This window comes from Oryx dammah, unplaced genomic scaffold (genome assembly GCF_014754425.2).
Source record: "Oryx dammah isolate SB20612 unplaced genomic scaffold, SCBI_Odam_1.1 HiC_scaffold_23, whole genome shotgun sequence".
Taxonomy (NCBI): Eukaryota; Metazoa; Chordata; class Mammalia; order Artiodactyla; family Bovidae; genus Oryx; species Oryx dammah.
The window spans coordinates 24,520,750-24,592,838 of record NW_024070207.1 but is presented as its reverse complement, the minus strand read 5'-3'; the positions used below and the strand labels follow the sequence as shown (position 1 = coordinate 24,592,838).

The 72,089-nt window shown below is 44.7% G+C and overlaps 1 protein-coding gene across 2 annotated transcripts; it reads right to left on the bottom strand.

The window, feature by feature from the left end:
• Positions 1-29,740: 29,740 nt before the first annotated feature.
• Positions 29,741-69,307, bottom strand: LONRF3 (LON peptidase N-terminal domain and ring finger 3). 2 transcript variants are annotated; one of them, XM_040265139.1, is made up of 12 exons: positions 68,341-69,307; positions 65,489-65,607; positions 61,880-62,002; positions 57,620-57,775; positions 55,176-55,437; positions 54,332-54,422; positions 45,365-45,479; positions 43,046-43,167; positions 40,597-40,755; positions 39,541-39,703; positions 38,130-38,279; positions 29,741-34,732 (listed from the first exon to the last, which is right to left on the bottom strand). In XM_040265139.1, exons 1-12 carry the CDS (start codon positions 69,155-69,157, stop codon positions 34,577-34,579), a joined length of 2,433 nt encoding a protein of 810 aa, XP_040121073.1. In that variant the 5' UTR covers positions 69,158-69,307; the 3' UTR covers positions 29,741-34,576. The 2 variants fall into 2 exon arrangements, with proteins under 2 accessions (XP_040121073.1, XP_040121072.1); XM_040265138.1 differs by lacking the exon at positions 57,620-57,775 and having other exon boundaries at positions 68,341-69,304.
• Positions 69,308-72,089: the final 2,782 nt, after the last annotated feature.

Sequence of the window (72,089 nt, the reverse complement as noted above, 5' to 3'; positions counted from 1 at the left end):
TGTGTGGTAATTTGTTACATCAGCAATAGGAAACCGATACACTCTCCCTTGTTAAAGTCAGTCCATTTCCTTTCTCCTCTTAGCTCCCTATCATATTCACTAGGCAATCCACAGCACTACTTGAACCACATGCTTCTCTGTCTATATTGAAGCAGCAAAATACTAAAAATTGTATGGCTGGGCTGACCACAAATTTATGATCACGAGCACACTCAAGACTGCCTGGGGCTTCCCTGGTGGTCCAGTGGTTAAGAATCCACCTTGCAATGTAAGGGACACTGGTTCGATCCCTGGTCTGGGAAGATTCCACATGCCACGGAGCTACTAAGCCCATGTGCCACAACTACTGATCCCACGTGCCACAACTGCTGAAATCATGTGCTACAACTATTGAAACCTGGGCACCTAGAATCTGTTCCACAGCGAAAGAAACTATCACAATGAGAAGCCCACACATGGCAACAAAGAGCAGCCCTTGCTGACCGCAACTAGAGAAAGCCACATGCAGCAACAAAGACTGAGCACAGCCAAAAACTAAAATACATAAGTAAATCTTAAAAAACACACAACTTCCTGGCAACCTCACTACACTTCCTCTCCACCTCAAATCTTTGACAACTACACCATGCAACAGCCAGCCCCCTCTGTGTCTTAGCTTCCTCATTTTGCATGACTACTCTACCTTAGTCACTCATTCCTGGTGCCATGCCTAGGGTCCCAGACCTTCTTAATGAAAATCAATATGAGTTCCACAAATCTCAACTTCAAAAATTCCACACTCTTATTTTTCCAGTCTGGTCCTCTTCTTCTTATGATCCTCAATGATCACCATCTGGTCAAAGTCATGGATCACTTTTCTAATTCTTATCCTTTTTTATCCTTCAGTCACAGCTGTCCATACAATTTACATTCCCACCAACAGCATACATGGGTTCCCTTTTTTCCATATCCTTGCTGACACTTGTTATTTGTGTTCTTTTGGGGATAAGCATTCTGACAGGTGTAAAGTGGTAGCTCATTGTGGTTTGGATTTGCATTTCTCTGATGATTAGTAATACTGAACATCTTCTCATGTGCCTTCTAGCCATCTGTTTGTCTTCTTTGGAAAAATGTTTATTCAGGTCTTATGTCCATATTTTGTTGTTTTCCTTAAATTGAAATATACCTGATTTAAGGTATTGTGTTAGTTTCAGGTATCTAGCAAAGTAAACCAGTTATGTGTATACATTTTTCCGATTATTTTCCATTAGAAATTATTACAAGATACTGACTATAGTTCCCTGTGCCACACAGTAAATCCTTGTTGCCTATGTATTTTATGTATAGTAGTTTGTTATTACCATATTCCTAATTTATCCCTCCCTTCCTTTCTCCTTTGGTAACTGTAAGTTTATTTTTTATGTCTGTGAATCCATTTCTGTGTTGTTTATAGATTCATTTGTATTATATCTTAGATTCCATGCATAAGTGATATCATATAATATTTGTCTCTATATGACTTATTTCACTTAGTATGATATTATCTAGGTCCATCCATGTTGCTGCAAAAGTTGTGCCCATTTTTTAATCAGGCTGTTTGTTTTTTTGATATTAAGTTATATGAGCTGTTTATGTATACTGGATGTTAACCCCTTATCAGTCATGAAGTGAAGTGAAGTGAAGTCGTTCAGTTCTGTCTGACCCTTTGTGACTCTATGGACTGTAGCCCACCAGGCTCCTCCCTCCATGGGATTTTCCAGGCAAGAGTACTGGAGTGGGTTGCCATTTCCTTCTCCAGGGGATCTTCCCAACCCAGGGATCGAACCTGGGTCTCCCGCATTGTAAGCAGAGGTGTTTACTGTCTGAGCCACCAGGGAAGTCTTTAATCAGTCATATAATTTGCAAATATATTCTCCTATTCTGAAGGTTGTCATTTCATCTTATTTATGGTTTCCTTTGCTATGCAAAAGCTTTTAAATTTAAATAGGTCCCACTTGTTTATTTTTGCTTTTATTTTCATTACTCTAGGAGGTGGGTAAAAAAACATCTGGTGTGATTTATGTCAAAGAGTATTTTGCCTATGTTCTCTTTTCGGAGTTTTATGGTTTTAGGTCTTCCATTTAAGCCTTTAACCTATTTTGAGTTTGTATTTGTATGTGGTATGAAGAAATGTTTTAATTTTGTTCTGTCACATGTAGCTGTCCAGTTTTCCCAGCACCACTTATTGAAGAGACTGTTTTTTCTCCATTGTGTATTCTTGCCTCCTTTGTCATAGAATAACTGACTATAGGTATGTGGGTTTATTTCTGGGCTTTCTGTCCTGTTCTATTGACCTACGTGTTTGTTTTTGTGCCAGTACTATGGTGGTTTGATTACTATAACTGTGTGGTGTGGTCTGAAGTCAGGAAGCCTAATTCCTCCAGCTTTATTCTTTTTCTCAAGATTGCTTTGGCTACTTGGGGTATAACTGACTTCTTGTCCTCCATGTCTCAGTTCAGTGTCACCTCCTCAGAGGTCTTCTCTTGCCTCAGTTGTTTTCTGTCTCAGCGCCATGTCCTTTTCCTTCATAGAGCTTATTGCCATCTGTACAGTTTTGCTTGTCTTCCTCACTGTAAGACAAAAGCCTTATTTATCTTGTGCAGTATTGTATTCCCAGCACCCAATACACAGTGTTCACTGAGAAATGGCAGTGGATGAGAAAGAATTAAACTCCTGATGAGAGAATGGAAAAAACAAAGTGATAGCCTATGTTAGCACCTTGCCCAAGTGCTACCTGCCATTCCAGCTGGCACCCGGAAGTCTCTATGTCACAGGGAAAGTGCAAATTTGGCCAGCCATTCTCAAATGCAGAAGCACATAAGAGTCCCTGGAGATTAAAAAAGAATAGGAATATGGCCACTCCTCCCTGCAATGTCAAGGTTCTGATGGAATCTGAGTGGCTTTGGCAGATATCCTTTATGCACTACCTCAAGATTGCCACTGGGTGGAGCAGTGGGACTGTGTTTTGGAGTAGAGATTGGGACCTGCTATTAGCTTTCTTCACAGTCCAACTCTCACATCCATACATGACCACTGGAAAAACCATAGCCTTGACTAGACGGACATTTGTTGGCAAAGTAATGTCTCTGCTTTTCAATATGCTATCTAGGTTGGTCATAACTTTTCTTCCAAGGAGTAAGCGTCTTTTAATTTCATGGCTGTAGTCACCATCTGCAGTGATTTTGGAGTTCCGCAAAATAAAGTCTGACACTATTTCCACTGTTTCCCCATCTATTTCCCATGAAGTGATGGGACCAGATGCCATGAACTTAGTTTTCTGAATACTGGGCTTTAAGCCAGCTTTTTCACTCTCCTCTCTCACTTTCATCAAGAGGCTTTTGAGTTCCTCTTCACTTTCTGCCATAAGGGTGGTGTCATCTGCATATCTGAGGTTATTGATATTTCTCCCGGCAATCTTGATTCCAGCTTGTGCTTCTTCCGGCCCAGCATTTCTCATGATGTACTCTGCATATAAGTTAAATAAGCAGGGTGACACTATACAGCCTTGGTGTACTCCTTTTCCTATTTGGAACCAGTCTGTTGTTCCATGTCCAGTTCTAACTGTTGCTTCCTGACCTGCATATAGGTTTCTCAAGAGGCAGGTCAGGTGGTCTGGTATTCCCATCTTTTTCAGAATTTTCCACAGTTTATTGTGATTCACACAGTTAAAGGCTTTGGCATAGTCAAAAAAGCAGAAATAGATGTTTTTCTGGAACTCTCTTGCTTTTTCAATGATCCAGCAGATGTTGGCAATTTGATTTCTGGTTCCTCTGCCTTTTATAAAACCAGCTTGAACATCTGGAAGTTTGTGAAGAAAGCTGAGCACCAAAGAATTGATGCTTTTGAACTGTGGTGTGGGAGAAGACTCTTGAGAGTCCCTTGGACTGCAAGGAGATCCAACCAGTCCATTCTGAAGGAGATCAGCCCTGGGCTTTCTTTGGAAGGAATGATGCTCAAGCTGAAACTCCAGTACTTTGGCCACCTCATACAAAGAGTTGACTCATTGGAAAAGACTCTGATGCTGGGAGGGATTGGAGGCAGAAGGAGAAGGGGACGACAGACAATGAGATGGCTGGATGGCATCGCTGACTCGATGGACCTGAGTCTGAGTGAACTCCGGGAGTTGGTGATGGACAGGGAGTCCTGGCGTGCTGTGATTCATGGGGTCACAAAGAGTCGGACACGACTGAGCGACTGAACTGAACTGAACTGAACTGATAGGCAGATTTGTTTTGGGTGTTTGTTGGCAACTCTTACCTCAGATCTTATTCCAGGAGTGTTGGCTTGACAGTGCCTCTAGGAAAGTTCTAATCATGGTTTCTTTTGCTTGTCTTTTCAGGTTCACAATAAAAGAAAAAAACAAACCCTACCTAACCTTTCCTCACCTCTCCTAACCCTCCCTTACAAAGCTCCAACACCATTCTCTCACTTCTGCCCTCCATTTTCCTTGTCCCTGCCCACCTTTATTGAGATACAATTGACACATAACACTGCATAAATTTAAGGTGTTCAACATGATGATTTGATACATGTATATGTTGTGAAATGACTACTACAATAAAGTTAGTTAATACCTTTATCACATCACATAGCTACCACTGTTTCTGAGAACATTTAAGATCTATCCTCTAAGCAACCTTCAAGTATATAATACAACATTGTTAACAATAGCCACCACCTTGCACTTTAGGTAGCCAGAATTTACTCATCTTATAATGCAAACTGTGTATGCTTTGACCAATACCTTTCCATTTTCCCCAGTCCCCATTCCCTGGCAACCATTCTACTCTGTTTCTATAAGTTTGACTTTTCTTAGATACTATATATAAGTGAGATAATATGGTATTTGTCTTTCACTATCTGACTTATTTCACTTAGCATAATGTCCATCCATCTGTATCGTCATAAATGACAGAATTTTCTTTTTTATGGCTAAATAATATTCCTCTGTGTGTGTGTGTGTGTGTGTGTGTGTGTATCGCATTTTCTTTGCCCATTCATCCATCGATGGACAATTTGGTTGTTTTCATGTTTTAGTTATTGTGAATAATGCTGTAGTGAACATAGGTGTGGTGTACAGAAATCTCTTCCAGATAGTGACTTCACTTTCTTCAAATATACCCAACCAGAGGTAGGATTGCTGAATCACATGATAGTTTTATTATATTTTTTATTTTTTGAAGGCCCTCCATACTGTATTGTATAGTGGCTGTATCAGTTTACAGTCCTACCAACAGTGCACAAAGGCACACTGCACTGCACATCCTTAAATAACACTTGATATTTGTTATCTTTTTGATGTTAGCCACTCTATCATGTGTGAGATGATATTTCATTGTGTTCTTGATTTGTGTTTCCCTGATTATTAGTGATGTTTAGCATCTTTTCATATACCCGTTAGCAATTTAGATGTGTTTCCTAGAAAACAAAAATGTCTATTCAGGTCCTTTGCCTTTTTTTAAATTGGATTATTTGATTTTTGCTATTGAGTTCCTTATATATTTGGATATTAACTCCTTATCAGATATATGGCTTTCAAGTCTTTCCTCCCACTCTGTAGGTTGCCTTTTCATTTTTTATTATTTCTTTTGCTGTGCAGAAGCACTAAAATTTGATGTCATCTTGTTGTGTGTGTGCTCAGTCATGTCCAACTCTTTTCTATCCCTTGGACTGTAGCCTGCCAGGTTCCTCTGTCCATAGCATTTTCCAGGCAAGAATACTAGAGTGGGTCACCATTCCTTCTCCAGGGCATCTTCCCCATCTGGGGATTGAACCCATGTCTTTTTTGGCTCCTGCGTTGACAGGCGGGTTCTTTACCACAACACCACCTGGGAAGCCCTACTTGTTGATATTATCCTACTTATTAATTTTTGGTTTTGTTGTTTGTGCTTTTGGTGTTTTATAAAAAAAAAAAATCACTGCCAAGACGATTGTGAAGGCGATTTTACCTTACGTTTTATTCTTGGAGTTTTACAGTTTCAGATTTTATATTTAAGCCTTTAATCCATTTTGAGTTAATGTTTGTGAGCTGTGTAAGATAGGAGTCTACTTTTATTCTTCTTCATGTGGATATCCAGTTTTCCCATTACCTTTTATTGAAGAGATCATCCTTTCCCCATTGAATATTGTTGGCTCCCTTGTCAAGTATTAGTTGACTGTATACAGGTTGGTATATTTCTGGCTTCTATTTCTATTCCATTGATCTATTTGTCTGTTTCATGCCAGTGCCATGTTATTTTGATTACCATAGCTTTGTAATATAGCTGGAGATCAGGAAGTGTGATGCCTCTTACTTTGTTCTTCTTTCTCAGGATTGCTTTGGCTATTTGTGATTCCATATGATTGGACTATTTGTCTTATTTCCATGAAAAATTTCATTGGAATTTTAATAGAACTTGCATTGAATCTGTATCTCCACTATTCTGTCTCTTCTTTATTTTTTTAAACCTTTTTTGTCTTCTCTTCCTCTTTTTCTTTCTGGGAACCACTCTGCAGCATGGTTTCTTTACCTGTAAAATGAGGATAAGAGTAGCATTGTGAAAGTCTAAGGAGATGCCACATGCCAAATTGCGTTGATCTATCTTCATAAGCCCTCACAATGCTTTGATAATCTGCATAGTGGTGGTAGGTCTTCTGTTTAAGCAAACATGGTTTTATTAATGTTGTTTTTAAGAGCATGTATTATGTAAAGTGAGTTATACTTGAAAAGTATTTGGGGAGAAAATCTCCATACACCACTCCCCTGCCTTTTGCTATCCATCATTAACCAGCCTCTTAGTTAACTGGATGGGGAAGGGGTAGGGGTGGGTAACAGAGGGTTAATAAGAGGTATTTTGTTTTCACCTGAAAAATGGAGATCGTAATGGTGCTTACTTTGTAGACTTGTACTAAATGAATTAACATATGCAAAAACTTGAAACAGAACCTGAAACATAAAAGATATGGGTTTTCAGCATTTGATCCCTACCCTCAAACAGTTTAGGTTTCAGTTGGAGAGGTAAGTATCTTGCAGTAGAAGATCTTTTAACAGTACATGTTACCTCTTATCATTACATACATAGATTGCATGTAGTGTTAGACCCTAAAAGTGCCAATCAAGTAGACTAAACAATAAAAGCACCAAGATCAGAGTAGAAGAAAGCCCTTTGGAGTGGAGTGATCAGAGATAACTTCATGGAAAATGTAGGAATTGGGATAGGCCCCAGATATATGCCAGGGGGTGAGTAGATGGAGCTAGAGCAATGCAGTGGGGGCAAAAGAACATGGGCTTAGAGACAGAAATGCCTGTAGGGTGGAGGGGGAGGTCAGACCTCTTTGAAATGCATTTAAGGAAGCCTCCTTTCACATGGCCTATTGGTAAAACACCAAACTAAAAAGAGAAACATCTCCTAACATCCAAGAGCTAGCCTAGTACTATCAGTTGGCCTTGGTGTTGGTAGGTGCTGGCCTGGCACTAGTAGCAACACCAAACTAAAGCTTGGTGTTCTGTTGATCCCCCCAAATTTCACAGATTATCAGTATCAGATCAGGCAACTCTGCAAATATGATGGATCAAGACAAATCAAGACCACTCCATAATGTCTGAACCCAGACAAAATACAAACATTGTCCAAACCACAGAAATGACCAAATATTTCTCCTTCCTGACTAATATGAGTGACCACTGCTTCTTTATCAATTAGTCTCATTCTAGTCTGTCCCCCACCCCTGATAAAATTGACCTGAGATACTCAATCACAGGACAGCTCTGTTTTCTGATGGCACCCAACCCAGACTGAACCGCAGTTTCCTTTGACCCTCCCCCAAGTCACTCAACCAAAGCTCAAAGCCTAGAATAAGTTTGTTTGGCACCCTTTTTTTCTTGAGATGCCTCACAGTTCTCCATGGTGTAGATTCTCACTAAGTGACAAACCCACTTTGATCACTGTATGTGTGTTCCTGGGAGTCTTTGGTTAATGGTGGTTAAGTCCCTAAATCATGTCCGACTCTTGCGACCCCATGGACTGTAGCCTGCAAGGTTCCTCTGTCCATGGAATTCTCCAGGCAAGAATACTGAAGTGAGTTGCCATTTCCTTCTCCAGGGGATCTTCCTGACCCAGGAATCAAACCTGGGTCTCCTGCAGAGCTTGATCAGTATATGTATGTTCCTGGGAGTCTTTGGCTAAAGGACATTGATATTATCACTAAAATTATTGAAGTCTATGGATGAAGGTCTGCCGCTCAGTTTCATTTTAAGAATTCCCCAGACACATCCAAGAAACGTCTGAAACATTCACAATACAACACAGCATGATAAATGAAATGACAGAAGCAATTGCAGGCACTGTGGAGACAGAGAAAGACTACTTTTAGTAACAAACCACAACTCCCCAATCCAGTGTGCATCATACTTCCTTTTGTCCTGATCACACTCCAGTTACAGAGGTGACTCAGCTTCTATCTGCTGTTGTTCCTACACCAACACCTGGGCAGTGTCTTTTCACTTCACACCAAGACTTTCAGCCACAGCTGGCTTTTCTCTGTAATCTCTGGCTATGGGGAGACAGGTCCACACTTCAGGGTGGTTAAATACAAAGCCCAACATAATTTGTTAACTAATGCTCGTGCAGGAACCATCTTGTAGCTATTTTTAATGCTTTAGAGGAACATCAACATTATGTTGATGATATTCCAAAGTATATTCTCAAGTGTTACTTTGAAGATTCGTTTGGTTCCAAACTTTCCTAACCCACTGAGGGGGTGGACAAGGTGGTGTAAGTATCTCATGCTAATCTTATTCTCAAGGAGTGTACCATCTGACCTATGAGACCGAAAATCATTGACAAATAAAATAAGAATATGGAAGAGTGCTAACTACATGGTTCTTTGAAAGCTACCTGAACTTGCCTCATAAATGCAGGAAGAATTCTCACAGGAAGCTCACCATGTGTCAACTGAGACTAGGATGGCTTTGTAGAGAAAGAAGAGAGGGTAAAATATGCTTTAGAGCAAAGGGCTTTTTTTTGGAGAGGGGAGCATTTCATGCTTTGATTGACTTTAGCATAAAATGAATTGGGATAATTAATTAATTTTGAGGGCATTATGCAGTGTTCCTTTAAGACCACTGAAACCAACCAAGGATCTCACAAAAACAATGCTAAAAATGTTCACTGTTTACTGTAATCCTAGTTCTCCTGAGAAATGTTGCCAAGCAGCTATCTGCACATTTCATCAAATATGAATTTTCTTAGATTAGAAAAAACCACAAAATCACAAGTGTGCAAAGACCTGCAACTTCTGATTGGAAGAGTTGCCAAGGAGAATTCCTACATCAATAGCATCTACAAACCCATACCTGTCACAAGTGATGGAATTCACTTTCACCTTCATTCTTCATTGTCACTATATATGTTTTAGTTATTCTGGTAGGGGTAATGTATTTTGGTCATATACTTATTTTTATAGAGAACAATTTGTATACTTTGTTCCCATGCATGTCTCTGTGGTTTCAATTTTTTAAATATATTATACACAGGATTCCATATAGTGTAGTTATTTTATAAGCCCAGTTTATGATCACAGTATAATTTTCTTTAGTATAATAGTAAGATGCCCATGTATGGATGTGAGAGTTGGACTGTGAAGAAGGCTGAGCACCGAAGAATTGATGCTTTTGAACTGTGGTGTTGGAGAAGACTCTTGAGAGCCCCTTGGACTGCAAGGAGATCCAAGCAGTCCATTCTGAAGGAGATCAGCCCTGGGATTTCTTTGGAGGGAAATATGCTAAAGCTGAAACTCCAGTACTTTGGCCACCTCATGCAAAGAGTTGACTCATTGGAAAAGACTCTGATGCTGGGAGGGATTGAGGGCAGGAGGAGAAGGGGACGACAGAGGATGAGATGGCTGGATGGCATCACGGACTCGATGGACGTGAGTCTGAGTGAACTCCGGGAGTTGGTGATGGACAGGGAGGCCTGGTGTGCTGCGATTCATGGAGTCGCAAAGAGTCGGACACGACTGAGCGACTGAACTGAACTGAACTGAAGATGTCCATAATGAAATAAAAGTGAAAACTTCTTTCCAGCATGGTTGTTAACATAATTTTTTCAAGTTTTTAAAAATTTTAAAGCAATTTTATTTTATTGTTGTGAAAACACTAAACATGAGATTTACCTTCCCAGAAAATGTTTAAATGTGTAATATGTTACTGTTCACTACAGGTGCAATCTTATACAACAGGTCTCTAGAACTTATAGGCCTTGTTTAACCAAAACTTTAGGCCAATTGATTAGTAATTTCCCATGTCCTCCTCCTCTAAACCCCTGGGAGCCATCATTCCATGGTTTGATTGTATGAACTTGACTTTTTTAGATACTTCATATAAGTGGAATCATGCAGTATTTGTCTTTCTGTGACTAGCTTATTTCACTTAGTAAAATGTCTTCATTATGGGAATACCAGACCACCTTACCTGCCTCCTGAGAAACCTGTATGCAGGTTGAGAAGCAACAGTTAGAACCAGACATGGAACACAGACTGGTTCAAAATTAGGAAAGGAGTACATCAAAGCTGTATATTGTCACCCTTTTTATTTAACTTCTATGCAGTGTACATCATGTGAAATGCTGGGCTGGATGAAGCACAAGCTGGAATCAAGATTGCCAGGAGAAATATCAATAACCTCAGACATGTAGACGACACCACGCTTATGACAGAAAGCAAAGAGGAACTAAAGAGCCTCTTGATGAAAGTGAAAGAGGAGAGTGAAAAAGCTGGCTTAAAACTCAACATTCAAAAACGAAGATCATGGCATCTGGTCCCATCACTTCATGGCAAATAGATAGGGAAACAATGGAAACATTGACAAAGACTTTATTTTCTTGGGCTTCAAAATCACTGTAGATGATGTCTGCAGCCATGAAATTAAAAGATGCTTACTCCTTGAAAGAAAAGCTATAACCTACCTAGACAGCATATTAAAAAGCACAGACCTTTGAAGGTCTGTATAGTCAGAGCTGTGGTTTTTCTAGTAGTCATGTATGGATGTGAGAGTTGAACCTTAAAGAAGGCTGAGCACTGAAAAATTGCTGCTTTTAAACTGTGGTGTTGGAGAAGACTCTTGAGAGTCCCTTGGACTGCAAAGAGATCAAACCAGTCAACCCTAAAGGAAATCAGTTCTGATTATTCATTGGAAAGACTGATGCCAAAGCTTAAGCTCCAATACTTTGGCTACCCCATGCAAACAGTTGACTCATTGGAAAAGACCCTGATGCTGGGAAAGATGGAGATCAGGAGGAGAAGGGGACAACAGAGGACAAGATGGTTGAATGGCATCACTGACTCAATAGACATGAGTTTAAACAAACTCAGAGAGATAGTGAAGGACACAGGAGCCTCATGTGCGGCAGTCCATGGGGTCACAAAGAGTGGGACACAACTTAGTGACTGAACAACATCTTCAAGGTTCATCAGTGTTATCATATATTGCAGAAACTCCTTTATTTTTTATAACTTTCCTTATTTATTCTTTTTTTTTACTTTTTATTTTTATTGGAGTATAGTGGCTTTACACTTCTGTGTCAGTTTCTAATGTACAGCAAAGTGAATCAGCCATACGTATACATATATTCCCTCTTTTTAGGATTTTCTTCCCATTTCGGTCACCACAGAGCACCAAGCAGAGTTCCCTGTAGGTTCTCATTAGTTATCTATTTTATATATAGTAGTGTATTTTCTATGATGAGTATCAGTTCAGTTCAGTCGCTCAGTCATGTCCAACTCTTTGTGACCCCATGAATTGCAGCACTCCAGGCCTCCCTGTCCATCACCAACTCCCAGAGTTTACCCAAACTCATGTCCATCGAGTCGGTGATGCCATCCAGCCATCTCATCCTCTGTCGTCTCCTTCTCCTCGTGCCCCCAATCCCTCCCAGCATCAGGGTCTTTTCCAATGAGTCAACTCTTCTCATGAGGTGGAGTTTCAGCTTCAGCATCAAGGAGAGATAAGAAAGCCTTCTTCAGAGATCAATGCGATCAATGATGAGTATATGCTACCTTTAAAATCATAAAAATATTAAGGTAAACCCATAGAAAAAGAATATCACACAATAAAAACTAAAGTTTATTGAGTCTAAAATACAAAATATTTTGCATATTTTATAGATTTTAATTTCATTTGTTATAAAATAAGTGTTAATTTATCTTTTCTGGATGATGACTCTATGGCTTTTTAACTTTAAGTAATTTAAATTAATTTTAGTGTGATTTATTTCAGTGTAAACTAGTAAAGTTTGGGGTTGATTTTCAGTTTTTTAATAATGTCCCATTTGTTTTTTCCTTGTGTTTAGCATAGTCGCTTTTCAACAGTGTCACCAGTATCAGAATAATATATAGACCAGAAAATCAAAAGTGCATACAGAATAATTGTTTAGTGGCAAGGTGTTCCTGCATAGAAGTGTTTTAGTTTTATTTTATGTGCCTACTCTACATTGAAAAAACATGCTTACATCGTCAAAATTTTTTTCTTTAATCTAACTATTACAAAAATCTCTGGAAGAAATAGCTAAATTTTTACTTAATCTTTTTACAGATAATAATCTCATTATGTTAAGTGATATAAGTTCGACAGAGAAAGACAATACTCTATGTTATCACTTATATATGGAATCTAAAAAATAAAAAACAGATGAATATAACTGTCAGTGGAAAAAATTTATCAATAGTCTATCTAATAAAGAAATGGAAAATTTTATCCAAGCCAACCCGAGGATTATAACCCAGGAGACAGTCTTTCAGAAAGTTCTGAGGTCAAAGCACAATTATGTAACTTTGGGAGACAAAGGGTTATGCATCAAAAGGTTTTACCTCAAAGTAGCATCTTGACAGTGTAAACTGTCCAGTGGGTGGGTAGTGGGTCATCGTGACCCCTTACAGGAAATGTTATCTCCCAAGGAATTACTGTGCTTTTTTCTTTCCTGGTGAGCAGGTCTTCCAGGGTCTTCAGTGAGGATCTAATTAATGTATAATACAGATTTGCTGTTGTTTAGTCGCTAAGTCTTATCCAGCTCTTTTGTGACCCCATAGATTGTAGACTGCCAGGCTCCTCTGTCCATGGGATTTCCCAGGCAAGAATACTGGAGTGGGTTGCCATTTCCTTCTCTAGGAGATCTTCCTGACCCAGGAATCTAACCCACATCACCTGCATTACAGGCAGATTCTTTACCACTGAGGCACCTGGGAAGCCAGAGCAGAAGGAGTAGTGGCCCAAATGGACAGAGAGATAATTTTATGTTTAAAATTTTTCTTGTCTTAAAAATAATTTTATTTCCTCATAACAGAAATAGACTCAGATATACAGAGAAAAATCTAGTGGTTAACAGTGGGGAGAAGGAATGGAGGAGGAGCAAGATAAGGGTAGGGGATTAACTACTATGTATAAAATAAATAAAAGATAAGGATACATTGTACAGCACAGGTAAATATAGCCACTATTTTATAATAACTTTAAAAAATATAAAAAATATTGACTCCTCATATTGGACACCTGAAACTAACATAATATTAAGTTCAGTTCAGTTCAGTCACTCAGTTGTGTCTGACTCTTTGAGACTCCATAGACTATAGCCCACCAGGCTCCTCTGTCCACGGGACTTTTCAGGCAAGAATACTGGAGTGGGTTGCCATGCCCTCCTCCAGGGGATCTTCCCAACCCAGGAATCGAACCCAGGTCACTTACACCTCCTGCATTAGCAGGCAGATTCTTTACCACTAGCACCACCTGGGAAGGCCTCTGAAAGGATAACTGAGACTAAAGTCCAACTCTACAGATTACCAACTCCATCCACTAGCTCAAACTCTACTTCCAAGAAACAGAATGTCTGGACAGTGTCATGGTGATTTGAATGGAAACTGAAGGAGGTATTCACTAAATAGTAAAACAGGGCCTCATAGCCTGTACATTCCAGCATGGTTTCCCTTGCGGACTTTTTGCTCATATAAGAGATTAAATGAGTTGCTTCAAAGTATTGCTTTAGGGTTTATCTGGGTGATACAGAGGGTACCTAGTGCTCAGTTGCAGAGGAGGAGGGTAGGATGTGTGTATGAAGATATTTTGCGGGGGGAAAGCCTGATAGGTACAAACAGAGAGGATAGATCCATTACCTCAAGTGACTTTTATTCACTTGGCTTTATTCCAACAAAATTCAATGTGAGATTTATGAATAATTGGAAAAAACAAATGGAATAAATGGATGTATTCTTTGCAAACATTTCAGGATACCATTCAATCAATATTTTAATTCTTCCGTTTAACCTTCCCCTTTTTATTCCAACGTATGCACATTTGCAAAGGCTCATTATAGTTGTGAATATCAATGAGAGCATTCAGAAGGGAGAAGAACCTCCTAGAAATAGTTTTGTAAGTATTAATGCAGAAAATTGCAGACTTAGGATACAACCAAAGAAATGTACAAATAACATCTGACATTCTGCCTTGTGGAGTATGGTCAATGTAAATATCCCCTGTAGTCTGAGTACTTTTCTTCTTGGATTATATTAGTTAGTTTAATAAATTAAATATTAAGAGTTTTATGGTATGATGTATAACCTTGGCTCAGTTACTTCACATTTCAAAGATTCCATCTCTTTGTCTTGTAAAGTTGGGAAAATATAAGTCCTGACCTCTTAGTGTTGTTTTGTGGATTGAATACAACGATGCACTCAAGTACTTAGCATAATTCCTGGCATGTAGGAAACAATCAAAAAGTATTAGCTGTTATTGTCTAAGGTAAAACAAATGCCATTACAGTGGAAAGTACATGCTGTTCCAGAAAGAGTACTGAACTGGATGGCAAGAGTCCTGGATTCTAGTTCTGATTCTGCCACTAAATTGCTGTAATGGCCTTGGGAAAATGACAAAAATCTCTCTGGACCTTAGTTGGTTCACTTGTGAAAAATAAAGACATTGGACTAGATAATTTCTAAGGGCCTGTTCAATTGTAAATATCATTCCACGATAATTCCATAACTCCTCTATGACAAAAAGTCCACTCTCTCTGTCTCCTACTAGCCCCAAAGTAAGGAGAACTAACAGGTGTAAATTACTGGATTCAAAAAAGTATTCACAAGATGATCAGAGGAGAATCTGTACAGGCTTCTCAGCTGTACTGCAGCACTTTTCTGCCCATGGCTGTAGTCTGTCATGATGAGGGGATGACAGTGCAAGCCGTGTAGAAACCTACAGGAGAAGGTTGGCACAGGCTAGGAGTGTGTCATGAGCCTGCCAAACGAGGCTGTGGAGCCCACGCCTGATCATTGACATTTAAGTTCCTCTACTTTTTACATTTGGAACAAATGGGGGTGCTTCAGAGGCACCCATACAGTAGTTCTTTGATGACTGTGTCTGGAACAATGAAAACATCGCACTGAACATGCCTTTGGCTTTGCGTGGGTGAATCATTACTGCAAATTTGTTCCTGAAAAAAAAAAAAAAAGCTCTCTCCAGAGTCTGGAAGCATGTAGATTTCTCATGGTTATCATCTGGGATTGAAAGGCTATGTGGGAAATCGGTCCTAACAGATTTTTTTAGTGGGGGGATATTAAAAGCACACCCAATCCTGAAATTGTGTCTCTGCACCTGTTGTAGAAAAAACTAAGCAACATTTTATAGAAGCTCACTGGTAGACTTCCCTTTCTCTGGAGGCAAAACATAAAGAAAAAACAATAAAAAGATAAAGAAGTTTAGAAGGAAATATCTCGATGAATGTGCTGTTTCCAGAGAAAGAAACTAGCAAAATATTAATATTTTCATTCTGAGTGCTGGTCAGTTACATTGGTTGAGTGTGTTGTCAGGGCACCCAAGGGACGCCTGTAAGGGATGTCAAGAGTCCAGAGAACCCAGGGGGCACCCAGGTGGCCAAAGGACAAGTTCTACTGACAGTGAGGAACAGCATCGTGTTTCCATATGAACTGGGCAAACCATTCCACAGCATAAATGTGGGGAAATCTGGGCCACCACTCCCCTCACAGAAATCTAACAAGTGGAAGGTAGTCAATGCATAATTTACTCCTTATCATGTACAAGGAAGGCACAAGCCCATGTGTTGTTTCATGTACAGCTTTGTGGGGTATGTGCCCTTTGGTGTGGTCAACACATGTTTAGGGTCGGTCCTTCCCTTTTAGGAGTGAGAAGTTAGATTGTATCCCTACCTCTTCCTCCAGGGTGATGAGGTTCTGAGGAAAGGATTCTCAGTAAGCAAGTTCATAATAGAGGAATTTTCAAAAATATTTCCAAAATAATTTGGGGGAATGACTTAATAATGACTCACACTCATTCGGTACTTATGTGTGACAGGGACTCTGAACATTTCTTTGGATGATTCTCATTTAAACTTCACAATCATCCTCGGGAAATTAGGCCTCAGACAGAGGAAGTCTTCATAGGTGGTAAGTGACAGGTCTCTGTGACTCCAAAGCCATCATGACATTTGTGATAATGATAATAGAAGACACAGCCCCTTCCTCGGATAATGAGGAAGAATATAGGGAGGGGGTAAGGAGAAGGCTTATCATCAGAAAGCACAGTCTCTCTCCTGCCTATGACTCAGCTGCAGCTGTGACTCATAGAAGACTGAAGGTCACTCAGAAACTTGGAAATGGCCCTGGACTTTAGTATTGGAGCCAACACATGAGTGCTCTGATGCTGGCTGTTATCCCAAACTGACCTGCCTTTCCACCACTCCCACGGACTTAATTTTTCTGCTTCCCACACCTACCTTCTCTCAGACAAATGTGATCAAAGACACAAATAAGGTGCCTGGGTGTGCCGTTTGGGGGATGGGGTGGGTAGAGGTGGGTTCTGAGACATAAGAGAAGCTGACAAAGAATCAATTTCCAGGGTCCAGGAACTGAGCCATGCCCCCCATTCACCCAGATTCATCTCTCAGCATTTACATGGTAGGTGAGGCCCGGGCCCCTCTGGTTGATCAGGTGACAGACATTCCTCCCACGGGATGCTGAGAAAATAGAATGTATCTCTCTTTCTCCTTCATTGTCTGACCCAGACTGGAAACAAATTTCTCTAAGCTAAACCCCATTCTCATCCTCAGGTGAAAAAATAAAATAGCTGCCTTATATAAGTCTCTGCAGTTCCCCCACATTAAATGACAGTGGGTTGATCTGGTTTGCAGAGGTGTCCCTGAGATCAAAGCCACTAATGGTGGGTATTCACTGCCAGCAGTCTCTGTATTAATCGTCAGTTTTCTACCTGACACGAGCAAGTATAAATGGAAATTTCCAGTTGTTGTCGTAGATCGTGGGATGGGGAGAATGAGGGCTGCAGGGAACGTGTCTACTGGGCAGCTTAGCCCCTTTAACCTTGGAAAACTCTCAGGTTCCCAAGGCTAGGTCTTTTGCTGTTGTTGTTGTTTCTTGTGTTTTTTTTTTGGTACCTACCATCCTGGTCTTCCTGTGTTTTCTTGCCCACACATCACTTTACGGGCAAGTATTAGGCTGGCCAAAAAGTTCGTTCGGGTATGTCTGCCCAAACCCCAATGAATTTTTTTGCCAACTCAATACATCTGGCTTATAGGCATCTCTACCCCCACCTCACACCTGAAAAAAAAAAAAAAAAGGAGGCCTGCCCGTTCTTGCCAAGGAACCAGACCAGCAGGGATTACCTAGTCTGAGTAGCACCAGGCTTTTCAGAATTAAGCTTTAGGCTTTCAGCTTTTTTTTTTCTTTGTCTTCCCACTCTTTAAGGTACTCTCCCCAACCCCACCTCATCCTGAAGACATGTACACAATATATATACTCCTAACCTCCACTCCCCACTCGGAATTGAAGGCCTTCCTGACAATAGGGCCATATGACACAGCCTCAGACATTTGTAAGTACCTACTTGTCTCCTCCTTTTTGAGTGGGCTGTAACCTTCACTTATCCAGTTATATAACCATTGGTCAGCCAATTCCCATAAGGCCCTTCTCTGACCTAGTTGCACCTCATAATTTAATGATTTCATAGGTTACAAGAGGTGCGGCTGCCAGGTTGCTATAGAAACTTTTGCTCCACTGACCTTTTCTCCCCCTAATAAAATGTTGAAACAAAGTTAAATCAACTATCCAATGAGGGATTGGGTATATTTTAAGCATAGTGTGTTCTTTCACACTGGTGAATGCTTGAAAGCCTTCTACCTCAGACAAATTCAATTTGTCTCTTGGGTTTTGGGTTTTGTTTTGTAGTTTTACATTTTCAGTCAAATAATCCTATTGAGTTCCCCCAAGGGAGAAATAACAAGCTGAAAATTACCCCTAACTGTGCATGTTCTTGCCGAAGGACTGACTTTACTGTCATGTCCAGACTCCACAGGCTGGAGTGGAAGAGGAAAAGCCAGGGAATTGATAAGATATGGAAAAGAGAGTTGGAGGTATGGAAGCCTGGCAAGCCTGAGGTTACACTGAAAAATGATCAGCTGAAAGTATGTTCTAGGCCCAAGGCATTAGGCCATGAAACCCCTGAATCCTGTGCCTGGGAGACCAATGAGCAGAGGTAGGGGGCCAGACAACCAGAAGTCATGCCCCAGGCAGGTGGCTGAGGAATAGCATAAGTCCTTAGAGCAAAAATTGAACTTGGGGCTGAATAACTGCCCTCTGACATAAGGTTGGGGGCCATAGGTGCCTCCTGTCCAGCAGTGGAGCCACCAATGAGTAGCTTGGGAGAGCTATATAGACCCCCTTAAATCCATCTGTCTTTCAAAGTTACTCTCAAATAAAAATATGAAAAGCCTTCTTTGATAAGGACAACCTGTATTTTTAAATATTCGGTAAAGTATTAAAAGGGCTTCCTTGGTGGCTCAGTGGTAAAGAATCTGCCTGCCAAATGCAGGAGACATAAGAGACAGGAGTTCGATCCCTGGGTCGAGAGGGTCCCCTGGAGGAGGGCGTGGCAACCCACTCCAGTATTCTTGACTGCAGAATTTGATGGACAGAGGAGCCTGGCAGGCTACAGTCTGTGGGGTCGAACAGAGTCAGACACAACTGAAGAAACTTAGCACGTACACACAAAGTATGACTAAGACCATATTTGGAGGCTTTTGGTATTTTTCCTCCACTACCATATACCACCTTAATAGAAACCATGTGTTTGCTATATAAACTTAGCAAACTTAGGGCCACACAGAGTGCCCCTCTGTCTTGGCCCACCTCACCATCTCCCACTAGTAACTATTTGTGGCCTTAATGTGTGTTAGTCATTCAGTTGTGTCCAACTCTATGCAACCCCAGGGACTGTAGCCCACCAGGTTCCTCTGTTCATGGGATTTCCCAGGCAAAAATACTGGAGTGGGTTGACATTCCCTTCTCTAGGGGAATCTTCCCAACCCAGGGATCAAACCTGCATCTCCTGCATTTCAGGCAGACTCTTTACTGTCTGAGCCACCAGGGAAGCCAGATATTCTTCCTTTATACAGATTCTAGAGCTGCCATGCTGTCTCAGGCTAACGATTGGTTCCAAAGTAATAGAAAATCAAAGTTTACACAGAAATAATGTCGTATTATCCTTATTTACTAGTCTTCATGGCTGAGTCCAAGCAGGGCTGAGATGGGGCGGAAGGGGATGCATTCTAAGGCAACTTTCATTCCCAAGACAGCCCAGATTGAGCAGGGCTCACAGCTTCCTTACTCCCAAGGGCCCTAGGGCTGAACAATGTCTGTGGAGTCTAGTGACCTAGCCAAAGCATTGCCTAAGGATGAGTAGTAATACAAACAAGGACCAAAGGAAGTAGGACAGAAAAAAGAAGAAAGTGTTCCTCTTACAAGCGTCTCTGATGGTTGGAACACTGCTCAAAATTGCCTCAATCCTGGGGGACTTCCCTGGCAGTCCAGTGGTTCAGACTCTGAGCTTCCACTGTTGGGTACACGGGTTTGATTTCTGGTGAGGGAACTAGGGTCCTGCATGTGGAGCAATGCAACTAAAAAAAAGAAATTGCCTCAATCCTGGGAACACTGAGGCCATCACCCATCCAACTTTAAATGTCCCTGACACCTAAGAACACTTGCAGTTGATTTACTCTCAGGATATAGATGTAGACCTGAATCGTAGTGGTCAGTGGTCTTAATTATAAGCCACAGAAACCACCCCTGATTTAAGGGAGAAAATGTATTCAGTACTTATTTATAGGTTCTTGGTAGCTCACAGAATCCCTGGGGGAGAGCTAGCCAGCCCAGGACATTCCTACAGTCGTCTTCCATGCGTACTAGACACAGCAGCCTGGCCCCTTAATGCTCTCAACACTGAACTCCAACTATTGCTGCTGCTAGAGAGGCTCTGCCTCCCCCAGTACTCATCAGTGAGTGAAAGTGAAAGTCACTCAGTCGAGTCTGACTCTTTGCGACCCCGTGGACTGTAGCCCGCCTAGCTCTTCTGTCCATGGAATTCTCCAGGCCAGAATACTGGAGTGGGTAGCCTATCCCTTCTCCAGGGGATCTTCCCAACCCAGGAATCGAACTGGGGTCTCCTGCATTGAAGGTAGACCAGCTGAGCTACCAGGGAGGCCCTCATCAATGCTGACTTCCCCCAAATATTAGAAGGAGTTTTAGAGTCTAGAAAGTTAAAAAAAGGGGGGGGGTGGTATTCATTCGCTAGGGCTATCAGAACAAAATAACACATATGGGTGGCTTAAACAACAGAAATTTATTCTCTCACTGTTCTGGAGGCTCAGAGTCCAAGATCAATGTGTCAGCACCTTGGCTGGCTCTCCTGAGGCTTCTCTCCATAGCTTTTTCAGATGACTGCCTTCTCACTGTGTCCTTGTGTGTCTCTTCCTTTTCTTATAGGAACACTGGTCAGATGGGATTGGGGTCTACCCTAGTGGCCTCATTTTTACTTCATTACTTCTTTAAAGGCACTCTCCCCAAATACAGTCGCATTCTGAGGTACGGGGTGGTGGGTTAGGGCTTCTTCAGGGACAGATACTTGTTCTGTTTTTAGATCTTTTTCTTTTTTTTTATTTGATTGGGTCATGCAACTTATGGGATCTTAGTTCCCTGACCAGAGATCGAACCTGTGACCCAGCAGTGGAAGCATGGAGTCCTAACCACTGGACTGCCAGGGAAATCATCTGGAACAAATGCTTATTATTTAAGAAATTGCCTTTAAGTAGGTAATTAAGTGCTTCCCTGGTGGCTCAGATGGTAAAGAATCTGCTTGTAATGTGAAAAACCCGGGTTAGATCCCTGGTTGGAAAGATCCCCTGGAGGAGGGAACAGCTACCCCACTCCAGTATTCTGGCCTGGAGAATTCCAAGGACAGAGGAGCCTGGTGGGCTATAGTCCATGGGATCACATAGAGTCGGACACAGTAAAAATGAGGCCGTTAGTGTGAACCCCAATCCCAAATAAACAAATGCCTATTTCCCTGAATTTGCCACCCTGCCTTGGGCACTGTTAGTTTGGAATGGCTCGTTACTCCATCCTCTTGACCCTTCTAGGGGCAAACCAGGTTGTCTTCCCCTCCCACAATCTTGTCTAATGCCAGCTACGTATCTTTCTGTACTAGTCTTCTATTGAGGTCCCCACAAGCTTTGTGGGGCACTTACTCAGATTAAAAGATCTGGAGTTCTTAAATCTCCTGATATGATATTCTTTTAGATAAACTATTGAACCTTAAATTCCATCCCCTAATGGCAGCTAGTTCTTCTGGGAATATCAGTGTGTGTCCCAAGGACCAGAGGGGTGGAGATATCTAGGAAGACTTGCCTATCATGCTCCTCAACATAAGTTCTAAATAACATGATTTAGAGTGTGGTCTTGCTGCCTTGAAGGGATCACAGTGTATATGCACCACGTGTGCTCAGTCACTCAGTCGTGGCCGACTCTCTGTGACCCCATGGACTGCAGCCCACCGGGGTCCTCTGTCTATGGGATTCACCAGGGAAGAACACTGGAGTGGGTTGCATGTCCTACTCCAGGGGATCTTCCGGACTCAGGGATTGAACCCACATCTCCTGCATTGGCAGGTGATTCTGGGAAGCCCCGTGTATGTACCACTGTGAACCTAAAAAAGTGTAGGTAAAGAGGCCATGTTTTCATTATCAGAAATACACTATATTCTTTGTGCAAGCTTCTTCGAGGTCAAGGAGGCATGTTAAGGCAAGAGTTTGTCTATCTAATGCTTATTTTGCAAAATTTCATAATCCTGTTTTGTAAATTGATAGTCATTAATTTTCCCCAATGGATGGCTATTAATATAAGTAATCTAGCTAAAATTATATTTCAAGAGAGTAAAATGCGGTCATTTTATTTGTGAACTCCCCACATATACATCTCTGGGCTCAATCTTAGGGCCTCTTTTCTTTAGCCAAATAGACAAAATGGTCGAGGCTTTAACCCCACAGCTAAGGGATGGAAGACATGTGGCAAAGTATAAAGCTACTCCTGGCAAAGGCGGGTTTTTGAATGGTGGAAGCCAGTGAAGGAAAGAAGGGGAGCCAAAACAAGACTCTTAAAAATATATATCAGCATGGCTTCCTGAAGTGTGGGTCTTGTTTTTATTTTGGCAAAGCCAAAATCAATGAGAATTATAATCAAAATGCAAGTATATATTGAGAAGCCATAATGAAACTCTTCAGGAGAATAAGGCAAAGTCCATTTGTGGAAAATGCTGGGAACCTTGAGACGGGCCAGGCATGCAGTGTTCAGAGGCTATTGGGGAAAAGAGGCACTGAGACCAAAAGGCCAGAACAGTGTGATGAGAGCCTCAAAAAATAATGGCCAAAAGTATAAAGGAGGGAACCTGAGTGGAAATATAACTATGGATCCAAGATGGGAGCACTTGGGTGTGTGGAGGTAGGGAAGTGGGCAAAAACTACCAGATGAATAAAACAGAGGGGAACCCAGGAACTGAATGTCCAATTGTCTTTAGCTTAGACTCTAGAATCAGAGAAAAACTGTTTCAAGAAGGGCCCAGATCAGGAGCCAGAGAATATATGGAGCAGGAAGGTCCATAAGTGCATGTCAAGGGGGTCTGAGAGTCTACAAATACATGTGCCTATGTATATGGCTTTCAGCAGATTCTCAAAGGCATAATGACTTATATACATTTTCTATTTACACAGAATGGCCCCAGATAGGGTCCATGAGTATTTACGTTTGCTTGTTTTCTGGGTCAATTCTAGGCTGTAGCCAAATAATCAGCATGCTGGGGAGACTAAGTCAGAGGGAGGTATTGGGGACAGTCTCTAAACTGGTCAGACTGTGAAAGTTGGGAGTTTAGCTCAAGTTCAAATTTAGCATATTGTCCTGATATGCTGAACCAGCATCAAATCACTGAAATATTATGGGGCTTTCATGTTAACCTTGGTGATCTCAAACAAATACTATTAGTGTGGACTTCAGCGTGTAGAAAGTTCTTCCACAGAGAGCACATGAATGGGCTTCACTGATCTGGAGGAGGTCTGTAGACTGCATATATGCAAAGTGTATTCAAAATAGTGTGTGTGCCTTTTTCTAGAGAGCAGACACATAATGTTCTGCACTTGTAACACAGTAAAGGTGATGACCTATGACATACAGAAATATAAAGAATGATGAAACAACAAGGTCCTTCTGTATAGCACAAGAAATTATATTCAACATTTTATAATAAAGTATAATGGGAAAGTATCTGAAAAGGAATATACACCCAGTTATTCAAGCTGGATTACTTTACTGTATGCCAGAAGCTAACACAAATTGTGTCAATAAATCAACTATACTTCAATTTTTAAACTTTAAAAAAAAAAGAATGATGAAATAAGGTTAAACTTTGTGTTTGAATGATCAAAAAAGTTAAGATGAGCTTGTTTTGGCCTGGAAGGACTTTCAAGCTTGTGGGATCCCTCTGGAAGCTTACAGTATAGGTCAGAGCTGTGAAACTGAGTGTGAAATTGACAGTACTTGTGAGAGGTCCTCTACTGCCAGAAGCCTTATGTCAGATCAGGGCAAAACACGGCTGGGGCAACTAGGAAAGCCATTTGATCAAGGCCTTACATTCATGACGGACCTCAGTGTTTGGGGATATCTCACAGCTAGGCTATTTTTCATACATTCACAGAGTTTCACTGATAGGTCTGGAAAGCACAATATTCGCCATATAGCTTAAAGCTGGTGCCCCGTTTCCAGATGACACTACATACACTGCAATACAAATTAATTTCTATATAAATACTGGATTTAGCCTGTGAATAGCAAAGTCATACTGTATTAAACTGCTCTGTAATTCAATATATGAATGTGTTACCACAACTTTTATAAACTTATCTTTGACTTTTCCTCATTTTTTCAAATACTTGCTATAATTTTTTAATTGTAATAAAAAGCAGTTAACATAAAATATACCATCTTAATCAACTTTAAGTGTAAAGTTCAGTTATATTAACTTTGTTCATATTGTTGTGCAACAGATTCTTAGAAGTTTTTAATCTTTAAACTATCCTCATTGGACAAACGCCCCACTTCTCTTATGACTCACAAAATTATATTGCATTACGTTTCTCTGTATTAAATGCATGAATGTGTTACTACAAATTTTGTAACCTTATCTTTGGTGTTTCCTCATATTTTTGTTTGTATTACACTGGAAGAATCATAAAATGGAAACAGTCTGGGACTTTCTCAGCTTCTGTGATTTTCTCACTTAATGGTCAAATTCAGCCACATGTATAAGCCCCTAGGTGTGGCATCCCTCAATGAGCAGGGAGAGAGTACAGTCTGGTCAGAGAGAGGAATGGATGAGTCCTGGCCAAGCCAAGGGAAGAACCATGAGGACAGCTTTGATGGGAGCAATCTCCCCTCCATGATGAGAAAGAATCTGGAAGCCGACTGCTTGGATCCCTAGCTCCCTCCATAGCTTGAGTGCTCTGTGCCTCTAAACAGGTTCCTTAACCTCTCTGAGCCTCAGTTTCTTCTATAACATGAGGATGGTAATGGTATTTGCCTTCCAGAATTGTTGTGAGCACTAAAGAGCACTGCCTGGTATATAGTAAGCACTCAATATATATTACCTGCTACTGGTATTGTTATTATTATGAACCTCTCCAGCTGGGAACACCTGGGCTAAGGACCTGTCAATCCATCTTGTCATGACCTTAGTGAGATGAATGATGAAGAATCAACTGTTTAATTCCACTGAAATCCTAGGCCAGGAGAATAGTTTCAGGCTTGTGGTTTGAAGGGGGTGGATGTTGAGGGATGATCTTAAAGAAAAGCATAGAAGGGATTGTTGTCTATTATGTCCATCCCAACAATGGTTGAAAATGTTGGTCTGAAAATGTCTTGTCAATCACACCATCTTGGCGTCCCCCCAAGACCTCTCTTAAAGCACGAATAAATTATCTAAGAGTCCACCAGAAATCTGGACTCCTAACACTTTGCATGTCCACACACATTAGTTTTCAGGATTGCTGTTTCCTGAAAATAGCTATTGGCACTGGGGGTATGTTGAGAGATGGACAAAGGAAAATGATCCAGAGTCGGTGCTGTGCTGGTAAAAATATAGCAATCTGTTCTCTGGAAGAGAAGCCCTAATTTCTAGTGTGCTGTACATCTCCCACCATGGCTGATTTCAGCTACCAACCTGATGTCACTGAACGAGAGGTGCTCAGTGAGTGGCGTACTGTGATATAGCATTTCCACCTACCGATGCGGGAGGGCTCAATAACTTCAACAGCATGAATGAGAGTGAAAAGTAGTACAACAATTAGGAAGTGATAAATTTAGAGTATCCGTTACTTTGTTTTTAACATAACTTATTTAATTGTAAGTTTATACAACTCATTTAAAAATAATGGCCATGTTTAACAACCAGCTTGCAAAATTTCTGAAACCTTAACAGTTGTCTTTCATGAGGACAATAAGCCAGCTCTGCCCCCACTGAAGAAGCCCCGTATATGTCTGGTTGATCAAGGTGAGATTCATCTGGGTCCATTGTGCTAAAGCCTCTAGATCTTATAATGCACAACCCTACTCCTTTCCCCACTCTACCATGGCCTCCCCACTTCTCAAAGTTTCAATCACTCCCCAAAGCATGTCCCTCCCACAACTTCCCCAGCTTCTCTTTCTCTCGTCTGGATCCTAACAGGGCTCCTGGGCTCAACAGCAGGAGTCAGGCTGTGTTGAAGGGGCTCCCATGGCAGTTACCCCATGAAACCTGACTTGGCTGGTGGGCTGGGCTTTCCCATGCTAGCCCACCTCCTCCCAGAAGTTCACTACACAGGTCTCCCCAGATAGTGGCTGGTGATTTCAATCAGGATAAAACAAAAGTGTGAAACACTGGGACCTGCTTCTCTGTCAGGAATTGCCAGGCCTTGGGACCTGTGCTATCTCGGACTGAACTGTTCACAATATTACACACCATTAGCTGATGCTCTCTTTATGAACTTAATAGATTTTTTTTCATGTGTTTCTTCTGCCTGGAATGTTCTTCAATCCCTCTCTACACTTTCATCTGGAAAACTTCTCATTCTTCAGGATTCAGCTTCTGTATCACCTCCTCCAAGAAGCCTTCCCTGAATACCACCCCAAGCAAAATTAGGTGCTTTTCCTTTGAAGAAAGTAATGCTCAGTGTATCTATGTAATACCCTGCATTTTCTTCCCTAGGCTGTGAGCCTCTCAAGGGCACAGATGTGCTGTGTTCTTCTCTGTAGCCCAGTGCCTGGCATATAATGTGTCCTGTAAATACTTGTCCTGCCCTTGCAGGACCTGGACTAAGAATTACCACTGTAGCTGAGCCTCTGTTTTGCTGCCAGTTCCTATAGGTGGAAAGGCCTCTGGTGAATACCCTTCCATCTGAACTTTGAAGGAGATGTGAGCATCAAAAGATCCATCCCCTTTTCACTTATCTGTTTTTCAAACACAAAGATTGTGTTTAACTTACAATTAATGAGGGAACCGCTAAGATGTCACAGGCTATTCGAAGGAGAAGGCAAAACACCTTTTTCAACTTAAAAAAAAATCCCTTCATCTGTGGATTTATAGTCCTGTATTATGGATGGCCGACAAAACCCCACCCCTTTTGGCACCTGGCTCCCAGCAGGAAGGATGAGGTAGACAGCCTTCTTTGTGAAGTTGTTTCATTAATGATGAGGCTTTAAAAACATCCAGGATGGACTTCCCTGGTGGTCCAGTGGTTAAGACTCCACCTGCCAATGCAGGGGACATGGGTTCGATCCCTTGCCCAGAAAGATTCCACATGCCATGGAGCAACTAAGCCTATTCGCCAGCCATAACTACTGAGCCTGCGTTCTAGAGTCAGTGCTCTGCAACAAGAAGCAAATGCAATGAGTAGCCCATGCACCACAACGAGAGTGGCCCACGCACAGCAATGAACACCCAGTGCAGCCAAAAACCAACACAAAAGACAAAAAAAAAAAAAAAAACATTCGGGAAAGATGGAAACAGACCAGGCACTTGGTGGGATTATTGGATCTAAGAACCAATCTGAAATCTCTAGCTTCTGGTCTTCCTATTAGATAGATGTCTTTTGATGGGGGGTGGGGGGCAGCTGTCAGAATATAGGAAATGTGAGGCCTGAGGAATGAGAGTGGTGGAGTTCATGAGAGGCAGTTGAAGGACTGTGGGGTCAGATAGCCTGGATCCCAAGGTCAGCTGTGTGGCCTTCAACAAGTTGCATTCTTTTTCTGAAGTGCAGCATCCTGGGATGATAACAGGACCCACCTCAGGACTAAACACGGTAATGTGGAGCGCAACACCCTGCATGTCGTTCAGTACTGGTCAAGGGGCGCTGCTCACACAGAAAAGGGTGCTATCACCCTTTCTGCAGGTTCCCCCCCAAGTGTCCACCAGGTGAATTTGTGGCACCCTGTGGGGGGAGCTCATAAGAGCGGTGAAGGTCGGGGGCTCTGGAATCAGATTGCCCAGGTTTTCATCGGTATGACCCTAGACAAGTACTGTAACCAGGCTGTGCTACAGTTTACTACCTATAACATGGGACTAGAGATATACTTCACAGATTAGAGTGAAGATCTCATGAGAAGCTAAATATTTGAAAACCTAGAAAAGAGCCTGGTATGCTGGGAACACTCAGTGTATGTTAGTTGGGCCTTTGAACATCTAAGGGTGTAAGAACATGACTTGTGCTTCCTGAAGACATGACTTCAGTCTTGGTTTGGGCATAAGTGGCATCCCCAACCAGGATGGAAGATCAAATCCAGTCACCATGAGAAGAGGATGCATGAAGTTCTTCTCAGAAGGCAGTAAAAGGAAGTCACGTGAGTGGTCATGATTAACCATTTCCTCCTTCCCTCCTTCCAGTTGAAACTCATCCTTGTAGACTGCTGAAACCAAAGTGCTCAACTCTGTTTGTAGACTTAATGCTCTCCCAACCCTCAGCCCTGGTCCTCTTATGAAAGTGCTCACTGGGGCTTGTAGGAGAAGCACATGGTCCAAAGGGTCAGTGATCTCCCCTTTTCCTGTGGCTGTGTTGGATATTCCCATAATGCACCTCTAAAAGCCAAGAGAAGCAAGATTTTATAGCAAAACTCGACTTCTGTTAAGTAAGCTATTTGGGGACTTAATTTTGCTGCACTTGTGGTATCTAGAAATTGTTGATATTGACTTATTGAGAGGCAGGTGGTGTTCTGCAGGGGGCTAGTGGGAAGCACTTCACTAAATGGAGGAAAGGGTTTTTTAGGACTTTGTAATGCAACCATGACATTGGGTCATACATGTGTGGACAGTAAACATGGCTGACCAGTCAATGTGAGGATCAATTGAAATGGGGAAATCAGTAGCAGAAAACTGGAAAGGGTGGGAGAGGTGAACTCTGAGATCTAGAGCAGGGCTCCTTGGGCCTCCCCCTCCTCTGCCTTGACCAGGGCATGGCTCTGCAGTGGGCTGACCATGGACAAGTCTTGCTGGGAAGTTTCTGCATTGCCTGGAAGAAGGCAATATGGAGAGTATTGACATCAGCTCCTTCCCATCCCACCCCAGTCCCTCCTAGGAGTGAAGAAATCATAGAACATAAGAGGGGGAAGGAAAGTTTAAACATCTGGGAGCCTGTGGGTTGGGGGCATTTGTCCATCCCTTCTCTGGCTCCTGTCTTGTTTTGAGACTGGGAGTTCCTTCTAGGGAGGCATCTTTGGCCGTGGAGAACTCAAAGGGTAGATCCCAGCAGAGAGAAAGCAGAAAGTGTTGGCTTTGGCTTTGATCGAACAAGACCTTCTTTTTAGATAATTCAATCCAGTTCTCCAGAGAGAATTAGGTGGCATTCTGGGCAGAAGACCTGCCTTGAAGGGAAGACTGTGCCTTTGGCCTGTGTGTGCTCTATCTCATGAGAACCAGACAGCAGCAAATGAGGCATAGAAGGGCCATGTCCAACAGAACCAAGCATTCCCTCTGGGACCTGGCTGGTGGGAGTTCGGATTTTTCTCAATTACCAGAAAGATTCTGTTACAAAGAACAAGGTCAGGCCCAAGTGGAGTTTTCTATCATTTTTTTAATTGTTCTACTCCCATGTCTTTTTTTCTTCAGCGGTAAAATGGAACCTGTGTAAAGTCCTCAGTGGCGTGAGACTAACACCCATATGCTAAAGGAGGTGAGATGTTACTGAAGCGCTCAGGCCAGTGTCAGCTCAGTCAACATCACTCATTGTCCTAGCCAATTTTACCCATTTTCCTGTCAAACGGCTCATGCTGTGGGCCTTAGCTTCAGCCTATTGTTGAGACACCATTGAATCGAAACAAAAACATGAAATTTGCTTTCATGAACATTTTATCATGCCAAAGAAAATATACTAGGTACTGTGCTCTGCTTTAAACAAACCCAATATATGAACGGATTGACAAAGTAGTGGCAGGTTATTAGCAAAAAGTTTCAACATAATTAGTAACAACAAGCTTTTCTGGTGCATTTTTAAACAATTAGTTTAATCAGTTCACACCTGCCTTGCTGTCACATACATAAGGTCTATTTCCTTGAAACATCTTCCAGTCAAATGTATTACAACCAATAGGAACAAGAACAAAATAGATGTTCTGATCGCTTTCAATTCAGCTTCTGACAAAAAAATACTGAAGTCATTTGGGCAATTCTTGCCCTACAGTATGGGTAGAGTTGTGTTAGATACAAAGTGAGACAATAGGAAACATTTTTAAATGAACAACAAGCTTTCACAGAGACTGTCTATATCACATTGTTATTACAACATAGATGAGCTGAAACTTCATTTGTATAGATTTAGAGGAAAGAAGACCCTAAAGAGACAACAAGCATATAGAGGTAGTTGAATAGCAATATGGGAAGAAAAAAAAGAAGCATTATATTTATTCCCCGTTTGGGTCATTACAATGCAAGAGTAAAATGGCTGCTTAACAAACAATGGGAATTACAAACACAAAGACACATTTGCCACTGTTTAAATGGCTTGCTTGATATTTTAATCCTGGCATTACCAAGAACTGCATAAAATGACGGAACTAGTTTATCTAAGGTAAAGCCTATGATGCCACACTGAACTATTTGCTCTCCTTTGATTTTGTTGTTGTTTATTATCATTGCTTTGACTGTAGATAAATGTCAAGCAACTTTTAAAATGAAGCATAAGCTACAGTGTTGCTTTGTAAACTTGTTAATCACATTTGCTGCGACAAGGTTTTAAACGGCTACACAATCACGAAGCAAAAGCTTTAAAATGACACCAGGAACAGAGATTACAGGCACTTCTCTCTCAAGGTTAATTTAGCGCATTTGAAAACACCCATTTGTAAGGGGAAATGTCTTCATTTCACCTCTGGTTGTGCATAATCCAGATTATTAAATAGTTGAACAGTGGGAGCTATCATTCTAAGAGGAACCAAATGCATACATTTGACTTGGCTCCTTTTCCTTCTTTCTTGCACTCAGGAAAGGCCACAAATTGCAGGCCATGCAGCTGGCTGCTTCTCAGAACTGTCTTTGATCGAATCAAAACCTCATTCCTCATGCCCAAGAATGGGCTGAAAATCTGTCCTTTTCTCTTATTTGGGATGCCTTCTATTTGCATCTTGATTGCACATCTCTGCTATGATTCTGCCTTGGGAAACAGAAATGGATGCAAAGTCAACATGTTGGGAACTCAAGGAACGAGTCCCTGAATAACACTCCCATCCTGGAAAAGGAGTTGGTGAGGGGAAACATAGTCCCCAATGGGTTCCAGGCCATCAACAGTATGTGATCTATTGGCAGTGAGAGACCTCTGGGTGCTGTGAACCAGCCTCAGAGCTACACCGCTCTAACACCCAGTCACAGGGAACTATCTGAACCCAGTCCGGCTCCACAAGCAGAATTGGAAGCGCCACATGCGAAGTGATTTGGCTAGCCCCAGAGTGCTATGGCAGCAGAAGACTAGATGCAGTCATCCTTCAGAAAAGGCAAATTGTTGACATAGTCAGTTCTCTACCCCACTACATAAGGGGCAAGCACTCTTTTCTCCAAGTTATCTACAGAAAATTAGTTTTTATCATTTTTCATTTTCTATATTTTGCTGGTTATTAGCTAGCAGCAATAATAGTACAGTACAAAGCAGAAAGGCATAATGTCTGCTTGGTACCTAATATATATATATATACACAAGTACACACACACACAAACACACACACACATATATATATGCACATCTATATACACCTATATACATCTTTATACACACACACACACACACACACACACACACAGGGAAAATAACCTACTAGGAAAAGACTAGGTCAATCACAATAAACTAGCTGAATAAATGGCACTGACTACCAAGGGGGAAGTCTTATCCTTCTGGCCTAGATTTAACTTTATGTTTATACTGTGTATACTCTTTATTCTTAAGCTTTGCAGCAAAATCAATTCACAAACAGCAAAATGGTCATGTCCAATTGATTACCCCATTCAAGTACATATCAAAGAAAGTCAAGGCTTAGCTTTGTACCTTGCCTCCCACCACTACTGAAACAAAAGCTTGCTATAAAACAATCCAAATGTGTATCAAGGGTACTGGGAGGCAAGTGCATGTCTGCCTAGCCAAGATCTATTGCTACAGCTAGGTCTTCCCTCATCAATGTGAAAAATCCTATGATGTGGAATTTTATCCATTTTGGAGAGCAAGAAGTGATGAGTTGGTTATTCTATGGAGTTAGAATTTAAGGTTTCCATTATATCAGAAATTCTAGACCTCCAAACAACACTACTTTTTAGTCCTCTCGAAAGAGGGAAAATTTGCTGGCATGGGATTTTCCCCTTATTTCTAACCCTCATTTGTTTTCCAGTCTTTTCACTTTCCCAAACAGACTTGACCCCCAAAGGAATTACATGTAAATCATTGAGTTATGGTCTGAAAATCAGAGGTGTGGATTCCCTCAACCAATTGTAAAGGGGTTGGAAATGGGTATTGTATGTAAAGGCGGGGTTTTATGGAAATGTAGCCCCTGATGCCATTCTGTAACTATGACTAATCTAATCATAGCAGTTATTTGTTGAATGACTCTTATGTGCTAGGCACTATGCTAAGTGGGGTATGTATATTATCTCACTTAATGCTGTATTCATAACAACCCCACATGCAGTATTTATCATCACCATTTGCTAGAGGACAAACTGGTTCTCAGAAAAACTGAAATCACAAAAGTAACACATCTAGCAATCAGAGACACGTATGGCCCTCTTTGCTGCATTTATGCAGATAATAGGAAACTATTGTCCTAGGACTGTATCTGACCATCTGGTTGGGCACCAGGTGGGAGCAGGAGCCTTTCATTTCCTCCTCCCTGAGCCTGGGAGAGTTTGCTTGGGCAGTAACCACTCCTATACTTCCATTTTTTCACTGGCCCAGTTGGGCTCCAAACACCCAACCTGGGACCACAATGTTCTGACAACACGGTGTTCATTAAGAAAGTGCAGAAGAGGTTATTTGCTTTCTGCTTATGCGAATCTTTTCTGAGGGATCAACTCATTCTCCCTTTTCTGTTTCTGGCCACAGGTGGTGATGGAAGAAGTCAGGCTGATTACTTGTGGCACTAACCTCTCATGGGAACAGAGTGGATGGGCTGCACATGAGTCACGCATCGCAGTTGTCCAGAGTCACACGGGGGGATTATTTACGTGAAGGTAGGAATAACACAATTCATTTCTTCCCTGCCCTAATCTTTTCACTTGGTTGTTATAACACTCCTGTTTTCAGGTTGTCCTGGCACTAAAGAAATCAAACTGCACTAAGCAAGCTAAACTAGACCTCACCCTTACCCTCTTTTCACTGTTCCTCCCCTGTGTTGAAATCTTTAGCCCATCACAAGGAGGGAAGATCATGTTTAGATAAAATCATGGATTAACTGTCTGCTTCCTTTGAAAAGACTTAAAAACCAAAAAGGTAATTTGAGGGTTTTTTAAAAAAGGGTTCTACTTCTTTTTTTCCTGGTTTCTTTACACTTTTAATAATGAAACATCCTCATCAAGTGTTTCCACACATGCTAGCCCGGCCATGATCCTCACAACCCTGACTGACAAGAGGCAGGGTATGGAGGCTAGCTGGGCATGGTTGTGACGTGCCAGACTGAAAACCATCACCTCTGAAGACTTATATTCTCCTGCCTTCCCATTCTAACCGAATTGGAGAGAAACTAAGATATAATTAGATTGCTGAAATAAATGCCTATGAGAGATTGTAATAAAATATACTCCTCTAATTCATCTCTTGAGTCCAGAAAAATAATTCCTTCATCCTGCCTCGATAGCAAATGGATTATTTTTATTGCACCCTGGCTCATTCCATAACCTATGCTGAATCCCATAAGTGTTTTCTACTGTTGCATTCAAATTGAAAGCAAAATAGAATCTGTAAAGATAGATGATCTTAGCATGATGCTGAACTTCCTTTAAGCATCTAATTGGATAGATACTGAAATGTTTCAAGAACTGGGGTCACATGTAGCACAAACTGTTAAAGCAAAAATCACACATTTCTAGTATTGTTACTTCCCCCTAGGTACATGGTAAACCACAGCAATAAATAAAGCAGTATTTTTCAGTAATGCACACTTAAATAGTTACAAACACACATGTGGGGGGGGAAAGATATTGTAGTGCAAAAAATAAATTATTAAAACAGAAAGAACTATGAACATTATTTTACACAATGCTATATAAAATCTGAAACATTTGGAATGAGATCTCAAAAGTCAGTAAGATAATGTAGCAACATGATTAGGAATTGGGTATAACATTTCAACCACACAGTCATTCCTCTATGAAAGACAGAAAATTAAAGCAAAACCACTTTAAACTTTGAGAAAATTTATGTCAAAATCAAAAATTTTTTTTTTCTTCTGGGCTCTTAAACAACCTCTGCTGTGCATGTAGTTGTGCAGCATGTCAAGAAGCATCTTCAGAAAGAAAGTTGCAAACAGATCACATTTTTCTGGTCTTTTCACTTAATTTCTCTCTGATCAATAGCAGGAGAGTGATTCTGTTTGATACTTCCTTCTAAGATGTTATTGCAATTAGATATATTTACAAGATGACTCCCCTGTAGTGGTGGGGGAGCGTGGGGGCTCCTTTTCAGCAATCCACTCACTAGTTCTGGTTTCGGGATATAAAGGCCAGGACTCGCCGAATACCATTCAGTCGATCCTTCAGGGACCTCATTGCTAGGAATGGGAGCTGAGCTCGGCTTTCCAATGGAAGAACCGCTAACGTCCACCAGCACCAGGCCGGGCCATTCGGGTTGATCTGCAACAGAGAAGTGGTATGGGTTCATCCTATTCCCACAGAAGCGATCCCAGTCTGCAGGCTTCCAAAGCTGCCAGGAAACAATCCAGGTGGAACTGCTTCTGTGTGTGGCAGAGACTGCTAATTACACCCCCTCCCCAATATCTATTTCCCTTTATCTTAGCTGGGCATACAGCCACTGGGGCCGAGGCGGGGAAGCTACATTGCTCAGTCTCCCTTGCAGCCATAATACAAAGTCCTGGCTAATGAGATGTAAGAGGCATTGATGCGTATAACTTCTGGGTCATTCTCTGGGAAAGGGGCATGTGCCCTTGCCTTCATCTTTCTCTCCCTTTCCCCTGGGCAGAACGTGGACATAGTGATGATCACTTTCTTCACTCAGGAGGATGAGGGCAGCAGTTACAGGAGGGTAGAGCTTTGTCAGGAATGAGCCTGGGTGTCTGAATGATCTCATGGAATACGACTGCCCTAGCTCCCCATCTCTATGACTTTTGCTCTCTATCTAGTTTAAGCTACAGTTATTTTTGGTAGTGGTTAAAGCAGACACATTGATATCTTAGTAAATACACCATACCTTCTAGCCAGTGTGATTTCATGAGCTGAACTAGCTACTGCAGTCAGCCCTCTATATCCACAGACTCAACCAACTACGGACTGAAATTGGTTGATTGAATCTGCAGACATGAAACCTGTAGATGCAGAAGGCTGGTTGTACTCATTACTCTGCATCACTTTATAGAAGGGGCCTCCTGGAACCAATCCCCCGTGGAGACCAAGAGATGACTATTCAGCCTCTTCCACCTCTTAGATTCTGTTTAGGCCCTTTGGCCTGGTATGCAAAGCATGTGAGCCTTCAGTTCTTATAGCTTCTTAGGCTTTGTCTGTCTCTTACTTCCCTTCCTTTCCCTGTTTCTGGCTGAAGGCAAGAGTCTACATATGCCAAGTCACTATACGGGCCACAGTTAGCTTCTCCCCAAAAACCAGAGCCAATGGTTCACTGTCCCAAAGGAAAACTTTGCAAAAATTCCAATTGCAAAACACAGTCACATGGAAATATATTCCACCCCAGGTTTCCTCGAATAAAGAGCTTTCCCACCCCCACAGAAATCCTGCACCAAAATTCTGTTTGTCAGCAGTGTCCCAGGCACACATTGTAGGCATTGCTGACTTATTTTCTCGTTTGTTGTTTAGTTACTCAGTCCTGTCCGACTCTTTTGCAACCCCATGCACTGAGCCCTCCAGGCTCCACTGTCCATGGAATTTTCCAGGCAAGAATACTGGAGTGGGTTGCCATTTCCTTTACCAGTGATTCTTCCCCACACAGGGATCAAACTCATGTCTCCTGCATTGCAGGCGGATTCTTTACCACTGAGCCACCAGGGAAACCCAACTTATTTCCTACTAAGCCCCAAATGAGCTTCCTTCCCACATCCTTTGGAAGGTTGGCTTTAGGACTGCAGAGAACCACATTCTGGTCAAACCATCTACACATGGGATTATTTGCCTCCAAACTGGTCACCTGATTTTCCCCCAACCCTTGCTGCCTCTTTGCTTCTCTATGCCTCTAGATTCATTTGGATTCTTTTTGTCCCTCACTGCAGTCTGTAACATCTCCCTCCTCTGATAAGTTCTGAATGTTAGATCGACATATTCTGAACTGTATTTCCCAAGATCATTAAGAAAGATATTTAAGCTAATGTTAATACATGTGGCAGTTTCTAAGAAACCCCCTCTGGAGCCTTAGAACATTCTTATTAATGGGACCGCTGGGGCGATAGAATTGAATGGCTCAAACTAGATGTTTTTCTTTTTTTTTTTTGCTGCTGCTGCTGCCAAAGCAACATGATAACAGTCCTCATAAGAAATGAAACAGAACCCCAGATTTCAGCTTTCTGTGTCACTGAGCCCTTATGAGTTACTCTGCGGCATCCGTGTTTTCTTTTATGGAAGATGCTGTCACCATTACTGAGCTCTATCTTCTGCCTGACTCAGGGAGAATGCTTTCCAGAAGATGAAGGGGAATATTCAACTTGATCGTGAGCTTTCTCAGAGCTCTGTCATAGTCATGAGTCACACTGGCCCAGAGCCAGGAGCCTGATCACTGGGAAGCACTAACTGCCCTTCTCCCTCCAACATTCATGATGCCTTTGAATAAGGGGAAGGAGCCACATTTGTGGTCTGGAGAAAACAAGACACTTCAGCCCATTAAGGAAGAGATTGGTGTTTTACAGCCTCAGAAGGCAAGAGGAAGAAGGAACTTTAGAAACCTCCTCGTCTACCTCCCTCATTTCAGAGATGGGGGGAAAGTTGACAAAAGGGAAAGGACTTGCCCAAGGTCACATAGCTAGAGGTAAGGAGGATCAATCTTTCAGCATGGATGTCAGAACCAACATACTCTATTTTACTATTGTGACAGAGTCAAGAATGAGTATAAGTCAAGAATCAAGGAAGTTATGGGGATGATATTGCAGAAGCTAGCTCAGAATGTGGAAAGGTGATGGTGTGAAAATATTAATATTTGACTATAACATCTCCAATCTTGTCCTCAGTTCAGTTCAGTCGCTCAGTCTTGTCTGACTCTTTGCGACCCCATGAATCGCAGCACGCCAGGCCTCCCTGTCCATCACCAACTCCTATTCCCTGATTTACACTAGGTATGGAAAGCTTCATGAAAATTAGCTACTGTCACTTTCCTGGGGAGCTTTTTTGTGATCTGCAGCTGGATCTCTCACATGGACTTATCCCTCCAGGAAATAGATTGATCTGGTAGAATCTAGTGAGCTCTTTTCTAGTAGAGAAAAGGGTAGATTTAAGGATTGGGTCAGTTTTCTCAGGAAACTTGCTCATCCATAATGAGGATAATGATAAGGGTCTAGACCTCCAGGGTTAAGCTTCAAGGGAGCTGGGTATGAAAAGTTTCTGTGGTCCTGCAGCTGGAGCCCTGCAAGGTGGCTGGCCCTGAGCAATGGGGAAGAGAGTTCTGAAGCCCCTGAGACATGGCAGCCTTTGATCTCAGTTCCCCTAGATCCCCTTCTTTTAGGCCTGGCCTTTTGTGAATCCTGTCACCCTAACACATCACCACGGTGGGCATCTGGACTCCCATGAAAGACTCTTCTGTTGATGGTGCCTGTGTTCCCATCCTCTCACCTAATTAATCTCTCAAAACCTGTCTTGGATCCAAATTCCTACTGCTTTACTTTAGTTACCCCAAGTCTGACTTGGGGTCCTTTTGTTCTTAACCATGATGCCCACTGCCTAGCCGAATGAGACCAATTTGGATCCATCTTCCCCTCTACACTAAATTTGCTGGATGGAAACCACACACCCATCTAATCACAAAACCCAGGCTCTCTTATCTGGTGGGAATGACTGATTACAAAAAGATATTTTCATATACCTGGGGATCAGCATCTTTCTCTGGCATTGGACCAAAATGATTGAGTATCCGGTTCTTCAGAGATGATTTGAGGGAATGGAACCATGATGACGCTTGCTCATAGACACAGCTATGTAATCCCATGAGCTCAGCACAATCCTCTCCTTGAACCTGAAAGTACCAAAGTGGAATGAAGCGTTCTGTACCTTCTCCATCACACCTAGAACCCTTTTTGACACGTGGCTCCTTGAGCATCCCTCCTGCCACCCTCTGGGAAGGCTCACCCTTCTGGTTGTGGGCTGTGTGATGTGTGAAAGGCTCTTCAGCTAGATGATGGCCTGTGTGGAAATACTGCTGAGAGTGGTGGATTGGAGAAAGGTTCAGCTGGGTAAATGAGCTGAAACAGCCAGACATATAGAAAACTAGCAATGCAAACTGGCCTGAGTGGATGTGTGCTGTTCACCTAGGTTGTGCTAGTTCACACCTCTCTCCTTTTCATTTTTGACATCTGCTTTCCCATTGCTCCCTGGGAAGAGGGACATGAATGTGTCTGTGTCTCAGTGTGTAACTCTATCTTCCAAGGCAAATACATTTATTAATTGAGCAAACATTTATTACTCTTGTACTATGTAGTGAATATAAATATCAATGATTACAGGATAATTTACCCATTAATTTAGAAAACCCAGGATTAACTGGACATGTCCTCTTCCCCCCTTATGGAATGATGGATTATCACGAAGGGCTCTTGGCCATGTTGCACGTTTAAAAATAGAAATGTAGGAGAATGGCATTGAAACATGTATACTATCATGTAAGAAACGAATCTCAAGTCTATGTTCGATGCAGGATACAGGATGCTTGGGGCTGGTGCATGGGGATGATCCAGAGAGATGACATGGGGTGGGAGGTAGGAGGGGGGTTCATGTTTGGGAACTCATGTACACCCGTGGTGGATTCATGTCAACGTATGGCAAAACCAATACAGTGTTGTAAAGTAAAATAAAGTAAAAATAAAAATTAAAAAAAAAATAGAAATGTGCATGTGAATCTACAATTATCTCAAAAGAAAAAGTTGTAAAATATAAATGAATAAATAAATAAAATATATATATGTAGATCCAGCTCCAGATCTTGGTATCCCTGGCAGAGACCCAATTCCAGTGCTGAATGGGCTGCAGGGTTGATCTGGCTTGGTACCTCTCATGCACAGATACAACTCAGCAACTAAGCAGCGGAAGGCTGGACAATGGGCTGTGCACTGCTGTTCCACAATCGAACTGCAACCCAGAGGCATTCAATGTGGCTGCAGCAGATGGGGAAGAAATCCCCAGGCTCCCATCAGTGCCGAGAAATCCTCCCGCAATCATCTTGATCTGCCAAGCTACATGGCGAGCCTGGCTTCAGAATTCTTGGCACTGGCCACCCTCACCTTTTGGTCTTCAATGTATTCAATGTCAGCTGTGTTGTAACCATCCCGCTGGCCCTGATGGAGGACCTTGAAGCGCCTCTTGCCTATGCTGTCGACCACTGAGCGGCCATCAGCAAAGAACTGAACATTTCTGATCTCTAGGATGCAGCCATATTCCGCAAACCTGTTTAGAGGGAATGGAGTTAAGAAAGTAAATTCTTGATAAGCTGTTTCCCTGGCCCTCTCTCCCTGCTCCATCTCTATACCCCATGTTGTATCTTGAGGGACTTCTGCCTTCTTGTCTGTCCCAGGGTCTATGGCTGCAATAACACCACAGGCAATGCTTGTGTGAAAACTGATCTTAATGTGTAACTGTTACCGTTTATTGTACTGTACTCAGTACTTTATCGGAGAAGGCACTGGCCCCCCACTCCAGTACTCCTGCCTGGAAAATCCCATGGACGGAGGAGCCTGGTAGGCTGCAGTCCATGGGGTCGCTAAGAGTCAGACACGACTGAGCGACTTCACTTTCACTTTTCACTTTCATGCATTGGAGAAGGAAATGGCAACCCACTCCAGTGTTCTTGCCTGGAGAATCCCAGGGACGGGGGAGCCTGGTGGGAGGCTGTCTATAGGGTCGCACAGAGTCGGACATGACTGACGCGACTTAGCAGCAGCAGCAGCAGTACTTTATGTGCATTATTAACTCCCCAATCCTTCCAACAAACCAGAGAAGTAGGTACTATTATTGTACCCATCCTACAGATAGGGAAACTGAGTCACAGAAAGGTTGAGTTATTTGCCCGAAGTCAAACTTCCTCCAAGGCTGGAACCAGAATATGAACCCAGTCAGTTTAATTCCAGGGCTCACACTCTTATAAAACAAGTTTTAGAATATGTATCAGCCATTTAATAAAAGGTTGATCCTTTGGTGCCTTTAAACAGGCAGCCTCTCACACGATAAAACTAGGGGCCAGAGGGACCCTGATCCTTACAAACGCACCTGGAAGGGCCCCGAAGTAAAACCACAAATCCTTTCCACCCAACCTCCCTTGACGCACCTGACTCCTCGCTTACCCTTTGACAGGATCTCCAAGGCACATGCCAAACTGTCGTGTGCCTGTCTCAATGCATCTACGGATCATCAGACGGTAGCAAGGCTCAAAGATATGCAGGGGACAAGGAACCGTGGGATAGGCCATGGTGCACACGAAAATAGGCACGTTCTTATTTAAGCTGTCAGGAAGAGCAAATGACATGGATCTCACAGCATGGGAGCAGAACAGATAAAGGCTGGTCGAATTTCACCATGTGGATCCCCCACAGGAAGACAAGGAGGCATAAAGTGTGGATAGCTGATAAAAAATAGTAACATGCATCTGATGCTGTAGGCTGAGTCCCATTACCTGATGCACAGGTTAGCCTAATGGCTATGATTAAAATGGATATTCTATACATTCTAATTTGGGTAATGAAGTTCTCTAGTACCTTAACATTGTCGATGATAGTTATACCTCATATTTTTCTTTCTTTCATACTCTCCACTCCAAACAATCTCTCCAGGTGTCTTGCTGGCAGTATGGGGAAGGGCACTGGTGGTACAAGTGGACCTAGCTCTCCAGAGGGATGGTGGGAAAATCTCTGCAAGATCCCTGTGAGCATCTCCCATTTGCAAAGCTCCCAGAGGATGTGCATGGCAGGTCCAGCTGGGAGGAGGGAGCCGTAGAGAGGCAAGAGTAATATAGCCCAGTGATGCTCAAATGCTCCTGTGCATTGGAGTCACTGGAGGCCCTTAAACACAGACAACCTGGCCACTGCACCTTGCTCTCCCAGAGACAGTGGTGAAATCAAGACCTATGAGTCTGCCTCTCAATGTGTGCCCATGAAGATTCAGACACATAGCCTGATGGGGAACCACCAACCAGGCCAGCTCCTCCCAATCACAGTTCTCTTGTTTGTCTAGTAAATCCAACACAGGGACATCTGAACCTAAATCTGCCAACAAATAGAAGATTGTCTGCCCAGATCTCAAAAGGATTAAATTTGATTCCCCTAAAGGAATATCCCCAGTAAATTCCAGTGTTTATTAATAAGACATTAAATGATACGTGAGAAGAGGGTTCAGAAAGATTCAAGGTGAACTTAATATCAGAAAGAAAGATAAAGACTCTTGCAGTAGATCTAACATGTCAATGAGAAAAGAAGGACTGCACTTCTGGTTTCCCAGGAAAACATGTTAGTCAAAGGGAGAGGTGCAGACAAACTGGTTTCAGTTTAACAGTGTTTTCTATGGGGTGGGCATAAAACCAGAACAGCCTCCTCGGGAACTTCACCCTCAGAACACTGTAAGAATTCTGCTGGGAATGGGGAGATGAGTGGGCAGCAGTATGAGAGGCAGAAATTAGTGACTTCCCACTGCTTTTTCTGCTACCTGAGGCAGAGAGTTTGGAGACCTACTTCCATCTCACCCCTACTTGCTACCTCTCACAACACCTGTGATGGAAGAGGAATCATAATAACCAGAAGCATTCTTACCATTACTTTTATTAAGTGCTTACTCTGCACCAGCTCATTTGATCTTCATAATGAGTCCTTGAGGTAGGAACTACTATTATCCCAAGTTACAGATGAGGAAACTGAGGCCCAAAGACATTAAGTGACTTGCCTAAGGTCATGAAGTCTACTCACTTTGTGGCAAAACTGTGTCACAAGCCCAGGTCTGACTGACATCAAAGTTCTTAACCTCATAGAACCTCCTTATGTATCTGAAGACTGTCTTCAGAATATAGCTGACCCTTGAACAACTCGGGAGTTACAGGGACTGACCCTCTGCACAGCTGAAAATCAGCATGTAACTTAGAGCCAGCCCTCTTTATCCATGCTTCCCTGGTGGCTCAGCTGGTAAAGAATCTGCCCACAATGCAGGAGAACTGGGTTCAATCCTTGGGTTGGGAAGATCCCCTGGAGAAGGGAACGGCTACCCACTCCAGTATTCTGGCCTGGTGAATTCCACGGACTGCATAGTCCATGGGGTTGGAAAGAGTTGGACACAACTGAGTGACTTTCACTTTCATTTATCTTTATCCATGGTTCAGCATCCATGGATCTGACCAACCACACATTGGATCATGTAGTACTACAGTATTTACTACTGAAAAAAATCCACATATACGTAGAACTGCATGATTCAAATCCATGTTGTTTAAGGGTCAACTATACTTCATTCAGTTCCCCTGATAACTTATTCCAATCTAATCCTGCCCATGACACCCAGCTACTAGTGCCAATAACCTGGTGGAGTGGTTTGACTTAAGTTTCTTCAGTGGTGAGCTGGTAAATGAACAATCAGCTTTCTAGGGCGGGGAGGGGAAGTCCTTGTTACTACATTTGCCAATTTTCACAGTGTCAGCACTCTCACTGTGGCCAATTTCAAGCTATCAGCATGGTATTATTAAATGGGGAAGATATGTGCACTCTCAGTTCTATGAGCTGGCGTGAATGAAACTGAAAACAGCAGTGTGCATACTTAGAAAGTTCTTCCATTTCCTCTTCATAAAGCCTCCTTCGCTCCTTGAGTTCTTCTGGAAGGAATTTAGCTATGAGCTCTTCCATTATGACATTTTTGCTGTACTTTCTTGATGCCAAGCACTACATGGGGAACAAGGCAGTTAGATATTATGCAGTCATCAGAGAAGTACAAAGCACTTCTGATGTAATCAGTAGAACAGTTCAGTGACCAACATACTGGAGTAACGTGGATCGACACATTGGCAGCTCATATGGTCATAATGTATATAATCTCTGGAGGTTAGAGTTTACCTTAAAAAAAACACATGCAATGAATTACTTTTATAATTAGAAAAAATATTTTAACAAGGAAAAACACCTGCATTGAAGTTTTAAAAATGCCATCCATAGCTTTCCTAAAACACTGAAATTGATTATGATCATGTTTCTTGTCATTTAAGGGAGACAATCTTTTCCTTTCCTTTTTCTGATTATTGTGTTTATAAGCTCCCAGAATGTTCTCCACCTGAGATATGCTGAAAAGTCCGTGGTCAAACGGTTCAGGGAACTAAAAAGCAATTTTAAAATCATTCATCCTTTCCTGCCCTGCCAAACTCTCAGTGCTTGGCTTCTGGATATTTTGAGTCTATATATTATAACTATTTTTCTCCTCTAACTTAAGTATTTTTAAAATAAACTAAATACTAGTGATTTCATTTGCCTATTTACTTTTTAAATTATAACATCTAGATATCACTGAATTTACGTTATAAACCCTGATTTCAGAACCTAACTCAGGCTCAACTGTCACTATTACTCCCATCCCAAACACCCCTAGTCTATGCATATCCAAGGAGCTGTAAGGAGTGGGTGTTACCGGCGTGAACCAGACAATGGGGATGACAACATCTGCAGAGAATTGCTGGTTATGGAAACTACCCACACAGACCCAGCAGGGGGAGCTCCTGAGTATAACACTGCAGGCTTCAGACATTTTTTCCTTTGCCAACGTCTGTCTATTCCGCAGTGAACATGATCAGAATAAGATATGTCTCTCTCTGGAAAATGGTGTGAGTGTGACCCCAGGTGAATACCCAGAGACAGGTGGAAATAACTTCTAGCCCCTAAGTCCAGGACCCCACAGCCTCTGCTTCCAGGATGCCTTCTTAGCCACTGCCATTGCCTGGCTGCAGGAAAATCAGAGGCTTGCCCAGTCTTTGGGAGAAAGCAATGGCTCAGAAGGTAGCCTATTCAAGAAGGAGGTGACACCTCTGCTGATGCTAAAACAAAAACCCAGGAAAGGCACATATTAAAATGTCAACAGTGTATTTTCCTTCTTTCTGCTCTTCTGAATGTTGTAATGTTCCCGCAACACGAATGCATTATTTAAGTATAACGGCCATGGGCTCCTCACCTACCATCAGGACAGCAATCCTACCTCTTTACCCAGGCCCGACATGACACTGACCCTCCCCCCAGCTCAACATACACCCTCAAGGCTATCCTGGGTGATTATCTCACTTCCTTCCCTTAGTTTAAATGGTGGGGTGCTGGGAAAGCTCAACATGTGACTTCTCTGGATCTACATTCACCAAGAGAGAGTCTTGCATCATCTCCAGCCTCTCCTCAGGGATGACAGGAGTCAAGGAACATGAATACTAATTGTAAATGTGGCAAACAAGTCCCTGGCAGGGGGAGAGGGGCTGACAAGATGGATTCCCGGATCTTCTTGTGCTACAGAAAATTACAGCAAACCCACTTGAAAAGCAAAGGTGGGTGTTTGTGTGATTCATTTTAGAGGACCTGGAAGCCCCAGAGATTTTCAAGCAGACAAATACCTGCTAATAATAATGGAGGCAGCTGAGGAGAGGGACAAGGACCACAATGAAGGGCTGTGAGGTTTTCCTGGGGATCTGGGAGTGATCTCTTCAAACTATGGAATAAACATCGATGATAAAGGAACACTGGAGCTCATAGATGAATGAGCCAAGGCCAGTGAATCAGAGGCCATGATGGGATTAGAACCAAGATCCATGTTTATCATCAATTTGATCCATGTTTATCACCATTTTGATTCATGTTTATTGTCATTTTGATACTTTTGTTTCCAACACAGATTGATCTCACTGCTAGCAGTTCATAAAAAGCTAGCTGTTGCCTCATTTCCCTGGAGGACTTTGTGGAGAGAAGGGGGGGGTGGCTCTAAGACAGGAGAAATTGATGGTCTGAAGGGGTGTTTTGCTCTAGCACAGTGCAGTGGCTTGGGATCCAATAGGATACTGTCTTCATACCCAATTCCAAATAAGCTAACCCGATCAAGAAAGAAACAACGTTTTACCTGGGAAAGACCGTCTTTGCACAGTGGACACTTCGCATTGTGATCTAGACATCTTTCAAGGCATTTTAAGCAAAAGGTGTGCCCACAGGGTGTTGTGACTGGTTCGTAGAATAATCTGAAATTTAGGAATCAAAATGGAAGAAAATTGCAATCAGACCAAACATAAAAGACAGAGCTATTGAATGTTAAGGTTTTTACAGTATTATTTGAGAAAGTCTATGCGTGGGAGTAAGAGGAGGGTTCTTTTTCCTTTTTAAAAAACAATCCCTTACACTTTGGAAAACCACTTGCTTTTTATTTCTGAGCTGGATTTAAATGCATCAGATAATGCATTTATTAAAATTTAGGACATAGCTAGATCATTTTATAACATCAGTTCTAGTCAGTTTCTTCCAGAGCATCCAGATTTTTTTCCCTGTCAGGTCCCAGAAAAATGAAGATGAATGCCCAGAGTGTCTGCTTAGATTCCATTCTAAAATACTTAGCCAACCTGTTCACCTGAATATACGTAAACACATAGATAAAGAGACACAGAGATAAATACACACACTCCCATATTTAAGCACTTTATATAAAATTAAGTGGAAAAAGACTACTAGGTTATTTGCTAACCTTGATTCCATTTTTCATCTAAACAATGTTTACAGTCTGAAGGATCTCTAAATTGCACCTGTAACAAACATACTGCCTTTTACATGGATGGATCGTTTGCCCAGGGGCAGTAGAGTAAGATTATTACTGTGTTTATTAATAGACAGACAAACACATACATAGATACATGTGTATACATACACATTCTCTAATTAGATCCTATTTTCATTGCTTTGCAGGAACTGGCTATTTTTTTCAAAGCAATCTGAGCCTCTTTTAAAAAGCTGTTCTGTACATTCAGAGATTCATGGATTTATTTTGCTTAATGAAAGTCTCACCTGCAGCAGGACCACTGGATGGAGGCAGCTGAAGATGATGCTTCAGAAGTGGAGCTCGCACTCTCCAAGAGGACAGAAAGAAGGGAAAGACGCCAGAACAGCCTATTTTGACCTCACTAGAGTGTTCAGTTGAGAGGAAGAGGCTGCAAGCTGCACAGCCCCCTCGTGTGGCCAGGAGGTGCACCAGCAGCCTGGGCCACACAGCCAGGGGAGCAAAAGAATCAAAACATCAGAGCTGAAAAGTACTTGAGAAAACATCGAGCCCACCGGCCAGAATGAAACAGATCCAGAGTGAATGAAGTCACTGATCTAAGAGTACACAGCCAACTCTTGGCAGATGAAAGTCTTTCCAACTTCCCCTTCCAGCCGTATGCCCTTTCTATTAGAACAATGATTCTCAACCGTTGCTGTATTCGAGAATCACGTGGATTGTTTTTTCTTTAAGTAGCTTTTTAGATATATTATTGACATGCAATAAATTGCACATACTTAAAGTGTACAATTTGATAAGTGTTGACACATGTACACACCTATGAAACCATCTCCAAGATCAAGATAATCCACATACTTGTCACCCCCAAATGTCTCCTTGTGTCCCTGGGCAAACCCTCCCTCTTGCTCCTCTCTAGACCACCCTCCCCCATCACCTGGGGAACTTTTAAAAACTATAGAGGCTGGACCTCACCTACAGAGATTCAGATCAGTTGGTCCAGGGTAAGAGCCAGGCATCAGGATTTTTAAAGCTCCCTGGGTGGTTTTAATGTGCAGCCAGAGTTGGGAGTCACTGAATTACACAATCCTACTAACCTCTGCATGGACAAATCTCCATTGGTCTCTAAACCTAATTATCAGAGTCCCCTGTGGAACTTTAAAAACACAGACATGGAAAAGTCTCACTTGATAAAGTTTGCAATTCAGATTGGTTATTTTTAAAAAGCCAAGGAAGGTCTGGACCTGGGAAGAAGTTTTTCATATATTTACTGTTTTCTACTTTTTAAATAGTATCAATGTGTTTAAAAAATAGTTAATGTGTCTAACTGAGTTAATAAATTTTAGTTACTAAATTGGCCAAAAAGTAAAATTAATTTTCAAAAAAATTCTTTAATGGAGGTCCTAACCAGTGTACTAAGGCAAGGGATAAAAAAGTCTGAAGACTGAAAAGGAAAAAAAACAAAGCTGTTGTTATTCATAAATGGCATGATGATGAACTTAGAAAATCTGAAAGAATCTTAGAATGATTATTAGAATTAATAGGAATTGAGATATTTTGCAAGAATGCTAGACAAATACACACACACACACACAACTGTAGTTCTACATACCAGCAAGAAGTGTGAGAGAATACATTTTTTTAAAGATGACATTTACAATTGCTTTCGAAAGTCAAGTGCCCATGAGTGAAGTCAGACAAAGACAAATATAATATGGTATCGCTTAAATGTGGAATCTAAAAAAAGAGTAGAAATGAACTTATTCAAAAAAACAGAAATAGAGTCACAGACATAGAAAACAAAATTATGGTTACCAGGGGGTAAGGTGGGGAGAGAGATTCGGATTGACATATACATACTACTATATACAAAACTGATAACTAGTAAGGACCTACTGGGGGCTTCCCAGGTGGCACTAGTGGTAAAGAACCCAGTGCAGAAGATGCAGGAGACACGAGTTCGATCCCTGGGTCGGGAAGATCCCCTGGAGGAGTGGCACCCCACTCCAGTATTCTTGCCTGGAGAATCCCATGGACAGAGGAGCCTGGAGGGCTACAGTCCACAGGGTCACAAAGAGTCAGACCATGACTGAAGTGACTTAGCACACAGCATTCAAGGACCTACTGTATAGCAGAAGGAACTCTACTTAATACTCTAGAATGGCCTATATGGGAAAAGAATTTTTAGAAGAGTAGATATATGTATACATATAACTGATCCACTTTGCTGTTGAAATTAACATAACATTGTAAATCAATTATGCTCCAATAAAAATCTTTTTAAAAAGACAACAAAAAAAAAACGAAAAAGAAAATCAAGTGCCCAGGAATAAAATCTAACAAATGTTTATGAGACCTCTATATAAGAAACTGCAAACATTTCATTGAAAGTAAAAGAAGACCTAACTAAGTCCCAATGAAAGACCCCATTGGGTTATTTCACTTGTTTGTTTGCTTTTGTGGAACTTGGCAAGTTGATTTCTAAAGTTCATAAGGCAAGGCAAAGTGCCAAGAAGAGCTAAGACACTTTTGAAGAGCAGCAACGTGGGAGAACTTGCTCTACCAGACATGAGAATTTATTATAAAACAGTACTGATTGAAAAGCAGTAAGACTAGCACAGGAACAAACAGATCTGTAGAATAGAATACAAAACCCAGAAATAGATTCAGACCCAGATTCTTGATTTTTTAAAATGTGGCACTTCAAAACAGAGAGAAGATTTTCCACACATAAATAGAATTCTCAATAAGTGCTATTTGGGATAGTTGGCTATCCATAGGGGGCAAAGAAGTTGGACTGATTCTCATACCATACACAAAAAGCAACACCATGTGGGCTGTAAAAATGAATGTGAAAGACAAAGAGTAAAGCTCTTAGAATATAAGATAGAATATCTGTATGACCTCAAGGGGGAAAAAAGATTGCCTAAACAACACAAACACACACTAATGCTAACTGTAAATGAAAAAGATTGATCATTGTTACCATATTAAATTTAAGAACTTGTTAATGTATTGAAAGATGCCATTAAGAGACCTTTCATGTTGAAAAATGTCTTTATTTAATAAGCCTCACAGAATGGCTTTCTTCCTTAAACTATGTGCATGTACAACTCTGATAAAAATTTAAAAACCAAATTAAAAATTAAAGGCCATTAACAGGAAAAGAAAAAAAAAAGAAGGGTGCCATTAAGAGAGCAAAAAGGCAAGTCACAGAGTGGGAGAAGATATTTCTAACACAGGTGACTAATAAAGGATTTGCATTTAGGACATACGAGAGCTCCTACAGGTCAGTAAGAAAAAGAGAGATAACCCAACTGAAAATGGGGAGAGTTATATATACACTTCCTTGGTGGCTCAGACAGTAAAGAATGCAGCAATGGCTGCAATGTGGGAGACCCAGGTTCGATCCCTGGTTGGGAAGATTCCCTGGAGAAGGGAATGGCTACCCACTCCAGTATTCTTGCCTGGAGAATTCCATGGACAGAGGAGCCCACCAGGCTGCAGTCCATGGGGTCACAAAGAGTCAGACATGACTGAGCAACTAACACACACATATATACACTAGTAGACATAAAAACTGATCATAGTAACATTGTCCGTATTAGCTCTAAACTAGATACAACCCAAATATCCATCTAGAATAGAACTGATTTTGTTAGATTCATACAATGGGACACTATACACTAGTGAAAACGAACAAATTTCACCAACATGCAATAACATGGATAAATCTTCATCCCGAAGAAAAGAAGTTACAACAAAAGAATCCATTCTGGATAATTCAACTTACATTAAGTATTTTTAAACAGGGAAAAATGAAATTGCACTGTTTAGAGATAAACACAAGAGTGGTAAGACTTTTTTTTTAAAAAAAAAAGAAGAGATAAAAGTCAAGATAGTGATTTTAGGGGCAGTTGGGGGGGTGATTTAGAAGTAACATATGGGCAGCTTCCGGAGTCCTGGTAATTAACGTTTTCTTTCTTGGGCTGAAAGGGACTGCTTGAATAGCCTCTTTACAGTATTTTATGAGTATCCATTCCTATTTTTATGTACTTTCCCAGTGTATCTATTTCACAATTTAAGGTATTTCTCAAGATTGTGACTTGCAGGCTGACTTTGTGAACCACTGCTGTGATCTAACTACTAGAAGCAGCCAAGACAGACGATCTCATTTCCTCAGTAATTTGAAACCTGTGAATCTGAATGCCTTTTATACATTATTTGATGACACTAATGATGAAGACTGATTGATGAACCTGTATCTGTAAAACTATTTTTCCTGAGAATTTCAAAATTGGGCCTTTTGTTCACTGAAGAATGTAATCCACATACAAATAATAATGATATAGCTGGCCAATTAATTGCAATAACTACTGACATTTAATGAGCAGATGAATGTAGCAGACACAAAAGGATACAGCAACTCTTAGCAAGAGCTATGGTTAAAATGCCCCTGATCCGAGTGGTCACAAACAAGAATGCTGCCACAGATGCTGCATAATTATTGCTCTGAAATAATTCAAGGTTCAGATGCTTCGAATATATCATCTTTCAATACTCAACCCACTTCTATTCAGGCTGACTGAGTAAAGAGACTGGGAACAGATGGAATGCATTTCTCTTGCTATCAGGAATGTGTGCATTGCTGTTTTTCATATAAATTAGCTTTATATAGTCATAGGCAGTAGTTAATTGGATTTAGCTCTGTTTTACTATGGAGGAAATTGGCTCAGGCAAGTTAAATAACTTGTCCAAGGCCACACAGCTAGCTAGTAAATAGCAGCACTTGGGATGTGAAGTCACACGTGATTCTCAAGCCCATCTTCCTTCTCCACTAGATGACACAGAGACGACTGTGTGTCAATCTAGATCTTGGAACAAACACCATCCGTGTACATGTAGATACACACTCACACACAAACGCACCCTTTTCTCCTTCTCCCTCTGTCTCTCTCCCTTCCCTTCCCCACCACCAGAGAGAGTGAGAGAGAAACTCTATATATAGAGGATAGAGTTAGAAATATATACTCAAATTCCTCTCCCTTTTATTTATCACTTTGGGAATGATTTCAGAAAACACTTCAGGGAGGGATTTATAAATCAGTGTAGGGCCAGATTTTCTCACAAGAAAGCATTTTACATTGTCAGGGTGATGGAGTAAACAATAGTAATAATAAATGCTTTCAGTTAGATGTCAGCCCGGATAAAATGTTTGGCTTGTCTGGAAATAGCTATCTTTTCCCACCAGTTACATCCTTGTATTGTGCTCTTGTGTGGCTATCAAATGAGAGCAAAGGGGGAACAAGGAGGAGGGAGGGGGTGGAGTGACAGAGAGAGAGAGCAGTGAACTGACTCCATAACACCCAGCTACTTGAGCAGCTCAAACTAGGTTAAATATAAAGCTTTTCGTTTCAGTGGACAAAGGGGCCACTGGGCCATTAGGTAACTGGTTCAAATATCCAACATTCCTGCTCCACAGCAGGCCCAGAGGTGACCCCAAGGCAAGGGCGTCTTGAGCAGGTGAATCTGAAGGGAGCACTGGCAGTCATTAAAGATGGAGGAGGAGAGTTCTGAGGTGTTGGAATCAGAGAGCAACTTCCCCCAGCAGACCTTGTTCCGTCCACCAAGGGGGACTCGGAGACTGGGAAGTTTCTCTTTAGTTCACCCTCCAATGATTGTTCCATTCACTCTTTCCACCATCTTCCCCTGAGGAATTTATAAGCAGCTCCTGATTTTCTCTCTAGACTCAGAACAGATCAATTCCTACTCTAACTCGTCTTCAACCAAAACAGCACCACGGCACCGGATTTTATTCTTGAAACCTGCACAGGAGGTACACATGTGTAGTTTCATGACCCGGCAGATTGCTTGAAAATATCTCTCACCATGAACCCTCTCCACCAAAGACACAGGACAGTCATGACAGAACCTAAGAATAATTCTAATCGTGATTAGAAAAATAAAAACACTACAGGAAACAGGAACTTTTTCAAGACTGCAATAATTCAAACTAAAGCATGTATCTGAAATGGCCTCTGTCAACATGTGATCTCTGACTTGGAGACAAGCCCTGCTGGAAGGGGAACCACATGTTTCTGAACTAGGGCTCCAGTTTTAAGAGCCTTGAGATCAGAAATGTTCTCTAGACTTGGCAGGTTTCTTTTCACCATCAAGCAGCTCCCGACTGTCCCCTGTGTAACTCAGCAGCCCATACAATAGTTGCTCCAGGCAAAGATGGGTTTTTGCTTTGAAGTCTCATTTAGAACAGAGGGGCAGGATAAGGGAAATAATGGCTTTTCAACTCAGAGCGAGCAAACTCGAAGGGGGTCTTATCCTCTTGGTGTTTATTTCTTGGACCAAATTTCTAACCCTTCTCTGAAGCCCCCTGTTGAGGTCAGGGACAAACAAGATGAAAGGGAGAAAGCAGACAAAAGGGAACAAAAGAACTTCAACCTCAGAATTCTTAGCCCTCAGGGAAAACACAAACAGGATGAGTCTGCATGTTTGATTTTGCATCCCCGGGATGTCGGGAGGCGTGTCCAGGAGGATAAGCTGAATCAAGTCTATCAAAGTCTGACATGTGAAAGACCCTGGCTCTCATCGCTGGCTGAGCACCATAATGGCATTACCTGTGGGGGCCCACACCTCAGCTTGGAAAGCAGAGCTTGTCTGTCTCACACCTTGGCTCTGGCTTGACCCACCTGCTACATCGTTGTGATGGGGAGGGGGCACAGGGGACCGGGTTATACAGCTGGTCCCACCCTCACCCACTCCACCTAGAACTCTGACGATATATGCAGGGCTTGCTTCAAGTGCTGCTACGTTCCTTACCAAATCTGTCTGAGCTTACAAGCAAATCTGACAATTCTTTTTTTGAGAGAGAGAAAGAAAAAGTACGTGTTCAGGTAACAGCTGCCTTACTCATTTTTATTCAGAGGACAAAAAAAGTCACTTTGAGCAGTGACAAATGCCTGGGATTGACAGGGAAGGCATATGTACTTGTAAAGGGCAAGAAGACATCTGAGGGGCCTCCATTGGCTGCATCCATCTGTGTGATGGACCAAAAGATTTTTCTTGACCTCTCTTGTCTTGGTTCAGTCATGTTAACAACTTTTGTGCAAATATCTCAGCCTCCTTTTAAAGCGCTTTTGCCAAGGGGAAGGCACATTTGAGAATCTACTGAAAGCTGTGGACCTTGTCCTGGAAAACACTCTCTCTCTCTCACACAGACACATACTTTTACATATAACATCAGGGAATCCCTAGATCTACTAGAATCCATACAGAGAACCCCTTCAGGGGTCAATGGACCTAAAGCTAAAGAACCTCTGGTCTAGGAAAAAAAAGTTAACATTTATTGAGTACTTACTATATGTCAGGCACTATTCTAAGTGTCTCAAATAGATTTTCTCAATTAATCATAACACCACCATAGAATAGGTACCACTGTTCTCTGTTTTACTGATGAGAAAACAGTGGTGGAGAAAGTCACTTGCTCCAGGTCAAATAGCCAGTAAGTGACACAGCCTGGGTGGAAACCCAGGCCATCTGTTTTTGGAGACCTCCTCTTAGCCACAAAGCCAGGCTTATGAAATGAAACAAGTGAAAGTCATTTGTTTTTGCAGACCACTACTGCAGCAGTTTCCTATTTGTATATGTTGTGGGGTGGGGGTAGGGGGAGGCATGGATCTCCAGAGATCTGAGAAAGTAGAGACAATGTGGCAGTGGGTGGAGGAGAGACTCTTAGCCAAGTCGTACATGCCCACTACTGACTACTGTGCAGGCGGGTACAGACAAAAAGTGAATCCAGCCCCCTCTTTGGCTTCTAGAGAATAGGCCTGTGAGGCTGACACTGGCACTCACGCTTTGAGATCTTGATCTAGTAGCCAGTAGAAATTGGTTCCAGGGTCCCAAACTTAAATAGAGGCCAGGAAAGTGATGCAAATGTGAGAGGAAGGCAGTGGCCGAGGGAGGGGTCTGTAACCAACTAGAGTGAGTGTCCTGTCTCTAAACATTCACCTTAACAACAATCCCCCAAATCCCATGAGGGCTGAACAAAAGACATCCAGCCTGTGGACCGTCAGTTTGACCTCTGAGTAGACAGTTTCCTTCCTGCTCTCTAGGTATTCCCAAGGCAGGAGTGCGGGGCATGTGATCCGTAAACAAGGGACACGAGTTCACCCGTGTGACAGTCAACGTGACTTCCATTTTGTTAGAACCATGTTTTTCTGTGCTAACCAACCAAGCCATAGGTCACTAGCAGAGAGGTACAGACACCAGAGGGGAAGACCTCTCGGGCAGTAAGCGACAGGACACCTCACATACCTCATACAGAGGGAGCATTCAAGGTCAGAGGCGTCAAAAGATGCCAGTGGGACACTGAGCGCAGGCTTGCCCCGGGGGTCAGTAGAAGGATCTGTGATGTAGAGAGCAGAAGTCAGAGGGGAACCAACCTTGGTGTCACAAGACAGCACTTCTAAAGCCAAAGAACCCAATTATTTTTTTTCAGTCAGCCACTCTCATTACCTCCCCGAGAATTGATTTAGTGGCCAAGTGAGCCACTGAGAATGGGGTACCCTGATACAGGCACGTGGAGGCTTCCAGCAGCCCCAAAGAAAGAAACGTGTAGGTCAGCGATTGTCTGGTAGCCCCGGGTGGGGGGGCTTCATTCAAATGGAACAGGCACCTCACTCTTGACAAACAGCTGCAACGACTCCACGGACTGAGCCAGGCCTTCATAGCTGACACTGAATCTTGGCACTGGCAGCCACTCTTGGAAAGATACCAAGCTGCAGCTGCTGCTTCTCAGATGCCTACCTACGGGGACACGACTGGGAACGAGCAGGATGAGGCCTGATGGAGCTGCCCGGGTCCGACTTCCCCGGAATGGGGAAGGGGGTGCAGAGAGGCTGGCCTGGAAGGAAGTGACACCATCAAGGGCATGAGATGTCATTACTTGACACTATGCTGGCCCATAAGCCCTGGCTTTCCCTTATAATTCATATGGGGCACTAGCAAGATGCTAAGAACTGCTAGCTCTCACAGAAACCCCACAGCCACCCTAAAAGTGGCAGAGCAGAGGAGCCATCGTGTGGAGGGGAGAAGCCTCCACACACTGCTGAGCCCAGGCTCCCCTCCAAGCCCCCAACTCCCGGGGTAGAGTCTGCACCTGGCTTAGACGCTTTCTTAGGCCTCTCTGGGTCTTGGGGTTCAATTTGGCAGTGCTTCCTTTTCTTCTCCTGGCATTTGCCAGTCTTACTGGAGGCAGCTTGGGAAGAGGCAGTGACCCCCTTCTCCTCCGCTCCAGCCGAGTCTTCCGTGTGGTCCTGCGGCCCATCCCCTGTCACTGTGGCCAGGTTCATCAGGCTGCCCCCCTGGCCCCTGGCTGCTGCCCCCTCCTGACTGGAACAATGTGGGCGCTCGGGCGTTTCCTGGAGAAAGAAAGAGCCAAACATCAGAATCTACTGGGGCCCAACATCGTCCTCTGATAATTGTGTCCAGAAGGGATGAGGAGAAAACACTGTCCAGTCCTGACCATCTAGAGACAGGTAGTTTAACCGGGCGGCAGTCATAAGGCACAGAAGGCCCAGCTGGGGCAGAGTAAGGCATGCAGGGAGACAGTCCTTGGGCAGCAGTGAAGGCAAGATGCCAAGTGCAGCGCCGGTCTCCGCTCCTCTCTAGTCAGACCCCAGTCACCACCTGAGGGACACCAAGGCATGCAGTGCAGTGAGGGTAGATCCTGCCACTCGGCCCTTCCTCTCACCCTCACTGCCATTCCCAGCCATCCTCCAATCCCACACCCAGCTTCCAAAGAACTTTCGGGAAGGTTCTGGTGCAGGTGTGCTCACAGGCCTGCCAAGTGCCCTCACGCTCCAGAGCTATGTTATATTGGTCAAAGGAACTAGGAACAAATGAATCCTTTCACTAGATTTTGGGCAAAAAGTCTGAAAAAGAGACAAGATCATCTGGCAAAATGATCAATAACGTCTCTAGCCTTTTCAGGAATTTTTCTCCAGGAGAGAGATCTAGAAAAAAAAATCCAATGACAAAGTGTTTATGCAGGTTTACCTGGAGAACCCCTCTCTACTCTACATTCAAAGTGCATGGGTCAAAATGCTCAGGTTGTTGTGTTCCCTCCAACTCCAACCAAAAAAAAAAAAAAAAAACCACTTGATAGATAGATAAAAAATGGGGAGTGCACAGCTGGGAGAAAATGAAGAGGTGAGGAGGAAAAGGCTTTTCTGAGTCTCTAACCCGGGGAGTTCAGGGTTTTATCAGCACTATGGCACTGCCACATCCTCAGCTTTCCATGAGCCCTCGGCAGAGTCTACACAGTACAGCACTTTGCAAGGCAAAGTTTGGGTAGAAACCCAGTCCCTACTCCTCAGCTTCCTCATACAAGAAAGCCAGGGGTGCTTCTTTTCTTCATTTCTGATTGGGCTGCAATCAGAAGTCACTCCAGGCACTTGGGTTCAGTATTATGGTTCTCAATCCTGTAATAATGATCTCAAAGAAGTATTGAAATGCAGGTGGTGCTAGTGGTAAAGAACTTGCCTGCCAATGCAGGAGACATAAGAGATGTGGGTTCGATCTCTGGGTCTGGAAGATCCCCAGGAGGAGGGCATGGCAACCCACTCCAGTATTCTTGCCCAGAGAATCCCATGGACAGAGGAGACTGGCTGGCTACAGTCCATAGGGTCGCAAAGAGTTGGATACGACTGAAGTGACTTAGCACGTAGTACTGCTTTGATTTCAGGATATACTCTAAGTTCTGCCCATCACCACCCCCCAGCCTTTTTGAGTCAGGAACACCTGCATTTTGTTCATTCTCCAGAGCAGGGAAAGAAGTCAGGGAAATATAAGATTTTCACCTGTCAGAGAACCCAGAAGCCACGGAGACCCTAGGGCTCACACACAGGGGAGGACATGGGCATGGATAGCAGGCAGGCAGATGCTTCGAGTGGCCTAGATCTTCAGAGCTCACCTCTGTCTACACATCTGTGCTTCAGAGCCCCAGCTTCTGCCCACTTGCCCTCTGCTTGGAAAGTTGGGGCCTGGAGACCATGGTTTTCAAAGACTCAAATCCCAGAAAGTTAACACTTCCTAAGTTGCTTCCCTCTCCCGGGCTCCACATATGTGCTGGAAGTCTACTTACGTGTAAGACAGGTGCAGGAATATGAAATGACCTCCACTTGGGGATCAAATGGAGATGTCTTTGCACAAGGAACTCAGCTGGTACTCAAAGACCAGCAGCTTGAACAAACAAAAAGCAGGAAAGGAGGGGCTGTCAGGCCCTCTTCCCAGGCTCTGCCCCTAAGCTCACCCCAACTGAATGGCTCCTGGGGAAGTGGGCCTTTCTAGTTCTGTCACCTCTCTCAACTGGACCTGATCAACAATTGAAAATTGAACATAATAAATCATCAACCTGGGCCCCTGCCTGAAATCTAGTTTTATCTTTAAATAGCCTTTCAGCAAAGAAGACAGCCACTAGCAACTCTATTTCTTCTTTCTTGGGAACCAAACAAAGTAGGAGGGTGAGGGCTCACTCTCCATGTTTGCCCACAAAACAGCCAAACGAAGCGTCAGGAGCGAGCTGGGTGAGTGGAGTTTTACCTGTGACAACTTTGGTAGATTATGGCTGGTGCCTTCAGTAGCCAATGACTCTACGTGTTCCTTTAATCTAGGGTGAGGTGCCAACAGCTTCAGTATATCGGGAGAATGTTCCTGAGAGGCCCCCGGGAATGATGGTGTAAAGAAACTAAGGAGAAGCTGGGACATAAAACAGAAGACTTCACTACTTAAGTTTCTACAGGTGCTTGGGTGAAGGGCAGGGGTGGGAGGGCAGGAAGGGACAAAGGGTACAGCTTGTGGGGCCAAACCCCAGGGAGGAAGACTTGGACCAAAGACCCCAACACAGCAGGGCAGGGATCCTCCTTCAGCTTGTCAGAATCACCTGGGAAGCTTATGAGAATTCCAGGTTCCAAGTTCCCATGCCTGGCTCCCCTGGGTCTGAAGTGTGGTCAGGAATCTGAATTTTGAAAAGGCACTACAGATCTGCCTTTGTCTCCCAGTTATCACCACTCCGCTGCTACCCTTCCACAGAAAGATCTGCAGGGGTATTTCAAAACCTGTCTAGGAGGAAAGAGGCCGAGAAGAAGGCAAGAGACCAACATCAGCTGGGGGACCTGGAGTCGTGTCTGAGACGGCCCCCTGGGTAGAAGACAACAAATGTCACCAAGGTTCCTCTGTATTTTTTCTCTCCCTGTCTGCCTGTTTTGTCTCTCCTCCCCGACCACCAGCCTTGGATCATGAATCCCTTCAGCAGTGATGTGTTAGTAAAAGCAGAGCCAAGTCTTCCTCCCTCTTCTCCCAGCCTTCCTTCCTACTTTCTAGCCTTCACTTTCCAGATAATATCAAGTCACTTCAATGATTGGGGTGGAGGTGGGGGTGGCAGGCTGGTTCTCTCTATGGTTGGCTTCCTTTGCAACTGAGTAAGCTGGGGATGAGGGTGGGGCAGATACAAGATCCAGAAGGGACTGGGAGTCAAAGATACGTGATCTGGTGGAGGCTGCCCCATCAACCGCCCGCATCCTTGCTTCAGTTCTCTCCTGTGAAAGTGCCAATTATCTGTATACATAGGTATTTTTGTATGTAACACATAACCCAGGAAGGCAGGTTACTTGCTTCTAAAACATATTCACATGTTTTCTGCTGAGACCAACTAAAGGGTGCCCCACCCCTTCCTCTAGGTAAGAGGGTATTAACTGATCAGGGGAATCTGACCAAAACTGGGATCAAACTCTCTCCAGTTTGATTTCTTTCCTTACTGGGCCCCAGCAGTTCCTTCACAATGTTTCTTCTGATGCCAGCACTTTCCACGTGGCCAAGCCCTGCTCATCCTTCAAGACTCAGCTCCAGGGCTCCCTTCTTCTCTTCCTCCAGTCTCCCTGATCTCTCCCATCCTTCCGTGTTCTCAACTGCACCAGAAAATAGTGCCTTACCCTTCCCAGTCTGGTGTTAGCCTCAAACTGCATCACAAATGTAAGTCTTGCTCTCTACAGATGCTCAGTTTCTGGTGGGCACACGACTGATGTCCAATAAATACTCATCACACTGGACAGAACTGAGTTAAGACACTAGCCACCCTAGGGCTCAGAGAGAGGCCTAGGGTTCAGGCCCAAAGCCCCCAGATGACAGATGTCTCTGTTTCCTTCCAGTTCTAAGTTGGTACAGGAATGAGATAGGAGGTTCTCACACTGACCAGGGCTGTAAATGCCAGCTTTCAGAGACTCTTCCTTTGCTGGAGCCAAACTTGGCTCTCAGGGGCTTCTGAGTGACCCACCGGGAACCACCTCTGAAGGGCTCCCCTTGAATTCTCCCCAAGAGAGACGTAGCAAGCCATAGGGCACCCCCAGGCACAAGGATACAAGCGCAGAGTGTGGTGGGAGGGGAAGAGAGGGAGAGAGGGAAGCTCGAAGGAAACTAGGCAAAGGAACAGCAGCACTGAGCTTCCTCCTCCACTACTTAAGACCTCACTGAAGGCCTTCCCAGTGGCTTTGGAAAACAAAAGTTGGGGTCAACTCTCAGTGAAAATGAGCATTCCACATACAAATGGAAGTCAATTTCACTTCAGCATCAGCCTTGGAAAGGCCCGGGTGGGTCAAGAAGTCCAAAAAGAATCTGAGGTAAAGACAAACATTGAAAAGAAACCCAGGCCTGTAAGTGACAAAGGCAGCTAATTCATGCCAAGTGAACCTGGACCATCTCTGTCACATCTTTATCCCTGGAAAGGGGAACAATCCAGCAAACAAGCACAGAGGGTCCTCAGCGTTCTTAACTAAGTGCCATGTCCTCACCTCACTCCGTCGAAATTCGCCTCTAAATTCTCACCCTAGCTTCAGAACTCTGGAACACTGATCACAGGCAAATGTTCGATTGTATTATCTGGCATTTATATTACATGATAGAACCAGTGCAAGAGTATAAGGTCCTGGAGGCCTGAGACTGTGGCTTATGCCTCTTTGGGGCTCCAGAGCTTAGCTCAGTTCTTGCCCCATCCCATTAAGGCAGCTGTGGAAATGACACTGCATGCATGCTTACATGCTAAGTCGTTTCAGTCGTGTCCAACTCTTCTTGATGCCATGGGCTGTAGCCTGTCAGGCTCCTCTGTCCATAGGATTCCCCAGGCAAGAATACTGGAGTGGGTGTTGTCATTTTCTCCTCCAGGGGATCTTCCCCACCCAGGGATCGAACCCGTGTCTCCTGCATTGGCAGGTGGATTCTTTACCACTCAGCCACCTGGGAAATGATACTAGGTGGTCTATAAAGTGGGTGGGAAAGAGGATCAACCCAAATGATGACACCAAGAGCCTCTCAGGCCAACTGGGAAATGGACAAATGAGAGTAAAGAAATCACTCTCTCCCGGCTCCACACCTGCCTCTGTTGGCCTTTGCACACTCTGTTCTTCTAACCACCTTTGTGCATACGTCCCAGAGCTGGATAACCCCACTGCTCCTCTCCCTCAGTCTCAGCAGTGGGTGCTGAGACTCCTGACTCAGCCTCCCGGGCCAGTAGGATAGTGGAGCAGCTCACAAGGCAGACTCTGGAAGCAGAGGGAGTCATGTTTGGTTGCTCTTTCACCGATCATTAGGTTCATGACCTCAGGAAAGGCACCAGGCCTCAGCTTCCTCATCTGTTTCATCTGTGACATAGGGATAAATGATAGTACCTACTCTCATAGGGACGTTGTGGGGATTTAATTATAGCTTCCCCAGAAAGTCCACAGAACAGTGCTCGGTGCACAAGAAATGCTCAATAAATGTTTGCCATTATTACTATTATTACTCACACTGTGGACTACAGTTAAGATTTGGGGAACGGTCCACAGCTTGGAGCAATTCTCTGCCACCAGCTACCAGCTGGTTAGCTCCTCCTAGCCAGCCCAAAGTAACTTCCCAGAACCTCCAGTGCTCAGCTGCCCCTAGTTCAATGATTTTGCTGAAGATTCCTTTCTGGAGCCTTCAGAAACCAGTCCTGTCTCTTGCTCCCTTTCTTCATCCACTGCTCTGCCAAAGCACCCTGGGACAGAGGCACCTGGGGTGCAGTGGTAAACAGGGGGTGGGGCACAAGCATAGCAGAAGTTCCCGCTGACTGTCAGCATCCCATTTCCAGGCCAACGAGCCAGACACTGAGGGAGCACATTGCAGAACAATAAGCAACAAAGTCTACAAACTGAGGATGCTTGAGCATTCACTAATGTGCCCAGTATCTCATGCGGTTAAAAAAAAAAAATAAAAACCACATCTTCCAGTGACTCAAGAATTGGCATGACTGGATTATACTGTCATGGTCCCCAATTTATATCACATACGTGTTTCATTTCTAGCAAAGAAGCTGAAGGTTGGAGTTCTGCATATGGCAAGGCAGATGGGACCCAACACCCCTTGTGAGGAGCTGGCCACCCTGTGTGGCTGGTGAAGCTGTGACTCAGCCCAAGGAAAGTTCTAAAACTGCCTCACACCCAGGATCTCTGGCCAACAGCCGGAGTCTCCTCTGTGGGCCTCCATCTCCATGTTAACTTTTTTGGTTTTATTTTTTTTGTTTGTTTGTATTCTGAGTCAAAGAGGCAAACACATTCCTCACAGGCTCCTACAGAAATGTAGGAACTGCTCAATCTGATTGTACATGCCAAAAGGATGGTGTTTCTGGGTCATCAACTGGCACCTGTGTCTTGCTCCTGTCCCCTCAACCCAGGAAACCATCCACTCCGGACCCACAACCCTAGGGAAGGCAGTTCCCTCACTCCCTGCCCTGGAGAGGACAGAGGGCTGGAAGCCCATTGGGCAGCTGGACCTGACGTCATCTCAACTCACCCTTTGGGCTTCAGCTCTTGCTCTTTTGTTCCTTCCATCGAGGGACACACAATATAGAAACTCTCTTAGCGCTTCCTCCACCTTGCCAAGGGTGGCTAAGGCTTGCGCTTTTCTGAAGTGTGCCTGGAAGAAAACATGAGCATTCAGTCCCATTCCTCTCCACCTCTTGACATTGCTATCATTCATAACATCAGCTAAATTACTTCCTGGGTGTTCACTGTCATGTGAGGGCTTTAAAAGGACTATCTTATCCACAGCCTTACTGTGTAAGCCAGGGCTGTCCAACCCCTAGGCCACTGTACCGGTACCAGTCTGTGGCCTGTTAGGACCTGGGCCACACATTAGGAGGTGAGCGGCAGAAGAGCAAGCAGAGCTTCATCCATATTTACAGACGCTCCCCATCACTTGCATTTCTGCCTGAGCTCCTTCTCCTGGCAGCATAATAAATGTAATGTACTTGAATCATTCCCAAACCATTTCCCCCCACACCCCTCAACATCTGTGGAAAATTTGTCTTCCATGAAACCAGTCCCTGGTGCCAAATAGGTTGGGAACTGCTGGTGTAGGCAATTGTTCCCAAGCCCATTTTCAGGAAAATAAAACTGAGACCCAGAGAAGTGACTTGCCTGAAGTAACCTGGCTGGAAAATTGTGGAATCAGATTGACAGCCTGGGAATGACTGATATAGAAGACCAGATTCACAACCACTGTGCCATACTACCACCACCCCCCACCCCCTGTCCCACCATTGTATTGGAGGAGGCATCAGATGTAGCAAGAACTCCCATCTGAGGTCACACTAACCAGCTTTCAGGACCTGCCTGGATGGGCCTTTCTGTTAACCAGTCTGTCAAGCAGAGACCTAGTCCATGTTGCTGGCTGAGTGACCACCCACACTCAGTGATCACTTATTAGAAGAGGCCCAAGTGAGCCAAGGCATGTGACCTCTCTAAGACCTTGAAGGCAGCTAGTGGCAAAGCTGGAACTAGCACTGGGAATTTCCCCACCAAGCCCTTCCGAACGCTAACCAGCGGTGGCACAAACGCTTTGGCTCCAGTGGATTCAGCTCATTTCTGCTCCCTCACCACATCTTGAAATTGTATAAGAAATTTCAGGGTTTCTCAGGGTCCAAATCAAACTGCCCTGGGAGAGAAACCTTAAGGGGTAGGAGAGGAGCATCCTGGGGAAGATGGAAGAGAAAGAAGATAAGTGAGAAGCGGCTTGTCTTCTCTCTGTGCCTGGCAGCTTGGCTTAGAGGCTGCCCCTCAGTGGCCTGCTCCCCAGGCCTTTGCCTACACGCTGACCCCGAGTCTAACTTAGGGAAGACAACAATCCAGGTTGTGGCTGCTGGGCACTCTAATACATGGACCTCCCCTTCGGACATGCCTCTGTGGGCCCTGGTGCCTTCTGGCTTGGGCCTGGCTTACAGGAGCCAGCCAGAATCTGCCTTCTTGAGCAGTGGCCCCTGCTCCAAGCCCTTTGGGGGCCTCTCCCTGAATTGTGCCCTCCCCCTCCTTCTGGAGCTGGATGCTTCCAGCAGTGCTTGGCAGGGGCCCTCTGGAGAAAGGCCTGCCTGACATTTCAAGGTGGTTAGAGGGTGTTAAGTGCTGGGAGACTGGCAGTTTTGGGGATCTGACCAATCATACCAAGTAGCAACCCATATACTCCACCTGCTCAGGGCAGCCAGCTCAGTTGTCATACTTTCAGGAGAGTTCCAGCCCTGGCTGGGTGGCTGGAATATGGATGTACGAAGTGAACACCTCTCATAGGAGCGTTTCATACAGAAATGGTGGGAAATCCATAAACTGGGGTGTGAGGTGGCTTTGAATCAGAAGCATCAGTTCCAGTCTTCTTTCAATTCCCAAGTCCATAAAGTTCTATCATCACTGCTTCTCTGCTTAATCCAGCACTTAGGGAAAATGAACTTCTGTTTAATATTTTCACCAACTCTTCCTTCACTGGGGAAGTCACTTTTCCCATTTCATCCAAAATGGTCCATGGCTTACTTAGCCCTGTTTCCCACTGCACTATCGAGGTCCCTGCCCTGATATGGTTTAGAATGGGAGCAGAAACAGTTACAAGAGACGTCCTCTTACCCCCAGGTCACTCACTGGCCTGCACTGCTACAAGTCCTGAAATACTCCCAGTGAACTTCCTTTGGGTTAAGACATTGGTGAGTTTGAATAAACCATAAATGTGTTCCTTGGGAAAGAGGATATACTAATCTATCATCACTCATGAAAGCTTTCTCATGAAAGAGTATGAGATTCACTCTGACATTAATGACCTCAGTATGCAGCTCCCCAGTGTTTTATCTGAAGTTCCCCAAATCCAAAAAAAAAAAAGGCTGATAATCCAACATTTTCATAAGCTTGACATCAAGTCATTAGGTGGCAAATCTTGATCTAAAATGATATGTGTTACAGTCTTCTTCCCATTTAGTGTGAATTTTCATGTAATATGCTACAGAAATATTATTGTGTTTGACTATGGGGCACTGTCCAGGGCTGATATCTGGTCTTAGTGAAACTGGAAACATTCTGGATTCTGAACATATCCAGCTCTATGGGATTCAGATAAGGGATTATGGACTTGGCCTTGGATGAAGTGGGTTTCAGAGGACAGCATCCTGGGGCTGCGTAGAGAGCACTACAACGTTACGGTTCACAGAACAGACTCTTGGTCAAGCTGGCCTGGAACCAGCACTGCCCCCTGCAAGGTGATTAGGGCAGAGAGCAAGATCTACGTTTTGCAAACAAGGACACCTAGGGTTCTGAGAGTGAAGCGACTTCCCTATGGTCATTCAGCTTGCAGGTATAGAATCCAGGCTCAAATCTAATCTTCTAAACCAACTATTGACATGTGGCTGAAGGCTAGTCCTGAGGGAGGCTGGACAGAGATGCAGGAAGTGACATTGTGCATCCTGGCATCTTGAAAGAGGCTGAACCTGTCTTTCTCCCCTCCCCACTCCCACCCCACACCCTCTTGTGACCTACATGTTTAGGGAAAGCAGGCTGACTGACTACATTAAGGACTTAAGATGGCAGAACCAAACAGCAATGTTTTTCTTCCCCTCCTCTCTCTAGCGTCCTGGGAAAATAATGGTGATGATGATGATGTTGGCAAATACATACAATGCTGTATGCCAGGCATTGTTCTAAGTATCTGCCTGCATTAGCTCATGTAGTCCTCACAACAGGTCGTCTCCCTCTGTTAAGTAGATGCTTTGAATATCCTCATTTTATAGGTGAGGAGATGAGGCACAAGGAGGTTAAGTAATTTGGCCAAGGCCACACAGCTAGTAAAAGCAGCAGGGCTAGGACAGAAACTCGGGCAGTCTGACTCCCAAGTTCAAGTTCTAAAGAATCACAAATTCCAGGCTGCTTTGCAAGTCATCAGTTTAAGATCAGACTGGGACAGAACTCAGCTCTCTTGTCACCCTTTGTCAAGGGACTCCCCCAACCAGCTCCTATGAAGAGCCTTTCCCCTGTTCTGAGTGAGCTCTAGTGCCCCTACCCACTGCTTCCTCCCCAACCCCCAGTGGCAGTCCTCTCTGCCAGTTCCTGTCCTCAGTACAATTCCTTCCCATCCTTCCCATCCCACACTCACCTTAAACCCCATGGGGCGGAGCTTACATGCTATTTCGGCATCATGCAATGCGTCCTCATGAGACTCCAAAGTGAAATAAATTTGAGACCGGTTGCTGTAAAGCAAATGGTCATTTGGAGCTGCCAAAATGAGAGGAAAAAAAAAAACCTTGAGCAAAATGGCAAGTTATCTAGGACTTCTCTAGCAGAGACCCAAAAGTGTAAGCTTAATCTCCAGCCCTAGTATTGCCCTGCCTACCACACTCCCAGCCACTCTGGGTCTGAGCTTTCCCAACTGTAAGGAAGTCATTATCCCCCCTCTCTCAAGCAGTTCCTTAGAGGGCCTGTGGGGTCAGTGGTGCACTATTAGCAATTCTGACACAGAGCAAATTCTGGCGCCCTGCTTCATGGCTGTGGGTAGGAACTGGCAGCCTAGCTTCTGAGTGAGGTATTGCCCACAAGGAAACAGGCCAGGGAAGAGGGAGAGGTGGTAGCTGGATGTGATCCCCATTCTTGCCACCAGGAAGACAAGTCCAAGTTAGTCTTATCAGCAACATCTTTGTCTACAAACCCCAACACATATGAAGTTTCTCTTAAGACAACAGAAATGCATTTGCAAGGCTCCATCATCTCATTACAGATGGGCAGATATGAATGGGCTGGAACAAGGCTTCTGGGAATAAAGTGAGGTTAGCTCTCATCAATACTCTAAATCGGTAGACCCAGGGCTGGAAAGGCCTTTAGAGATCATCTGGTTCAAGCAACCCAATCTTCAAGGAAAATCAAGTTTGAGAGGTGAAGGCATTTGCTCAAAGCCTAGCTAGCTGGTCAGAGTCATTGCTACCTTGACAGACTTTGAATCTGGGGTAAGAGACAGGTTCCTTTTTTTCTGAAGGACAGTATAGCACTTAGAATAATAGAAAGAGAGACTGGCCACTTTCTAGCACAAAGATACTCTTTGTCGGGGAGGCCCCTTTCCTCTTTGAAGGGTGAAGAGGTCTTCACATTTTCACCCCGGATCCTAAGTGGTCCAAGGATGAACCGCCTGGGAAAAGTGATGACAGTAACCAAGACAGAGGAGGAAGAGGGAAGGAAAGGGCTTTCCTGGCTCTTAAGGGACAGCTGGGGCTTCCCTTGTGGCTCAGCTGGTAAGGAATCCGCCCGCAGTGCGGGAGACCTAGGTTCGATCAGGAATGGAACCTTCCTTTGAGATCCTGGCTTCAGCAGGCTCTACCTGTCTCCTTCATAATGTTCTGCTCTTCCCTAGAGACTGGGCTCCAGCTTCTGCTGTGGGAACAGGCTTTGTTGTTGTTTTCCCCCAGGGTTGTGCAGAGGGTTTGCATGGGTGCCCATTACTTGCTCTTAAGACATCAGTTAAGAGTTTACAGCCTCCTCTGTTCATTTCCTGCAGCACAAGCCAGCCTGGTGGCAGCTGACAAGGTGCTCTGCTTGGGCACATGGGTCGGGGGTTGGGGTGTGAGAGTGTTCCCCAGTCCACCTTCATTCTTCCCCCTCCCCCATTACCTGTTGCAAGCTCGGGTGAAGATTCAACACGTGGAGACTGCAGCCCACCCCCTCCTCCACCGTCCAAGCAGGGCTCAGGGCACCCTCGGATCCCAGAATCCTGTCTGCCCAGCCCTGTCGCCTTCCCCCTGGCACGCCTCGCCAGACACCGCGCCCCACCGCTGAGCTCCTGGCAGCCTGCCCGAGCTGGGCAATACCCGTCGCTTGTCGCTGGGTGGCCACTTCCTGGGTCCAGACGTGGGGGGTTGGGGGTAGTCGTTCCCTGAGGGAACTCAGGCGCCCTAGTGCGGCCAGAGGCGCGGTGCTGCCCATGTTGCCCTTGAGGCCGCAGAGCCCACCCATCCGTCCTCAGGCGGCACGGAAAAGCTGGGCAGAGGCGGCCCCCTTGGCAGCCAGTCCAGTGTCCTCAGGGATCCCTGAGCCGTCGCCCGGCCCGTCGCCCTCTGGGCTGGAGGGCTAGGGTTCGAAGCGAGGGCGCAGGCTGCGGGCAGGCGGCGCGGGAGGGGGGACGGGGAGGGCATCTATTTCAGCCGAGGATCGTGTGATAGGAAGCGGTGACAATGAGTCACAGGGCAGCGGGGCGCGAGAGCTCCTGCCCACCCCCCCCCCGCCCGCACACGCTCCCGGGATGGTTTCCGAGGCGAGCGTGGCCCACTTCGGTTACCTCAGCCGTTACACAATCCCGCCCGCCCGCGCGGAGGAGGGGCTGCCCGGCCCGGGCCGCTCGCGGCCCTTATGCAACCAGTGCTCTCCTGACCTAATTCCATGCCGGACCCACCCCACCGGGAGCCGCGGCCCCGGAAGGGACAACTCCCGGCCGGCAGGGCGGCCCCGGACCGGGAGGGAGCGGCAGACACAGGCGCCGACCGAACATCCCCGGCGGTCTGGAGCGCAGGGGCCCCGGCGCGCGAGTGGGAAGGGTGCGAAGTTCACCTCCCTGTTTGCAAGGTGTGGGCAGGTGTAAGAGGGGCTGGGGCACGCAAAGGGAGAAGGAGAAGGCGAGCCCGAGAAACAGAGACGGGGACACCAAGCAAGAGCCAGAGTGGCAAAGATGCGGAGAGAAAGGAAAAGACAGAGGAAACAGAGTGACACAAAGAGAAGCAGGGACTGAGACACGCAGGAACACACGAGCTAACAGGAGACGTAAGACAAAGAGCAGGGAGACATACAGAGACCTAGAAAAAGAGCAGACACACAGAAAAAGTCGGAGAGGAAACTCCAGAGTTCCCCGCCCCCACTCCGGTCGCGGTGCATCCCACGGCTGCGCGCCCTCCTCCGCCGGAGTCACCCCCAGCTCCCCTCCGGGATCCAGCCCCGCCCGCACCGGCCCCGGCGGTACGATGCGCTCACCCAGCCTAACTGCCTCGTTGTACTTCAGCAGGGCCGCCTCCACCTGGCGCTCGCGGTACAGCCGGTTGCCCTCGTGCCGGAGTTGCGACGCCCGTGAAGGGCCCGGGAACAACTTGCCAAGGAGGCCGCTGAGCACCACGTTGACCCGCAGCGGCGGCGGCGCCTGCTGCCCAGCCCGCCGGGTCCCGCGCGCCCGCCCGGTGGTCACCATCAACGCGGAGAGTTTGACGCCGCAGAGCGCACAGCGCCGATCCGCTGCCCGCCCGCGTTCCAGGCACAGTTTACAAAAGGTGTGGCCGCAGGACAAGGACACGGGGTCTGAGAGAAACCCATGGCACTTCCGGCACTTGAAGCCGTCCCACACCTCGGTGGCCTCGGCAGCTGTCACCGCCCCTGGTTCTTCCGCCGCCAGCGCACAGCTCCCAGCGCGGCTCCCGTCTGGGGGCTCGGGCGCCGGCTCCTCGGCTTGCGGGACGTTCTCGGCCAGGCAGCGCACCAGCTGCTCCAGCTGCTCGGCCACCAACTGCTGCCGCTCGGAGAGCTGTCGGTACACCTCGAGGGCTTCCCGGAGGCGCCCCCCAGACGCCAGGGCGTCGGCCTGCGTGAGCAGGACTTTGCACTCCGGCGTCGAGGCCCTCTGAGGCTGCTCCTGCTCCGGCGGCCGAGTCGGTAGAGGTGCGGGGCCTTCTGCAGCCGCCTCCGGGTGGGGGCCCGTGTCTCCGCGGGCCGCTGATGCCGCCGGTTCCGCCAGCTCTAAGTTGTTGCTGCCGAGCTCGGCGGGCAAGCTAAGCATCTGTCCAGTCTGAAATGAATCCATAGGGAGAGGTACACGCGTGGAGAAGAGGCGTCTAGGGGCGGGGGACGCGGAGCTGGAAGCGGCGGCTGGAGGGAATCGGGGCTGCCACCGCCGCCGCTCTGCCGCGCGCCGGTCGCTGCCGCGCCTCCGCGAGCTCCATGCCGGCCGCCCCGCGCCGCCTAATAACTGTCTTGTCTCAGCAAAGTGTTATATAAAACGGCACCACGTGATGCGCAGCCTCGCCGCTCATTGGCCGGCAGCGGGGCGATTGTTACAAAACCAGACAGTTTTGTAACAGTGTTGCGCTTGCTTCTTTTGGCTTCGCTTTTCTTGGCTTCTTTTTGCGGTTGTTTGTGTTTACACTCTGTCTTATTTCTCCCCTAGCGATGTGGTTCCTTTTTGGAAAAGTGAAGAAGAAGGAAAAAAAAAAAAGCACCAATATCTACTCTTGGGCTTCTCCGTCTCCAAACCCTATTCCATCCCACCTCCAAACCCGTCAGCAAACAGGTCCTCTCTGCCAGCCGCTCACTAACTGCCCCCTCCCCGCTCCAGAGGCCGGTACCTCGAGAAGCACAGTCCTCCAGGTCTTTAGGGACTTAGGAGGTTTGCGCTCCCAGGGGCGACAGCGGCTGTCTGCAAAGGGAAGCACCTTGGGAGTGTTCGGGGCAGCCCTTAACCTGGTCCTTGCCCCAGCTCCTCTCCTGCGGGGTCCTTGGCCACCTTCCCCAGGGAATCCCCCAAAGGTAGTTAAGTGTGGTTATCCGAGGGCGCTTGGTCTCCTGTGCTGCGAGTGACTCCGAGCAGCCGGCCCAGCGGGCTCAGCACTTTGGCTGCGCTCGCAGAGCGGAAAGAACAAGCGGAGAAGATGCACTAGCCGGCCCGGACCGGGAAGAGGCCCCCAGTGCGCCCTGCTTCTTCACCTCTCTCCCCTCCAGCGATGGAACCTGCGCCTGGGCGGGCGGCCGGCGCCCAGGCCCTGGGGGCCACTGGCCGGATGGGCGCGGCCGCAAGCACAAGGGCTGCCGGGTCAGTGGGTATTCTGGGGGCGTGGGAGAACCGCGAGGGGAAGACAGGAACCCAGAGCGCGGCTCAGGAGAAAGTCTGCGAGTCCCGGCACCCTCGAGCAGCCGGCTCAGCTGCCTGCAGGTCCGCTGCTCCAGAACGGAGAGTTCTGACACTGGCAAGCCACAGTGCGGTGGGGGGGGGGGGGGGGGGACAGGGGGCTGCGCACAGCCTAAGTGCTTGGGTTACTGTGTCGAGGGTGCCCCGCTTACTTCCAGAAGGCCAGAGTGAACCGCCCACACTGTGTCTCCCTCCCGCCCCCACACTTCGGAAGGGAGCCAAAAGCACAAATAAGCAGACAGGCTCAGAGACTTAAAGGAATAACGCACTTCCCTCGGGGTCCGCTGCTCTGAGCAGGGAGGTAGGGGTCTGGGCTCGCCTCTGGCTCAGTGGGCCTCGGGAGTCAACGGGCCCTGGATATTGCCTGGAGCGGTGCCTGGGGAAGAGTGCTGTCCCATAGGCCTGAGAACCTACAATGGGTTCCTGCTATGGCCGTTTCTGAGCTGAATGACCTTGGGTAAGTGATCTAAGACTCTGAGAGGCAACGTTTTGGCTTCTGAACCAATGTCAAGAATTACAGGTTATGTTGCGGAGCTAAGAACCACAGTATCCATCCAGGCTATGTCTGTTTCCACTCTTTAATTCCCTTTGAGTCAACCCCAAGGTCCCAGAGAACAGGTACTTTGCAGCGATCCTTAGAGTCTCCCTCTAAGACAGGACAGGGGGAGAGGGTCAAAGAGGAGAAGGGACACAGGCACATAGGGGGAGGGGACCAAGAAAAGAAACCGAGGAACTCAGGATATAGCCAAGAAGGCACACATAGGAAAACTTGGCTAGCAGCCCGGGCTTTTTGTCATAACTTGATGTAAAGCTGAAACTCCAGTACTTTGGCCACCTCATGTGAAGAGTTGACTCACTGGAAAAGACTCTGATGCTGGGAGGGATTGGGGGCAGGAGGAGAAGGGGACCACAGAGGATGAGATGGCTGGATGGCATCACGGACTCGATGGACGTGAGTCTGAGTGAACTCTGGGAGTTGGTGATGGACAGGGAGGCCTGGCGTGCTGCGATTCATGGGGTCGCAGAGAGTTGGAAACGACTGAGCGACTGAACTGAACTGAACTGATGTGAGACTTTGGGCCAGTCCTCCCACAAGGTCTTACCTTGACAAGATCTTGGTCCTAATGACCAAGTTCCCCTTGAACCTTGAGTGCCTTCTATCCTAAGACTAGATGTCATGATACTCAACTAATTAAGTACAAAACACTAGTCCAGATGTTATAGGAGGTGGTGGCTTGGACAAGGGGGTGAAGTCAGCAGTACTGGTGGAAGGGCAGGTAATTAGATGGCTGTCCTCTTTTTCAAGGTCAGGCTTGAGCCAGATTTTGAAGCTAGGGAAGTCAGGGGACTGGCCAGGAGGCAGAGGAGAGGGCTGTGCCAGGCAGTTGGGGAGAAGCTGGGGCTCCTATCTTGCTGTCTAAGGGGAGCTCCTTTTATCTTTCAGTTTCCCCTGTTATTCAATGGGGTCCATCTTAGTCTGTTCAGGCTGCTAGTACACAATGTCATACACTGGGTGGTTTACAAACAAAAAAAGATATTTCTTATAGAGAAATGCATTTCTAGAGGCTGAGAAGTCCAAGATCAAAGTGCTGGCAGATCCACTGTCGGGTAAGAATCATCGTCCTGACTCAAGCCAGTTGTCGTTTTACTGTAACTTCACATGGTGGAAAGGGCAAGGATCTCTGTGAGGTCTTTTCTAAGAGCACGAATCACATTCATGAGGGCTCCAACTTCATGACCTAGTTCAGTTCAGTTCAGTCGCTCAGTCGTGTCTGACTCTCTGCGACCCCATGAATCGCAGCACGCCAGGCCTCCCTGTCCATCCCCAACT

Excerpts from the sequence above, each read along its gene's own strand:
- LONRF3 (XM_040265139.1), bottom strand. The coding sequence starts at position 69,157 with ATGGATTCATTTCAGACTGGACAGATGCTTAGCTTGCCCGCCGAGCTC. Across the intron at positions 54,423-55,175 it reads TAAGAAAGCGTCTAAGCCAG|ATCCTTCTACTGACCCCCGG; the intron begins GTGCAGACTCTA and ends TCTACATCACAG. Across the intron at positions 34,733-38,129 it reads AGAAAGATGCTGATCCCCAG|ATCAACCCGAATGGCCCGGC; the intron begins GTATATGAAAAT and ends TCTCTGTTGCAG.